At 35.7% G+C, this 72,089-nt stretch overlaps 3 protein-coding genes across 3 annotated transcripts; 1 reads left to right on the top strand and 2 right to left on the bottom strand.

Annotated features, from left to right (window-relative positions):
* The first annotated feature begins 16,111 nt into the window (after positions 1-16,111).
* LOC107621774 (PI-PLC X domain-containing protein At5g67130-like) lies at positions 16,112-24,221 on the top strand. Its single transcript, XM_016323777.3, has 8 exons — positions 16,112-16,316; positions 16,427-16,495; positions 16,614-16,874; positions 18,823-18,921; positions 21,872-22,175; positions 22,575-22,798; positions 23,369-23,455; positions 23,794-24,221. The coding sequence occupies exons 1-8, from the start codon at positions 16,311-16,313 to the stop codon at positions 23,980-23,982; spliced, it is 1,239 nt and encodes a 412-aa protein (XP_016179263.1). The 5' UTR covers positions 16,112-16,310; the 3' UTR covers positions 23,983-24,221.
* Positions 24,222-35,318: 11,097 nt separating this feature from the next.
* LOC110268222 (uncharacterized) lies at positions 35,319-38,494 on the bottom strand. Its single transcript, XM_088501126.1, has 3 exons — positions 38,188-38,494; positions 37,950-38,076; positions 35,319-35,448 (listed from the first exon to the last, which is right to left on the bottom strand). Exons 1-3 carry the CDS (start codon positions 38,492-38,494, stop codon positions 35,319-35,321), a joined length of 564 nt encoding a protein of 187 aa, XP_088357252.1.
* A 21,877-nt stretch (positions 38,495-60,371) lies between these two features.
* Positions 60,372-63,544, bottom strand: LOC148580289 (uncharacterized). Its single transcript, XM_088501458.1, has 3 exons — positions 63,238-63,544; positions 63,000-63,126; positions 60,372-60,501 (listed from the first exon to the last, which is right to left on the bottom strand). The coding sequence occupies exons 1-3, from the start codon at positions 63,542-63,544 to the stop codon at positions 60,372-60,374; spliced, it is 564 nt and encodes a 187-aa protein (XP_088357584.1).
* Between the last annotated feature and the right edge of the window lie 8,545 nt (positions 63,545-72,089).

Here is a 72,089-nt window from a genome sequence, read left to right as displayed (position 1 = left end):
TGCTGCTGCATCATCTTGTTTTGAGCTAGGATTGAATCCACTCCTTCTAGCTCCATTACTCCTCTCCTTTGTGATGGTTGGCGGCCTCTTTGATGAGCAAAGAAATATTGATTGTTGGACACCATATCAATGAGTTCTTGAGCTTCTTCTGCAGTTTTCATGAGTTGCAAGGAACCTCCAGCTGAATGATCCAAAGCTTCCTGGGATTTCAATGTCAAGCCTTCATAGAAGTTTTGAAGTTTCTCCCACTCATTAAACATGGCAGGGGGACATTTCCTTATCAGAGCCTTGTACCTCTCCCATGCCTCATAGATAGGTTCGGCCTCCATTTGTGTAAATGTTTGAACCTCAGCCTTTAACCTTATAATCCTCTGAGGTGGATAAAATTTCGCAAGGAACTTAGTTACCAAATCATCCCAGTTGTTGATGCTGTCTCTTGGAAAAGATTCTAACCATTGAGTGGCCTTGTCCCTGAGAGAAAATGGGAATAGCATCAGCTTGTAACTGTCAGGGGGCACTCCATTAGTTTTGACAGTGTTGCATATCCTCAAGAAAGTGGATAAATGTTGGTGTGGGTCCTCAAGTGGTCCTCCACCAAAAGAGCAATTGTTCTGAACCAGAGTGATGAGTTGTGGCTTGAGTTCAAAATTGTTAGCATTGACATTTGGAGCCAGGATGCTGCTCCCACAATGTCTAGGATTTGCAAAGGTGTAGGAAGCCAAAACTCTCCTCTGGGGTGGGTTGCCATTGTTGTTGTCTTCTCCACCTGGTGGATTGGTTAAATGTTCCTCCATCTCTTGGAATTCTTCGTCTGATTCCTCTTCTCCAACAATATTTTTCCCTCTTTCAGCTCTTCTTAACCTCCTGAGAGTTCTTTCGTCTTGTTCATGAAAATTGGGTATGGTTCTTCTTGTACCTGACATACAAGCAGAACATGAGAAATGCACAAGACTAGTGACACTTCAATTTACTGCCAGATTGAAGTGTTAGTTAGCTTAAGCAAAAAATCAAACAGTTAGTGGGTTAATCAAAATTAAAGAAAAAGTGCTTGATCTAGATCACCACCTCACTTAATCATTGTCAATCTAATCAATCCCCGGCAACGGCGCCAAAAACTTGATGAGATATTTTGGAGGAAAAATAAATCTCTCCCAAAACACACAAACATAACCGGCAAGTGTACCGGGTCGTATCAAGTAATAAAAACTCACGGGAGTGAGGTCGATCCCACAGGGATTGAAGGATTGAGCAATTTTAGCTTAGTGGTTGATTTAGTCAAGCGAATCAAGATTTGGTTGATGGTTTTGTGACTTGCAGAATTAAATTGCATTGAAGTAAAGAGAACAAGAAATAAATTGCTGAAACTTAAAGAACAAGAAATTAAATGGCAGAAACTTAAAGTGCAAGAAATGTAAATTGCGGAAACTTAAAGTGCAAGGAATGTAAATTGCTTGAAATGTAAAGGGGATTGGGACGTGGATTTGCAGAAATTAAACAAGGAAAAGTAAATTTGCATCAAACAGAAGAGGGAAAGGGAATTGGGATTGAACCGGATATGAAGCAGAAAAGTAAATGAACATAAAGAAAGCAGTAAACAGAGAATTGAAATGGGAATTTAGATCTCAGGATCCAGAGACTAGAAAACCAAGTCTAGATCTCAATGCCTTCCTAGATCCAACAAGAACAATTGCAAGGGAATTGTAAATTGCAAAGAAAAGAGATGAAGAGCAATTAACCGGAAATGAAATTCAATTAACAGTAAAGAAACAGAGAGATCCAAGATTGAGATTGAAACAGAATTTCTTCAATTCTCCAATCCAAGATCCAAGACAAATGTAAAAATGAAATTGAAAGCAATGGAAACAAAGAAATTAAAGTTCAAAAGCTCTCCCAAAACAATTATGAAAATTCTAAAAGGAAAGCTCCCTGAATAACTTGAATTCTATCCTATTTATACACTTTCTTCCAATGATCTTCAAGCCTTGAGTTGGGCCTTTGCTCTTGGTGGAATTGGGTTGAAAGAGGCCTTGGTTGATTGCTCTTGAAGTTTGAAGAAGAACCAAAGTGAACCAATTGAACCGGATTTGAGGTTAGCAAAAGTTGGACCAAAAGTTTGAGCCAAAGTTAGGGGTCTAACTTTGACCCTAACGTTGGCAATGCCTTGTGTGCTAGTGGCGCCAACGTTAGCTCCTTCCCCATTGTAATTCATGTGCCAACGTTAGCCTCCAAGTTAGGGGGCTAACGTTGGCGTAAACGTTGGATGGCCAGGGAGGAATTCATGTGCCAACGTTAGCCTCCAAGTTAGGGGGCTAACGTTGGTGCAAACGTGGGATGGCCAGGGAGGAAATTTCAAGTTCCAACGTTAGCCTCCAAGTTAGGGGGCTAACGTTGGGGCTAACTTCTTGCTTCCTGGTTCAATTTCACTCATTTCATTGTCCTCTCTTCACTCCTAGCCATTCCTCTTTGCTTCAACCTTTCTCCAAGCTTTCTTCACCTATCATTAATCAACCAAACTCATCAAAGCTATGCTCAAAATCATGAGATATTCATTCTTTCCTAATATGCAACAAATATAGCATAAAACCTCATGAAATGGCATAAATTCATATATGGTTGGTTCAATCAAGGGAAACATGAAAATCTACTCAATTAGCTTGCTTGTAGCTCAAGAAAGTGCATAATCCTAATGAAAACAAAAGAAAAAGACTAGCTAAAATAGGCTAGGATGACTTGTCATCACTTATCCTTTTGATGTTTGGAGAGATTAGGAGGGAAGGTGCAAGACAGCAAGTAATTGGCAATTGGTGCATACCAAGGTATGACTTCCGAGATTGCTTGCAAGCCCTCAAAGAGAAAAGAATCATTAATAGGAGTGGCATCGCCCTTAGTGTGCTCAAGGTGACTTAGGTGATCCGCCACAAGATTTTGTAAACCACTCCAATCTTTAATTTCAAGGTCAAATTCTTGCAATAGCAAAACCCATCTAATCAATCTCGGTTTGGATTCTTTCCTAGCCAACAAATACTTTAACGCCGCATGATCCGAGTACACTACCACCTTGGAACCAAGTAGATACGCTCAGAATTTATCCAAAGCGAAAACAATTGCCAATAGTTCTTTTACGGTGGTAGTGTAATTGGATTGGGCTCCATCCAAAGTTTTTGATGCATAGGTGATAAACCCTATTTTTAGGGTTTATCATGTATAGATTTAAGGGTTTTATCAATGATCCTCCATACTTATTCATATAAAACTGCGTGATTTTGTGTTCCTTTCCCCACTTCACCTCATAGATGAAAATATGCTTCTTTTTCATCAAAATTGACATATTGTAATCCTCCTCTATTACCATTCGATGCCTTGGTCTATTTGTTAAGTGATTTCAGAAGTTACTAGGCAAAAATGGCTAAGAGGAGTGAAGGAAGCATGCATGAGTGGAAGGAGCATGGAATAAATTAAAGATTTGAAGTTTGCACATGCACGCGTATGCGTACCGTGCGCGTACACGTGGATGCGTACACCTAGAGCCAGCACAGTGGAGCCGAGCGAGGAGCCGGCGCGCTTATATGGCTGGGCCATATTTCCTATGACGCTCGCGCACACCATACGCCTGCACACAGATCGCAAAAAAATCCCAGGGACGCGTACGCGTGCCGTGCGCGTACGCGTCGATGGACGCACGTGATTTTTTAATCAAAATACGTGACCAGTGATTTCAAGGAGTCCCAGGCCCTGTTTTGGAGCAGAATTTTAGAGGGAAAAGCTTAAGAAGACCAAGGATTAGGAGTGTTAGGGGAATTAGACATAATTCTAGATATTTTAGAGAGTTAGTTACATTTTGTTTTTAGAGAGAGAAACTCCAACTTCTCTCTAGGTTTTCACTTCCTCCATTGCAAGTTTTCTTTAAATTTTTGGTGAGATCTATTGCTAATTAACTTTTTGTTTTGATACAAGTGTAGATCCACTCTTCTTCTACTCTTAATTGATGTTCTTTTGATTCAATTTCTTCGATCTAGATTTGTTTGATTTTGTTACTTTGGATTTGGATTAATGAATTGTGTCATTTCATTCAATTGCTTGATTGTTGATGATTGTGTGGATTAGATAGCTTTAATTCAATTTTCTTCTCTCAATTACATCATGTCTTCTATGATTGTATACCAATTGTTTGTGATAATGACAACCCTAGCTATGGAGTAGATTTCTCTTACTACTTAGGGGTTGAGTTATTGGAGACACTTGAATAGTGGATATCAATTGTAGATTATGAATTGAGAATTGCTAATTGACTTGGAGTGCACTAAAGCTAGACTTTCCTATGGTGAGACTAGGACTTGTGACTCAAGTTAGTTACTCTCACTTGACTTTCCTCCATTGTTAGGGAGTTAACTAAGTGAAGCAATAATCAATTCTTATCTTAATTGAAGGAAACTATAATGATGGAACTTCTAAGGCTCACCCTTGGCCAAGGCTTTTATCTCAATTAATTATTATTTGCCTTTGTTAGCTTGAATTCTTGCACCAACTCTCAAAACCATAAAAGCTTTCCTAATCAATGATGTGCATTCTAAGGCAATTCCTAGGGAAAACGACCCGGGATCAACACTCTCGGTCATAGATAAATTTTTTGATGTGATATTTACGTGTTGGTTAGACTATACTCACGATTGAATTCATTACTAATTTCTAACCGGCATAAGAATATTCGGTTCATCAATAGGCAATGACATACGGATTCTTACCCTCGCGTTGTGCTAGCGCGGCTCCCACGGCGAAGTTTGAGGCATCACACATTATTTCAAATGGCCGACTCCAGTCGGGTCCTCGCACTATGGGTGCTTGGGTCAATGCAACTTCAAGTGTGTCAAAAGCCTCCATGCATTCTTTGTTCAGCTCAAATTCAACATCCTTTTGTAAGAAGCGAGATAGAGGTAATGCTACCTTACTGAAGTCCTTAATAAATCGCCTGTAAAAACCTGCATGGCCAAGGAACGCATGGACTTCCCTCTCGGAGGAGGGGTAAGGCAAGCTAGATATAACATTAATCTTTGCTGGATCCATAGAAATTCCATTGTTAGAGACAACGTGTCCTAAAATAATACATTGTCTAACCATAAAATGACACTTCTCAAAATTTAAGATAAGATTTGTTTTGGTACACCTCTCCAACACCTTTGCAAGATTATCCAAGCATAGATCAAACATGGTAGCGGAAAGTGATCCTTCCTAGTGGCCGTGTTCAGACGCCGGTAGTCAATACATACCCTCCATGAGTTTTGCACTCTTGTCGCTATTAGCTCTCCGCTGTCATTCTTGATTGTGGTCACCCCAGACTTCTTTGGTACAACTTGGACCAGACTCACCCATTCATTATCTGAAATGGGATAGATGATGTCCACCTCTAACAACCGGGTTACCTCCTTCTTTACAACCTCTAGAATGGTAGGATTCAAGCATCTTTGAGGTTGTCGAACGGGTCTATGCCCACTAGGTCCGCCAAGCTCCATCCTATAGCTCTTTTGTTCCTCCTCAAAATATTAAGTAACTTTTCTTCTTGTTGAGGAGTGAGTTCCCTTGCAACAATTACCGGGAACTTGTGAGCTTCATCAAGATATGCATATTTTAGATGGGGCAGTAGTAATTTCAACTCTACATGTTGTTCTTGACTTGGCATTTGAACTTCCGGTGGGTCCGGAGGGAGTATGGTGTTCTCTTCAAAATCGTGGGGGCTCCCCACACTTGATTCTTCAATCTTCTCATCCATATTTGCACAATGCACTTCGGCTACAACATTATCAATTAAGTCACACTAGAATATGGAATGATTCTCCGGTGGATGTCTCATGACTTCATCAAGGCTAAAGCTAACAAATATTCCGTAGATTTCAAAAGAATAAGTTCCCGAATAGACATCCAATTTGAACCCAGAGGTCCTCAAGAATGGCCTCCCGAGTAGGATAAACGATGTCCTTTCGGAATCACTAGGTGGCATCTCAAGGATGTGAAAATCAATCAGAAATATCAAACCCTTTATATCTACCAACACATCTTCCGTAATCCCCGTCACAGTTTTTATGCTCTTGTCTGCCAAGACAAACCTAGCCACCAACCACTTCAACGGTGGGAGCTTCAACACATGATAAATGGAAAGAGGCATAATGCTAATGCATGCACCAAGATCGCACATACAATCAATGAATTGAACTCCATCTATGGTACAAGAGACTAAGCAAGGGCCCAGATCACCGTACTTTTCTGGTATTGCTCCCATTAAGGCCGAAATAGAACTCCCCAATGGAATAGTTTCTAACTCATGGATTCTATCTTTGTTCATACACAAATCCTTAAGAAACTTTGCATATTTAGGCACTTGATGGATAGCATCAAAGAGAGGGATAGTTACCTCAACTTTCTTAAACATCTCCACCATTTTGGGGTCAAGTTCTACACGCCTCTTGGTCTTTCTTGCCAATGTAGGGAATGCCATTGGTTGAGCCACTTCCTCTAAGACTTGCTCATCTCTAGAAACTTCACTCCTTGTTTGAGGGACTTCATCTTCAACTACCTCATGTGCTTCATCCTCCTCTTCAATTTCTTCTATCTCAACCACATCCTCCTCTTGAGTAACTATCATTGGGCTAGGTGCCTTTGAAATCCTCTCTTTTAATTGAGTTCTGGACCTCAAGGTGATGGCATTAATGCCACCCTTGGGATTGGGTAGGGTTAAGAGGGTATGGCACTAGAACTTGAAGCTTGAGGAGTGGAGGTAGACAGCGGCTCCATGCGAGCAACGAGGACTTGGAGGGTAGAAGTAAGGCCATTAAGGCTTGAGTTGAGTGTATTTTGCAGTTCCTTTTGTCCTTGGAGTATGGATTGGAGTGTCTCATCTTGATTGGAAGAGGGTGACGGGTAGGTGAATTGGGGTGCTTGTGATTGGTTGGGTTGAGGTGGTTGCCTATGAGGTGGTAGATAGGTTTGGTAGTTCCTTCCTTGGTTTGGTTGTTGATGTAGAGGGTGTTGTGAGTATCGGTTTTATGAATTGTTGGTGTTCCATCTTTGGTTGCCTCCATTGTTCCTACCTCCTTGTTGATAATTTTCCCGCCAACCTTGGTTGGAACTATCTCTCCAACCTTGATTAAAGTTGTTACTCCCTTGGTTGTAATTGCCTCCTTGTTGGGGGTACCCTTGTGAATGGTATCCTTGATTAGGGCGATCACAAAAGGGGCGGTCGTAGAAGTTATGGGTAGCCGCTAAAGTGTTATCTTCTTGGAGACTTGGACATTCATCCGTGTAGTGGGAGTAGCATGAGCAAATACCGCATACTCTTTGGGGGACCAATTGTTGGCTTTGTTGGTGTTGAGGAGGTGGTGGAGGTTGTTGTTGATGAAATGGAGGTTGTTGTTGATTCACTTGGAGTTGCTTTAGAAGACTTGTCATCTCGCACAAGGTTTTGGTGAGGGTGGCGGTCTCACCACTAGAAGAGACTTCATTAACGGTTCTAGGGTGATTGCTTCTTTGTCTAGCATGCAAGGTGGATTCGGCCAAGTCGGAGATCAATTGCCAAGCTTCCTCCGTCGTTCTATATTTTGTCAAAGAACCATTGCTTGAAGCATCTAGGAGGATCTTATCTTGTGGTTTCATTTCTTGACAAAAATAACTTATCAACACTAGAGTGTTGATCATGTGGTTGGGGCATGAGTCAAGAAGCTTTCGGAACCGCTCCCAATATTCATATAGAGTTTCCAATTCACCTTGGACAATGCATGAGATTTCTTTCCGTAACTTATCGGTCACCGCCGCAGGAAAGAATTTGTCTAAGAATTCTCTTCGAAGCAAGTCCCAATCACCAATAATCTCACTTGGCAAAGAGTAGAACCACTCCTTGGCTCTTCCTTCAAGAGAAAAGGGGAAAGCATACAACCAAACCGCTACTTCACTAGAGCCTTCCCGCCTAGTAGTGGAGCATACACCTTGGAAGTCCTTAAGGTGTCTAATAGAGTCTTGAGCGGGAAGTCCTTGATACTTGGGAAGAAGATTGATTAGAGCGGTTTTGAGCTCAAAATTAGCATTCAAGTCTGGATGACGGATGTGAGTAGGTTGAAGGACAAAATCCGGAGCACTAGCTTCCTTGAGAGTGACTCGCCTTGGGCGGCCATTGTGTCCGTACCTAGATCAAGAGAAGAGTTATTAGTAGTGTCTATGAAGAATAAACGGTGCCTTCTTCGAATGACGATTCGGAGTCAACTCGGATATGGTAGGTGAATTGGTAGGGACCTTTTCACCACCTCCAAAGGCTAACCGTCTCCAAGCTTGTCTAAGATGAAGTAAAGTTCTTTCTATTTCCAGATCAAATCTAACTAAGCTCGGATCGGGTAAAGAACACGTCATTCAAAGGGAGAGATAGTGAGCTCATGACAATATTCAAGCAAAATGCAAACGAACACAAACAATCAAGTAAAATGCAAGTATGTACATATTCACATATCTACACTAATCAACAACATGGCACTCATGTGCACTCCCCGGCAACGGCGCCATTTTGATGAATGATTTTATGCCGGTGTAGAATTTTTCAATGAATCCAATCGTAGTATAGTCTAAACCGACACGTAATTCCTCATCAAACAATCAAAAATCAATAACCGAGAGCATAACTCCCGAGTCGTTCTACCTAGGAGTGCTCCAAGATGTACATTGTTGATTAGAAAGTGTATTGGTGTTTGGAGTTTCATATAAGAAAAGAACAAAACTAGTAGTGTGAATGAAAATCAAACTATATAAAGGCCTTGGCTAGAAGTGAGAATTGGACTTCCTATCATCATTATTTCTATCAATTGTAATCACAATTAGTTATTGCTTCACTTAGTTAACCTTTAGTATTAAGGAAAGTCAAGTGAAAGTAATCAATTTGGATTCACAAATCCTAGCCTAACCCTAAGGAAGTCTAGCTTTAGTGACATGCAAATCAACTAGCAATTTCCAATTGACAATCAACAAAGGACATTATAACTCAAGTGTCTACAATGTCTCAACTTCCAAGCCAAGTAAGAAAAGTCTACTCCATAGTTAAAGTTGGCATTTTCTCAAACACTTGGAGAGCAATGATGAGAGTCATTGCAAAATTGAGAATAAACTTGAAATCAAAGGTGTCCACTACAAGAGATTAACAACAATCCAACAATTGAAGGCTAAGAACTTGAATTACCTCAGTGTATCGATGCAAATAGAAGTAACAACATCCAAAAGATAGATCCATAAGTAACTTGAACAACAAGAACTAAATTGAGAAAAGTAGAGTCTAGATCTATAATTGGAAGCAATGTAGAGTGAATTAACAATAGATCTCACCAATGAATACAAGAGAATTGGAAATTTGAGAGGCAAAAACCCTAGAGAGAGGCTAGAGAGAAGGTAGACTTTCTCTCTCTACAAAAATGTAACTTCCAACTAAAAATATCTAAAAATGAGTCAATAGATGTGGATCCCTTCAATCCTTGGTCTTCTTATGCCTTTTCCCGCCAGAATTCTGCTCCAAACAGGGTCTGTAACTTCCCTGAAATTGCCAGTCACTTTTCTCTTTAAAACTCAGGTGCGGCATCGACGCGTATGGGCATGGAACGCGCACGCGTCCCTGGGGGTTTTGCGAGCCACGCGCATGCGTCAAGCATGCGCGCGCATCCATAAGGATTTGGTTCAGCCATATAAATGCGCCGGCTCCTGGCTTCGGCTCCTTTACGCTGATCTTGATGGCGCGCATCCACACGTACGCGCAAGGTAAGCGTACGCGTTGGCGCTAAAATTCCAAAGCTTCACTTTCCATGCTCCTTCCCTTCATGCATGCTTCCTTCGTTTCCTCTAGACTATCCCTACCTTATAAGCTCTGAAATCACTTAACAAATGGATCACGGTATCGAATGGTAATGGAGGATGATTAAAAATACATCAACTTTAACATAAAGAAGCATGTTTTCATCCATGAGGCAAAGTTGGGAAAGGAACACAAAATCATGCATTTTTATACGAACAAGTGTGAAAGACCATTGATAAAACCCTAAAATCCATACAAGATAAACCCTAAAAATGGGGTTTATCAGATACTGAATGGCTCTTCCTTCTCTTTGAGGTCATTCCTCTTAATAAACTGGAAGAAGAGGAAGAAAGTTGAGAACAACATGTCAAGCTAATGACACTAAAAGAGCACTTGTTGGGAGGCAACCCAACCTTAGGTAACATTTCATTTCTTTGCTTTGTTTATTTGCAAATAAAATTGGCATATGATTACATTCTAAATTTGGTGTTGCCATGCAACAATTTGATTTTCAATTTTCACTGGATACTTGCATCATTCTAAAATGAAAGTGTCACACTAAGTTTCTAAGTTTGGTGTGCCACTTTATTTTCTATGCAATGAATCCAGCAACACCACTTGGCTATACAATCATAATGCCTTTGCTACTTAGGTCTGCAGTATTATCTTTGTTTTGGTATGATAAGTTTTCTTTCTCTTTGTTTTAGTCATTCCTTTGTTTTTAACACTCCTTAACTGTTTTTGTTAATACCTCACCAGGAAATCCTTACTCGTGAAAATTCTTTACTTGGGGATTGTGTTATTAGCATAGAACAGTTTTCTTTGTTTAGTTTTAGTTCAAATAAACTGACATGTGATTGCATTCTAAGTTTGGTGTTGTTATTCAACAAAATTTATTTCCAATCTTTACTGGATACTTGCATCAATCCCAAGTGAAAGTGTCACATTAAGTTTGGTGTGCCACTTATCCTTCATGCAATGTATCATGCACACCGCACTGGTTTTTGCAATCACAATGTTTCTGTTTCCTGAGCCTTCATTGTTATTTTTTAATTTTGCTTGCTTAAACACATGTACTGTTGATATTTTATTGTGTAAGACACTCATGATCCATCCTAGACACCATCACCACTATTCTAATTGTTGCTTGATGATGAGCAAACACTCTAATTTGTTATGGGAAGAGGAAGAATAGGAGAAAAATGACAATAATAGTAAAGATGAACTACAAGGTGGTAAAGTTCATTTTCCTCTTATTTGTTTCCAATACTTTAAAGTGCATGATTGTCTTCTATCTCCTCTGTATGCATGTGTGTTGTGAATAAGCATAGCTTGATTGCTGATTTGTAACATCTTGCTGTGACATTATGACTACCATCTTGAATTTTGTGAGTTCAAAAGCAATAAAGTATCATGATCATAAACAAACAAGGAATTAAAGAAGAACTTAGCATGGGCATGCAAGTATTGGAAGGCTAGTATGATTAATTGTTGCTCAATTGCATTAGATTTTATTTAATTGAAGTTTTCATCTAGGACATTTTATGAAATTTTTGAAATCATGAAAACCTTGAAAAAGCAATTACAAATAAGGCAAAAAAAGAAAAGGGAAAGAATGAGAAAGTTGAAGGCTTTGAGTACCAATGACAATTCAATTGTTAAGTACTTGTGGTGTTTATGTATTAGGCAAAAAGCTTAAAAACAAAACATTTAGAGTCAAGGCTAGGCTCAAGTGCAAAAACACTCCCTCAAAGCTCAAGGCTCTGAGCATCAATAATTAGAGAGTAAAGAAAAGAAGAAAATGAGCTTAAAGAAGTCCTCTAAATAAATGCTTGTGGTGCTTATGTATCAATTGGTAATACTTGAAAACAAAGCATTTAGAGTCGTAGCTTTGTTTTCAACTCATGTGGCAAAGCACGCAAAAGGAGAAGTTAAGAAGAGAATGAAAAGCTTGTTTCAAGGAAAAAATATAAGGAAAAGATTTCATAAAATGAGCTAGATAGAAGCATCAATCATTTATATTTCTTTTGTGATTGTAGCATGCATAGACTTTTGTGACTGTAGCATGCATAGAAAACAAGCCAACCATGAACATCAACTTGCCATTCTTCTCACCTTGGTTTGTCAAAACTTACTGCATGATTCTTTTCTTGCTTGGGGACAAGCAAGGTTTAAGTTTGGTGTTGTGATGACATGTCATTTTGTGCATATTTTCTATGCTTTTTCATACAAGAAATTGATGATTAATACTTAATTATTGAGTATTTTAGTGCTTAAATAGTATATTGATTTGATCTTTTGATTTGATAAACTTTGTCGGAAATAAGTGGAAAAAGAAGCAAAAAAAGCACAAATTAAGCTCAAAAGGAGAAAAGAGGAATTCTGGGGCACACTTTGAAGTTTGAGCAAGTTTTGGAGCCTTAGGCCACATTTTTAAAAGCATGGCCCATGATTAAATCAAGGAAGCGTGCTCTGTTTTCACAATGAGTGCTCTTGGCGCGAGAGTGCTACGTTCTTTTTCAAAGAGCGCTTGCGATAGTGGAGCAAGCAAAATTTGTAAGTGACGCGTATGCGTAGGCCATGCGTACGCGTCGAAGCTGCAACTCTGGAAGACCACGCGTACGCGTGCTTGACGCGTATGCGTCGGTGGGATATTTCTAAAAAAGTACGCGAAAGCGTGAATGAAGCGCAGCATGGAAGTGAAGTTTTTGAAGACCACACACATGCGTAGGGGACGCGTACACGTGGGGAGCGCTCATATTGCAAGCGCTACGCTCTTTTGGAGAGCATTGTTATTGACGCGCATGCGTAGAGCACGCTTAAGCGTCACAAGAGCAAATGTTGAAGGCCACGTGTACACATGGGTGACGCGTACGCATGGATGCGCCAAAATGCAAAAGGACGCGCAAGCGTATGGGACGCGTACGCGTGGGTATAAAAGCGCTCCGTTCTCTAAATGAATCTACGCTCTCCTGGAAGTGCATTTTTTCTCAAATTAGCTTCATTCCAAGCCCATTTGAACTACAAGCAAGCAAGCCCACTCTGATCACTCAATGAAGATCACAAGGATCGTCTAGAATAGGAATTTCATTTAATTGTAATTTGTTTTGAATTTCATTTCAATTTGTAATTTATGAAAGCCTATATAAAGGCTTTAGTTTCAGAAGAAAAAAGAGGTTTTGGCGCTGGAGTACAGTAGGAGTAGTAGTAGTAGGAGTAGGAGTAGGAGTAGAATAGAAGGCTCTTGTAAACACTTTTACCTTTCTGCACTTTTACATTTCAGTATTGAATTCAATTTAGCTTATGCTAATTTTAATTTCTGCAATTCTCTTCTGCAACTTTCCTTTCTGCCAATTTCATATTTCAGTTCTTATTGAGCTTGATTTACTTTCCTGCAATTTACATTTCCTGCAAGTATTTTTAGAGCTATGATCCACTGAACCCCAATTATTAGGGGGAGGAGCTCTGTTATGATTCACATGATTTAGTGAATTTCTTTTTCTTCTCAGTTCATTTGAGTAGCTATAGGATATCCTCTATTTTGATTGAGATTCATCCACTCTGGAAGGGAGTTTGAATTTGTTGAATGCTTGTGTGAGTCTCGGAAGGGGAATCATGAGCACTAAAATTGAGGCTCTATCCTTCACTACTCTCCTGATCAACACCATTCGGGAGGAATTAAGATCTTGAGAGTTAGTGTGGCTTATGGATGAGAGACATGCGCTTAACCTCTTCTCATGACAATTAGATCAACAAATTGGCAAGATTGATTGTGATTAGAGAGATTAGATTGCCAAGGAATTGGGATCCAATCAATTTCAATCCGCCATATGATTGAGAAAGGAGTTGAGACCCATTTGATTAATTATGGATTATTATATCTCCAATCCTTAATGAGTTTTTCTTTCAGTTAATTGTTCTTGAGTCCATTTTAGTTGCTTGATTTACTGCTCCTTTACATTTGATGCAATTTACATTCTGCACTTTAAATTCCTTGCAATTTACATTCTGTTAGTTCAATTTCACTCAATTCACAACTATTAGCTTGACTAGACTAATCACCTAACTAAAGTTGCTTGATCCATCAATCCATGTGGGATCGACCTCACTTTTGTGAGTTTTACCACTTGATGCGACCCGGTATACTTGCCGATTAGTTTGTGCGAAATTCAATTTTTCATCATCATACCACAAGGATCAATAATTTGTCAATTAAAGTAGTCACAAACCATGAATTTTCTTTGCACCTGTCGGGATTGGTTTCTTGTTTCACATAGAAAAACCAACTCAGGAAAGTGGGATTGAACAATCCCTTTAAGGTTGTGAACTGTTAGGGATCTCCCCAAACTCCGACAATTCCACGATAACATTCTCATAGGTCTTGGGGTGCCAGTGACCGGCTGGCACTCTCCACCCTCTTATCAGCAATTAATTCTTGTTCAACACACATCTTCTTGGCCACAAGCTCATCTTCTTTACTAGAGACTCTTCGCTTTGTCCCGTCCAGTTGGTTAAGTGAATTATGACTCTGTCTTGCCATCTGTTTTAGATTCAATTTTTTGCAGCTAACTTCTTCCATTATCATCCAATTGTCTTCTTGGATTTCATTCATTGAGCTTGTGATATCTTCTAACATAACAGGAGAACCAGATTTTGTCATTGACTTCCAAGCTAACTCTGTAATTTGGTTAGGGGACTCCTCTGTACTCCTTAGGACTTCATTCCTTTCATCCTTTATATTCAGCTTAGAGAAGCTCTCAAGTAACCAAGAAGGAGTAGGCTTTTTTCTTTGTTGTGAAGGACTAGATTGTTGATTGCTAAAATTGCTTACATTATCACTATCGACATTGTTAATTCTTTTCCCTACCTGATCAACCTTGACCTAGTCGCTAATGCTTTTCACTTTAATATCACCTGAAGCAAAGTCTGACATAAAGATCTGGCAATGCTTTGAATCATGTCCAAAGTGAGCACAATAAATGTAGAAGAACCTAATATGCTCATATCTCAATCCAATTTCCAGTACTTTACCTCTTGGAGCAGCCATCCAAATCGAGTCCTTCACCCTTTTATCACCATTGATCAGAACTCTAGATCTAAGGATTCTAGATTCTTTTCCTCTGATAGAGTAAAAGCCAATATCAATAATCTTACCAATTTTCTCACTCAGTTTACGACTAACCTCAACAGTCTTGAATTTTTCTAGAAGTCCCTAGAATTGAATCCAAATGGAAAAAGAACTAATTCCCTTATAGTCTTGAGAGTCAACATCTGTCTACCTCTGAACATATAAAACATAATTCTTAAAGAGTCATGGAGATTCCTTCTCAATTCTGAGTATATCTAACTCATTCTCAAAGAAGAATTAGAATTAGTTTGATCCTAATTCCACTGATTTAAATCCATCTGGCCTCCCTTAGATAGCCTTCAATACATTGTCAATGGTTCCTCCTCTTCTTTCATGCTCTTTGAATTCGGATGTGAATTTTCTTCTTTTTTGGGTTTATGATACGAATGAAGGTGTGATGATAATAGAATGAAAGAAAGAAAAGATGAATATTAAGAGTGGAAGAATGAGAGAAAGTTGTAAGAAATGGATTTGGATGAAAAAAGAATTTGGAAGAATAAGAAGAGAATTAGAGAATTATGGTTGAAAAGAAAGAAAGAAAAAGAAAAATCCTTAGAAGCACAACAAAAATCCTAATAGAACAACTGAAAAATCATATTTCTTGGCAGATATACATGTACTAAATTCTAGTTAAATTAATTTTTAAATTTAAATCGAATTGATTTCCTAAATTATCTAACTTATATTACATTAGTCTTTAACTTATTTTTTGCCTTTCTTTATCCTTTGATCTACATTGATGTCTATAGTAAAAAAATAAATAAATAAATAAATAATTATTCATATAAAAAATAGGTCAAAAAAGTGAAATACAGAATATTTCTGTATATTAGAAATATTCTGACAAAAGAAAAGGTTAAAAATGTAGGTTTAATTTAATTAATCGAAACAATTTAAGAATTAATGTAACTTACACATAATATTAAAAAGAATAATTTGAGCATTTATTTTTAATTAATTATTTTTTATGAGGTGATTAATTTTGATGAAGTGATCATCATCCAATCACATGTATTTTTTAGATAACTATTTATACGATTAATATAAAAAAATTATTTTTGTTTGCATGACGTTACCTAATTAGATTATACTAACACTGGATCAAAATTAAATTAATTAATTATAATTATTATTGAAACACCGAAGATAAATAATTAAAAGAGCAAGCATATGTTAGTTAGCACTTAGCGCCAGACGGAGAAGGATTGAGTTATAGCTATTTGCTAACGCCTTAGAGGCAAATAAAGCTGCTGCAAAATCGTTCTAACGTCTTTGTTCACACCTCACACTCACACCCTGTTTTCAAATTCATAACTACTGAAACAGATACATAATCCATAACGCTTTGTCTTTCTTCTCACACCTCAACAAATCATGAAGGTATCTAATTCTTTCTATTCTACATTTTTTCCTTCCTTTTTCGATCTCTGTTTTCCTTTGTTCCAAAAAAGAGAGGATTCAGTTTCCTCGACTCTGTTTTTCTTTTGCAGAAGCCAACTCCGGCAACAACAATTGTAGCTATTATTTTCCTTCTTCTTCATTCCTCGCTCGCTCTCAAGGTACATCTTATTTATTTTATTTGTGTTTGATTACTTTCAATACTTTGTCTTTTGTTTCTTCTATATTGTAATAAACCCCACTTAATTGCGTTGAACTCTGAAAACAAACGTTGAACAGGAAGCGCAAACATGCGTGGCAAACAGAAACTGCGACTCAGGTTTACATTGCGAAACGTGTGTGGCAAACGGGAACTTGCGACCACGGTGCACTCGAACCCAACCAACTAACCCGACTTCAAAGGTGAAGGGGTTGCCGTTCAACCATTATTCATGGCTCACGACTCATAACTCATTTGCGATGTTGGGTCAGAAATCGGCCACTGGCGCTCTCATTCTCTCTCCGACCAATCAGCAAGATACCATCACCGATCAGCTTCATGTATGTTTCTGTTCTCCAATTCTCTTTCAAATCCTTTTTTTTCCTCCAAAAGTTAAAATATAAAAAAAAAAAATTAATTTTGATGTACTTGTCACTGTTTGCGTGGATTCAATTATGTAAGGTCATATGGGTACATCTACTGTACGAATGATCATAAAAAACGGATAAAAATCGGATATAATTATACAACTGTATAAAACACTTTACAAATACATTAAAATTAAACTAAAAAAAAATGGTAGTTAGAAAATAAAAATAGGAAAAGTACTTGAAACTTTAAGCGGTTATGTCTACTTCCCCATAAAGCTAAGCTTCTTTATTCTTCCTGCTCAATGAAACTCAAGGTCCCCACACGTTACCTTGAGAACATATAATACTTTCAATAAGACATTTTCAAGTGTTGCAAACCATCTCCCGGTTTTCACATTATTACCTTTGTATAAAGATCTCTTTATAAAAATAATTGCCTTTATATATTGTACGATTAATCACTAAAATGGTATTTTAAAAATGATAAATTTTAAAGGAACAATAATTGTATGTATTCCTTAAAACAAAGTCAAATATCAAAGCATAAATAATTTTTCAAGGCCTTTAAAAGACTTTTGATCTCTTAATATTTTTTTTGATACAAAATTTTTTAGGTATCATTTTAATAGTTTGCTTACATGCTGTATACATTAGGATTTTTACGCACATTTCATTGACGTTCTTTGAAATTAATTGTTATCACACATGATATCATTGATTTGTTATATCTGACCAATGTATAATGGGAACTGAATAAAAAAGTCCTATTATGGTTGTTAGGTTGCTGATTAGTGCAATGCATGTGGGAAATTTTGATGAAAGACAATGATGCAATGACTAAAGTACTAAACAGCTGGGTATTCTTTACATGCTTGAAAAGTTCAAGTAATTAGTATTTTAATCGGGTTAGTTATGGACATTGTATTACTTTATTCATCATTTCATAGAATGTTTGGAGTATTTTATTGGTTGGTTAAGAATGGTTAAGCACGCCAAGGAAGAAGAATACTAGAATCAGTAATATAAGTTTCTAGGAAAGTATTTAGAATACAAAAAGTTTTAATTATTTTCTTATTCTTTATAGTTTAAACAAATTTAAAATTGGATCTTTATATCTTTTTTTCTTTTCAATTAGATCTTTACATTATTTTTAATTTTATAATTAAGTTCTTTTTCGTATTAAAAATATTAAAATTAATAAAATATTTTTTTTAAAAATATATAGTCAAAGATCTAATTAGATTAGTAACTGTGAATATCTTAATTTGCAGATGAATATTCTATTAACTCTAATATTTTTTATATTATTAAAGACTTAATTATAAATTAAAAATGGTATAGAAACCAATTGAAAGAAAAAAAAATATAAGAACTTAAATTATAAATTTGATAAAACAATAAAAACTAACCAAGTAATTAAACTAATAAAAAATTTATAAGAACATGAACATAGTAATATAAAAGGGCTAGGTGTATAATACTACTAGAAAATTGGTAATTACTGACTTTAAAAAAATCTTATTAACAAATGAAATCCGTAAAAAACATAAACTTTTGTCCAAAAGAATTAAAGAATGTGTAAATAAATTCGTCGATAATTAGTTATTTTCTGGTAGTATAAATATCTCTAAAAAAACTGCATCGAAAAAAATGTAATATAAATAGCTTAATACAGTTGTAGTTGAAACTTGAAAGAAAAAACTTATAGTGTATACTCTTGCACATTAAATAAATACTTTCATCCAACAGCATAAATGATGAAGATTGCTTCCTCCTTTAAATGACATTTTTTTATAATAAGATCAAATATGAATAAGCTAATGAAAGAGAATTATCCCTCGTTAAATATAAACTATTTCTCATAAATAAAGCATGGTGTTACATCTTATGTTTATATTTTTACCGTATCTTTTCACAGAATGGAGTACGAGGGTTGATGCTTGACCTGTATGACTTCCAGAGTGATATTTGGTTATGTCACTCGTTTGGTGGCAAATGCTACAACTACACAGCTTTTGTAAGTACCATTTTATTAATGACAAGTGGTTTACTAGCTGTTCTTGCAAATTTTATCATTAAATACCAAACTAACTAATTATATTTTTAAAGATAGGTCAAACACTACAAATGTTTTCGAAAAATTTAGATAATGACAAAAATTCTCTTAATGAAAAACCAAAATAACAAAAGTCTTTTAAAAAATTTAAAAATACGACAAAATAATCAAATATATGTATTATCAAAATAGTTATGTTATACGTCCAAATCTTTTTGGTAATAAGTTGGTCTAAACTCAATTTAGTGGAGCGTAAAATACGTGCTCCAACTACATGAAACGGTTCTTGCATTCATCTCCTTTTTTTTCCATTCTTCTTTGCATTTCTCTTTCTTGTTCTTTGGGTTCTTTCTTCTTCTTCTTTTTCATGTGTTTTCTTCTCATCGTCGTTGTTTTATCATTGTTGCTGTATTTATTTTTTTCATCCTTCTCTTCCTAGTGATTTTGTATCATTATGTATTTCTTTTTTCTTTTTTATTTGATTTTTTCTTGCTTGTTAAAAGAGTAAATAAGAAAGTAAAACAAGAAGAAAAAAATGAACGAGAAAAGAAGAAGATAATGATGATAATGAAAAAGAAGAAGAAGAAGGAAGAGGAGGAGTTTTGAGTCATCCTTAAGTATTTTAGTACATTTTGAATTTAGGGTATGGAAAAAGCTTCAAAAGTTATTTTTGGAATTTTAATTTATGAAAAGTCATATCAATAATGTTTGATACAGTTTTTTAAATATGTTTTTAACTTCTCAAAAAATTATTTAAGAGTTTTTAAAAAAGTAAAAAAATAATTGATTTCTTTCCTTTTTAAAAGTTATTTTATCACTTCTATTTATTAAACAACTTTAAAACAGGTCCTTTTATCATAACTTCCCAAACATAAAATAACTTAATTATTAAATAACTTTAAAACAAGTCCTTATATTTTAAGTTCTTTCTCTAAAAGAGTTTAATTATGTTGTTTATTCAAACTGACCCTTAAATAAGGTGAATTTTTTGTCTTTTCTTGTTTTAAATTGAGTTGTTGTGTGCCATCATCATTAAGTAATTTCGGTGCATTCTATATTTGAATTTCGGTGCATTTTAGATTTAAATAAGGTGTACTGTTGGTCTGAACTAATTTTGAATTGACTTTGTTTATATATTGTCATCATTAAGTAATTGTGGTGCATTTTTTATTTAAATAAGGTATACTTGTAGTCTAAACTTATTTTAAACTGAGTTTATTTGTGTGTTGTCATCATTAAAAAATTTCGGTACATTCTGGAGTTGAACTGTTATATATATATAAAAAAAGACAACGATGATAACAATAACGATAATGAAAGAGAAAAATGAGAAAAAAGAGAAGGAGAAGAAAAAATAATAGCAACTTCTTCAAGTATATTAAAAGTCATCCCAACTTTTAGGACAAACAAACACAAGAAACACCAAAAACTTATAAGCACGATAGTATGACACCAAACATAATTTTATATTATACCAAATTGTGTTTCAAAATGCACCGAAACTACCATTAAACATAACATAAATAGATTCATCAAAAAAATAATTCAAAACTCTAACATTCTATTCAAATTTAAACCTTCAACTATGAACACTGATTTTTATAAAAAAAAAAACGAAATTATTCAACTCATAGACAAAACAACTACACAAACATCAATTACTAATAAACTACATTAATGAGGTTCGAACTAAATCTCCTCCACTTGATTCGTTTCAAAACAATAATCCAATTCGAACTTACATCATTCATTGTCTTCGAAAGAGAAATATCTGTTGAAACTTGATTTCACAGCTTGATTTAAAAAAAAAATAGATCCAAATCTTTAAATCAGATCAAAGGGCATTGATCATGAATAAAGAGAATGGAGAGAATAAAGAAAACACAGGGAATGAAGAAAATGCAGAGAAGGAAGAGAGCACAAAACGTTGAAAAAATTTGAAAAAAAAAAAACAAAATCTGCATAGAAAAAGTAGTTATATATAGTTGGGTGTTAAGTGAAAAGGTTGTTAGAGGTAGTGATGCGTGGAGATGAATTAGGTTATAGCAACTTGGTTGGACTTGATTAGTTAAATGATTTGGATGTAGAGCTTTATTGTTATAAAAAATGCTTTAAAAATTATATTTAATTTTTTACAAATATAATTAAAAAATAAACTCTATTTAACTATAAAATTTAGTGCTTGTTTGAGTGTCATTAAGTTGATAAAAAAATATATTTTTTCAATGAAAAAAGATATTTTTTTTATTTTTTAGCTTGTTTGATAAATTTCTAGTAGTAAAAATAAAAGTATTAGAAAAATAAAAAAATATTTTTTTGAGAAGCTATAATTTATATCTTTTTTAAAATATCTTTTTTCTTTAAAAAAATAGTTTTCACATAATAAATAAACAAAAAAATATTTTTATATTATTATACCCAAATATAATTGATAGATAAAAATATCTTTTTACATGAGATATCCAAACATAAAATTAATTTTACTTTTTTATAAGATCTTTTAAAAAAAGATAACTCGAAAAAAAAAAAATTTTCAAAGAAGCTCACACAAACAAACTCTTAATGGTCTTACATCAAACGAAATTTTATTGCCTTTTTTTTTGATTTTTTTTTTAAAAAAAAGGAAAAAAAGAAGCATGACATCATTTTTCTTAATGTTTTTCACTTTTTTAGATACATTTTGAAAAATAGTTATTCAAATATTTTTTTTAAAATTCTGATTATATGCACAAATCATTTGCCAAGTATAAGAATAGTTTGTTATTTATAAAAGATATTTTTTTTATTATTTTTGTTATATTTTTTAATTTTTTGAAATGTTTTGTTATTTTAATTTTGATTTAATTTAAATACTTTTGGCAATGTCTAATTTTTTGTGATTTACTCTTAAAAAATGATAATTAATTTGCAGCAACCTGCGATCAATGTTCTCAAGGAGATTCAAGTATTTCTTGAGGCAAACCCATCAGAGATTGTTACTATCATAATTGAGGATTATGTTACTTCACCAAAAGGCCTAACAAAGGTTTTTGATGCTGCTGGACTCAAAAAGTACTGGTTTCCGGTGTCTAGAATGCCCAAAAATGGTGGAGACTGGCCAACCGTTGATGATATGGTGAGCAAGAATCAGCGTTTAATCGTCTTCACCTCAAAATCCGCTAAGGAAGCTTCTGAAGGGATAGCCTACGAGTGGCGATATTTGGTCGAAAACCAATGTAAGTCATATTCTCCCAGAAAGGTTATATCTACTATCTTTATATGAGTCATTGTAATATAGTTATGTTATAGTGACCACAGTAACTATAGTATTTTAAAAAATGTTATTAAATTTAAAGTAATATTTTATTATTATTGAACAATGTTTTTAAAAAGTATTATTTAAAAATATTATCAAAATATAAAAAAAATATGATTTTAATTTTAACAACACTTATATAATTAGCATAATCTCTATAACATAGTCATACTAAAATTTATGGTTTTGTATATACTTCTTAAAAGAAAGATATATAAAAAAAATGATGTAAATATCATTTATCAAATTCCATGTTTATCTTGGAATAACAGAGTTCCAATGGATATGTAACACTAAATATTGATACTGGAATTTGCAGATGGAGATGGTGGAATGAAGGCTGGTATGTGCCCGAATCGCGCAGAATCGCCGGCGATGAACACGACATCAAGATCGCTAGTACTAGTGAACTTCTTCCGTGACCTTCCGGATGTTACCAAATCCTGCAAGGACAATTCTGCTCCTTTGCTAAACATGATCAACACTTGCTATGAAGCATCCGGGAAACGATGGCCTAATTTTATTGCTGTTGATTTCTACAAGGTATTGCAATTTTATAAGTCACTCAAAATTAGTGGAATGTCTATAGTGAGATGTTTTAGTCTTATATTGATCCTGTTTTGTAATTATTACTTCTATTTCAAAATAATTATCGTTTTTATTGAAAAATTAATGTATCTAGACAAAAGACAAAAGTGATAGTATTTTGAAATGGATAGAGTAATTAATTAACCCATTTTATAATTTCTCACTTAAATCAAATCTCCTTTGATTTTAGACTATCCTAAATAACTTTACCAAATGAAATTAAAAAATGTAATTCTTGAAATCTGAATTGACAACGACAATATAGAGAATATCATCAATGTAATAATTATGCTTTTGAAAAAGAACAGGAGAAAATTGAAGGATTTTTCTTAAAATAGAGAATTCAATTCACATTTTACATAATGAGTCTTATGATTATTTTATCCCTTTGATGAATCTATCATTTTGATTGGGCTATTTCAAACTCCTTACATTAAACCCTTACATGTTATAATAAATTTGAGGTTTATTATTTTGATAAATAAAATAATTAGCTTGTATATATACTTTGATTGATGTTTTCAGAGAAGTGATGGAGGAGGAGCTCCACAAGTAGTAGATGTTGCTAATGGAAATCTAGTATGTGGTTGTGGAAACATAGCCACCTGCAAGGTATAAATATATATGCTAAAGTTATTATTATTATTATTATTAGGAAAATAAAAATATTAAACAATGTGAACAATAGATATATCGGATGTTCATTTCACTAGGTGTACGGATAGTTATTTTAATATTAAGATTTATATAGGTAATTTAGAGGTGTAGTGTGTTTTTATTTAATTGGTAGTTGTTTATGTTGTTCAAGATGGTCATTGTTTACCTAACACTTCCCTTATTATTATTAATTTATTATGTGTAGTACACGGCTGTTATAGTTTAATTTTCATTTCTTCTATTCATTTCCAAAGTTGCATATAAATAATAAATATTGACATTGTATTTTGCAGCCAAACATGACATTTGGAGTGTGCGAGTTACCTGAGGCTGATGTAGCTCCTCCCCGTGCAGCCGTGGGGGTAGAACCACCACCACCACCTCCTCACACGAGCTCTGCCTGTAATAATTGCAAGCCAATTGCTTTGTTGTGGTTGTTTGCCATGACTACTCTTCTTGTTTCCTTCCTTTTCTCATTGTGAACATTAATCCCTCTTTAATAATTCAGAAAAAAAAAATTAAAGTAGTAGAGAAAAGGTAATTTAATTAGGAGAAACCATTTTTAGGAAATAGATGCTTTCAATTGGAAAATCCATCCATGTTAAGTGTCAAATTTTACCATTATATCGAATTATCAATGATGAAAATTTACACCTGACATGGTCATGCAAATTTTACAACTTTAAATGTCTATTCTTCCATTTTCTGGATCATAACTAAATGGGTTTGAAGATATTAGTCAGGTTTTTCTTTTTTTTTTTTTTTTTAAAAAAAAAAAAAAAGTTAAATGTTGTAAAAGTTTGATAGCATGTGGTGGGTTAACAACAATGCACATGAGTTGTCCATCGTCTCAGTAAAATTCCTTATTCATCCTTTGATGTATTTGTCAAATATTTAGGTTTATCTTCTATGATCTGTAAAAATTCTTTTATATGATGCGGTGATTTGAGCATTTATTAGTTTTGAACAAACTTAATCCATGACTTTCTATTTAATATTTTAATTTTGCTTCCTAAAAGAAGGAATTGTCTGTCGTGCGGAAACTTGAACTTAGTTCTTAAAAGACCAAGACAGTAGATTTCAATTTAATGGCTCTTATTGGCATTGTATAAAAAGTGTATAGCAAGTTTTACTTTGAAATCTATCTATCTATTAATATATAATAGGAGAGTAATAATAGTAGTATAGTCTATTTATTTTTTCTTTTGAAACAAAAAGTTCAACACAATAAGGTGGAGCATTAATGGAAAAGTATTATACAGATAAAATAAATTAATTTCTAATCATTTTTTGGCAAAAGTCATCAACATCCAAAAAATCAAATATCACGCCACTTTTTGTAACTCTTAATTGACCTGTTGACTACCCTGCAATACTTGATTCTTGATTCCTGAAGATTCTGTCATTCCTTTTCAACTAAGTGCTCTAAATGATAACAATGAAACCAAACTTAACAACATTCTATCAATTCGACTACAAGATTGACCCCTGAACCACGTAAACTTACGATCATTCAGTTCTATATCCATCAGTTCCATAATGCTGACACACTAGCGCCTTTCCTTTCTTCCAACTGCACAATCTCATTGAAAACACTCATGTAGCAAAGAGGAACTTGACATATTCCCGATAAAAAAACTCAACTATTCCCACACAGCAAGCTTCTTTTCCCTTGTATGCACACCATACACCAAGCAACCCGCACAAATGAAAATTATTACCTTTTATACACAACAATCTCTCTCCTTTGTAACAATTACTCAACCTAAGTATCATATCATCCCATATTATTAATAAACCTCCAGAAGCACACCTTCCAATCCCACAAATTCTAAACCCACCGCATCATTACTCCAAAATTGCATTACATCAAACTTAGTAATCACCTCCTTCTTTGTCTCTATCAATCCTAACATATTTACATTATTTTTATGCTTAAATTTTTTACCATTTCCCACTTTCCAACACCCCCTAAACCCCTCATATTTCACAAACTAAAATCATTTAAAAACTCTATTACACACCTTATTTGGTTTTTAGGGCGGCTCCTTCTTACTTTCTCTTTTTGTTTTGCTTGCCTTCTTTTTTGTGCCAATACTTCATTTTGAGTTTGGAGAATAGTCATAATGTCGTTGTCCTCGTCATATAAAATAGCTCCTGATTCGATAGCCAGATCCCAAGTAGCCCTATTTTCAGCCATATCTTTATCCCAACTTCCTCCGTGCTCATCTTGATTAGTTTCACACTCTGCATCCTGCTCTGAGTCCCCCGAATCTTCCATGTTCCTTACAGCCCCTTCATCATCCAACCCAGTTTCCTGCACCACTGTATTCTGATCCTCTAAATCTGAATCCTGCACTGTATCACCCCTCGTCAGACATATACTAACATGCTGCTTACCACTACCATCCAAACTAGCATGGGTCTCATTAACTACACTTGGTGAAATGTTTTCTTCCATTGTACTGTTCAAACAATTCTCCACACCTCCGCCAATCTCCTTTCTGGCTTGATTATGCTCATCGGGTGCATCAGGGGCTTCACGCTCCTCCCTGCCCTCCACGCCATCAAGCTCAGCACGGACATTATCACCTTTGCCACCAGCAGCTGGCTTCCGCGCTGCTCCCAGATCTGCCTCGTCAGTGTTGTTCACCGTGACATCAACCCCTTTGCGAACTCTATGACAAGCCACGCCTCTCTCTTCACCGCCGCCCGCAAGGAGGCCCTTTTAAAATACACAATGATCCATGACGAGCCACACCCTGCTCTTTACCGCAAGGAGGCCCTTTTAAAACGCACAATGACGTACTCTTCGTCGCACCACACAGTCATTTCGCTGCCACACCCCACTAACATATTGGGCCTTATATGCTTCAAGCCAGCCCCAAGTGAACTTTTGTTCAACACCAAATTAACCCCTTCTTTCCGTTTATTCCCATATTCCCAAGTCTCCGTTTTTTCAGAGATTGCTTCATTACTGATTGTTTGAGATCGCATAGATACCGCACTCACCATAATTTCCGGATACACCAAAGGATTTTCCGTTCGCGTTTTCAAAAAAATCTCGTGCCACTCATCCAAATCCTCAACGGTAATTACCTTTCTATCCTTGTCATGCTCTGTCTTCCATAGCCCCTGTGACATTATTATCACGGCATCCCATTCCAACTCCAACGGTTTCCTCTGAGCTTCTAGTTCTTCACTTTCATGGTGTTCCAATACAACTCTCTCTTTCTCGTTCACCTCAATATCCTTTCCTTTAATTTTTTCTGTTTCTCATCAGGAGAGTCCCTGACATCTTCATCGTGCGTAGTGATTTTTTTCCGGACATCAATCCTCCTCCTATACTTAGCCTCACCCACAAAGATCTCTTTTCTCCTTAAACGTGTAACACACCAATCACCCTAAGCTTTACCTCTCGCCGTAAAGCAAAAGTTAATCAGAGGTTACGACAGTTCTAAGGCTTATACATACATACATACATACACTTGGGCCCGGACCAACCCGCTAAGTGTTTTTGGCCCGTTTGGCCCACTTTGGACCAAAACCTTTAAGATTGTCCGATTTTCGATTTCTAATATTTTTTCTAAGGTTTTTGACTGTTCTCACTTTTTCTCGCATAGAACCGAGCAGACTTAAACCGGTTCGACCGGTTCAACTACCGGTTCGCAGTTTTTTACGGTTTTCGCAGAAAACACATTTTCTGACTTAGAAAAACCTACTGAGTCCAAAAATCATATTTAAATCCCCAAATTCTCATCCTAACTTTCTGGAATCTAATTTGGGCATTTAAATAATTTTATTTGTGAAAACTCTGGTTCTTACAAATCGCATTACATTCGTCTCTTTGATAGCCTTTAATGCCCCTCCTTTTGTAGTATACCTGATGAAAACAAACAAATGGATCCGACCATACTTCTCTTTACGTGCCAAATAGATGTCATTTATCCTTCTTGTCCACCTGAACATATGAAACAATTCATTCTTCGAAATATTGTCGGGTAAATTATCCACAAAAATTGTGAATGATCGCTTTCCAATCGGAGATACGCTTTCCAGTTTCAAACCCGTGGATCTTTCCCAACATGGGACTGTCTAACTTTATTCCACCTTGCATTAGACATAGATAATGTTATGAGAACATTGAGGGTGGTTTAGGGTTCAGAGGAAGTAATGTTCAATTTTTGAGAGCAGAAGAGAGTCTCAGAAAGTGACATAGAAAATTCAAATAAAAAAACCAGGAGGGATCGCGGAAGTAGAAGAAGGCCCCTCAAATGTACGGCAGAAAGGAGAACCTGATCGAAGAAGAGCGCTCCGTCGACGGCAGCGACAATGGCATTGTATACGGCGGCGGGAGTGAATGACAAAAATGAGAAATTAGGGTTTAATGAGTATGTTAAAACAGTATATAGTCTATTTACTCGATAAGTATTCAGTTTATTTGTATGACAAGCGACACAAAAATTGGGCGAAATAAGAATATAAGAAAAAGAAGTTTTGGGCAGATTCTTTTTAAAAATGATCAGGATTTAAATAGAAAATTTGAATATTTGAAATCAAGAATTGAATGAACAAATTTTGAATTTTCTGTATCTCTCATTCTCTTATTTCTTTCTCACTCTGCCTCTCACCGACAATATAGAAGGAGTTCGCTGATAAGGGAAAAAAAGATAAACAAAAAGATAAGAATTCAAATTGAATAAAAAAGATACATTAAAATTGAAATAAAAATAAAAGAAATAGATTAAAATTGAGTATATAGAGAATTACTTTATTTTTTATCAAATTCTTTGACGTAACAAGAAAAGGTAATAATTTACTACCACAGTGGCATGTATATGATGGTGTCATTGCAAGGTATTTACCAGAAGCATCTTCTTATCAGGCTACTGAAGTTTTGAGACGTGGATCAAAGTTGAACGATACTTCTATATCTGCAGACAATTTCATGAGGCTTCAAACCGCGTAAAAAAAAGGTTGAAAGAGCTTAAATCTGCCTTGATGACACTTGGTAGGGAAGCAATCGTTGCTATGTTATTAGTTGAAAAGAACTGCAGCAACAAGTAACCATCCAGAGCCTTTGTACAATGGTAAACCCGAATTCTATGCCCAATTCATTTCTTGCTATCTGATTGTTAATTTGACATCTATAAATTTGGATTTTTTTTTTTCAAAAAAAATAAACCACTAGGTTAGGACCAGCATCTATTGAATTAAGTTTCATCTATCGCAATACTAATTGAGCAATTTCAAGAATCCATTCAAGAATCCATTCCCCGAGATTTTGGTAATCTTCTAATTTCTTTTCAAATGTATCATTTATATTCCTTTCTAGATTTCTTATTCAGTACACTCTTGCATCACTAGATAAGAGTATAATCATTTATCGCCTTATTGTACATAGCTACTTAGCAAGCGCATGTCTGAAAAGATACTTAAAAAGTGTTGTTTTTTATGATTGATTTTTTTCATGTATGTACTAAAGCATAACTAACTCATCAATAGCAATAGCCAAAGCTTTAAAACTCTCAACGAAAATGAGACAATGACTTTTGTGATGAAGTAATTTATACTGGGTTTAGTATATATTAGAGCTCTTGAAAGAGTAATATTGTTTTTTTTTATTGTAAGATTTTATAATTTTTTTTTTTACCAAAGATAGGAGACTCGAACCCGCAACCTCTTAATTGAGTATGAGGAGACTATGCCATTTGAGCTATTACTCATTGGCTAAGATTTTATAATTAGTTACATTGTTTCATGGAAAATAAATTGTTGGATGTTTTTGAAAAAATGTCTGCATCAATAATAAGTTCCTAGAGTTTGGAATGTTAAAACAATGAATAAAAGAATTAATTAGCTGTTAGTTGCATACACTTTTTTTCTTTTAATGTTTATGAATAACTTCAAGACATTGAATAATAATTTAGACAAATTATTAAAGTAATGGAATAACAATAATGATAAACAATCTAACGTTTTAAATAATATATGTTCTTTTGGCTGAACTTCACATAATAAAAAAGTTTTATTTATTAAGAAGAAGTATATAAAATGGATTATACATATGTTAAATTTTGTTGTATTTTCTTAAAGAAAAATCAATTGGGTGTTCATTATGTGAATACAAATTAGAATAATTTGGTGAAAGTTATTCTATAAAATAGATAGAAAAATAAGCCAAATAAATTGTGCACTTAAATGATGATGACTTGATGAGCACTTAAATAACTAGAGTATGCGTGTAATGCTCTTTTTCTTAAGGTAAGTGATTATAATTTAAATGAATTTTGAAGGGATTTCTTTGTGTTGGGAATAAGGAGTATAACCACAATCTAATCAATCATGTGTTAAATAATTTGTTATTGTTATTATATTAGAATGTTAATATAATAAGGTCCTTGATTAAATTTAGAGATTTATCATTGTGATAGTGATAATAATATTGAGAGATAAATCTTTTATAATTTAATCTAAACTGTTCTTGGTCATAGGATTATTAAAAAGCACATTAATAATCCGGAAAGATCAATATATATATAATGGTCTTCATTGGATGAAGATTAATAGATCTCATTTATTAAATTATATATATAGATAGTGCATATAGAGATATAACCATTGAACTGACTCACTTTGAGAATTCCTAATGATTATAATTACCGTATATTTGTCAATAGGATATTCTCAAGATGAACATAGTAATAGAGTTTTCTTTGACCTGCGACTGTCATAGTGATTAACAATGTATTTATTATACCTTAATTCCGGACACCTAATACCCTATGGTGCTAGTTGAATGGATATTGGGTATGATTTAAATACTTGTAGAATTAATGATTAGTCAATAAGGAATCCGTCAACTCTCGGTAAAGAGTTTGAGCTCTATGATTATAATGACTAAGATGAATAAAACCTTGGCCAAGGAAATTGAATGAATGAAGAAATGTGTTTCTTAGGTCATTCACAGTTTATTATAATAATGGTAACAAGTTAGAGTTTGACAATTAAATCATACTCTAACGGTTAACCAAGAGCTGGAAAGATGGAAGGAATTATACTTTGTTCTTCTAAGGTTCTTAGTAAAAATATATTACTTCATACTATCGGGTCGTTGAGGAGTGTTGCTAGACGCCAACCTTGATTAGTAAATTTAGTATGACTAATTTACTACCTGCTTATTATTGAACCTATGGGGTCACACATTAACGAGTGTTCTAATCTTTGCTGTAGAAACTATTTAATTATTATTTTGATTTGATCAAATAAATAATTATATTGATTCAAATGGAATATTATTATATTCTTTGCTAGCACCAAGAATATAATAATAGTATGATGATTGAGAATAGTAAATGAGATTTGAGAATAAATAGTTATTCTATTTGTAAACTTGAATTCTAAATTTGGATGAGATCCTAATTGATTCTGTTTCAAATTGAGTTATGATATGATTCATAAATTTGAAGGATTCAGATTTAGAATTTCAAGATATGATTTAAATTTGAATTGATGAGATTCAAAAATCAATAACAAATCTCATACTATATATATGTACGTTAAGAGTACAGAAAAGTGATGAGAATAACAAGAGTTTTATTCCTTTACCTCTACACACATAAACGTATGTGAGCCTGATTCTTGGAGAAGAATTTTATGGCGTGCAAAGAGTTGCAAGAGGTTTCTCAATTTTAGATCAGAAGTCCATTGGTCAAGGAGTTGACAGCAAAGGTTGGTTTTGGTGTGGATACGCATAGCGCCATCGTACCATCGAAGGAGAAAGTGATTTTTACTAGCGTACACAGGTATTTAGATATGATCTAAAATATATATTGTTTATTGGAATAAAATTTAAGCACAAAATAGATCTTTAGGATTACCTTATTTTTCTTCCGCTGCATGTTATGAACACATGGTAAACCAATCAGTGGTATCAGAGTTTTAGCTTTTTTGTGTTTAAATCTTTATTCTTATATTTCTAAAAGTTTGTGAATTAATAGGATTAATTCAAAAATTTTAAGCATGAGATGCAATTATTTCCATTGAGATGGTTTTCTAATAAATTAATAGTTAATTTTTTTGAATTTTAATTATTTAATTGTGATTAAATTATGATTCTTTTAATATAAAAAAGTTATATCTATAATCAAATATTTTGTTTGATTTTATTTATATATTAAATTTTATTGTGATTTTGATCACAATAAAAGGAATAAGATGCAAAATATCTTTTGTTTGTTTCTTATATGTATAAGTGTATATATAAAGGTCAAATTTGATTTGATAAATTTTTTTAAGGCTAAACGTTAGTATATGAAAAATCAAATTTTGATTTGATTGATGTGTTTTGAACACTATAATTTTAGAAATTAGTTTTCTTCTAATGTTCTTGATTACAAAGAGCGGCCTGACAACTAGGAGTTTTATTTTCAAGATAATAATCAGTGTATACATTTGATGTATTAGGGATTTAATTTTATATTTTACCTAGACAACCTATGAATATAAAATTTAATCTATGAATACTGGTAGAAATTCTCTAACAATGGAGATAAATCCTAAAAGTTAGGAGATTGTCAAAAAAATAAATTTATCTCTTATTTACAAGGAACAACCTGACAACCAGGAGACTTGTACTCAAAGATAAAATTTATTTATGCATATGATGATATATAAGGAGAATTAATTTTATACTTTAACCTAGACAACCTCGGGGTATAAAATATAATTCAGTTAAATAATTGTCTGACAACCAGATAATTATTTGGGATTATAATTATATGGGATATAATTTAATAATGTTTATTTAGAATAGGTATGAGTAACAACTTGACAACCAAGGTACTCATTCACAATTCTAAATAATTTTGCCAGAAATATAGATTTCTTGATTTACTTTCATATTTTAAATTTTTAAATATGTCTATCTTTCGTATGGCATACTTGAAACTAATGAATTGACTATACATTGAGAATTGTTCTTATGTATAAAAGGGTTATCATGGACATGATAATCCTATTGAAATAATATTATCCAATAAAATTGGTGATGGAATAGTTAGTACTTGTGAAGTATCTAAAATATTATTTTACTAAAATATGGGTTGTTTTGACAACTATGAGTTCTAATGTCAAAAGTATATACCCACTATTTATTACTGAATATATTGAGAAGATGTATGATGTCCAAAGCAAGATAGTACGACTATCAAAGATTTTATTTAAATGAGTGGGAGTATTGGGCAATATATTTTGAATTAAACAACTTTAGAAGTTGAAATGCCATTAGACAAATGGCTTTTGTGAGAATTGCTCTTGCAAGCATTTTTGGAGATTTATTTTGTTACAAACAATTTATAATTGGTCTTAATATGATTAATGTTTGTGATCTTTTTAGAAAAACTCAATATAAGTGTTGAGTTTGCGAATCAAAATTGCTCTTAAGGGTTGGTTTGACCAATAAGAAAGATATTGAGTATTTTTATTATAAGAGCTTAAAGTAAAATCTCTAATATCTAATTGATATTCTATTTAATAGAGAATGAGATTCTCTCAATGCACAAATACTAGTACTCTATGTACTCCATCATGTTTAAAGAAACATGGAATTTGATTTAGCTGAGGATAACTGTTTGTTAAATATTTGGACTACATTTTAGAAATGTTGCTAAATTAACAAATTTCTCACTAAATCAATTTTTTTCCATAGAGATATGAAAAAGGCATAAACTCAAACTCAAGAACATTAGAGTTTGGAGATATCTTATATGTATTAAGAGATTGCACAACAATAGAATTGATATTAGGTCCAATAAATGAGATTTATTAGTTATCCTAAAGAAATAATGAGATTATTTTTATCACTCTTCTTATGACAAAGTGTCTGTGATAAGAGGCTAAACTCCTTTTTAGAAAAGTGATTCCATCTTAAAGAAAGAGTTGGAGTACAATTACTTTTATTAGAATTGTATTCCACTCAATAGAGGATATACTTTCTCTTGAAAGTATAAAAAGTTTGATCATCAAACTAACTTTTCAAAAAAGTAGCCTATTTGTATAATGATACAATTCTATAAATATAGATCTAATGGTTACTTAAATTTTTTATAATCATGCTCAATAAGGATTGTCCTTAAAATAAATTATGCACTATTGTAGTGGGAGATTTCATGTTTTGAGAAAACATGATATTTATTATGCACTAGGTGTATTTTGCAAAAGGTCAAGCACATATGTTCAAAAGCTAAGGTGTTTAAGGTCAAAAGAGTTTTGATAAAAACAAATGTGCATTAAATTATACACATGATTGATTGGCTCTAGTGCAAGTTGGAGATTATTGAGATAATAGTATGCCCAAGATCCAATCTATCATGATTGGCTCTCGTGCAAGTGGAAGATTGTTGGGAATAAGGAGTATAACCACAATCCAATCAATCATGTGTCAAATAATTTGTTATTGTTATTATATTTAAATGTTAATATAATAAGGTCCTTGATTAAATTTAGAGATTTATCATTGTGATAGTGATCATAATATTGAGAGATAAATCTTTTATAATTTAATCTAAATTGTTCTTGGTCATAGGATTATTAAAAAGGACATTAATAATTCGGAAAGATCAATATATATATATATATATAATGGTCTTCATTGGATGAAGATTAATAGATCTCATTTATTAAATTATGAGTAAAGTATCGTTTTTGACCCCAACGTTTAGGGTAAGTTCCAAAGTTGTCCCTAACGTTTCAATCGTCCTATTTAAGTCCTAACGTTTCAAAATTGACTCAGTGTTGTCCTGCCGTTAGGGATCCGTTAACAGAATTGACGGTGGGACAAAATTGAAATGATTTTGAAATGTTAGTGACTTAAATTGGACGAAAACGTTGGGGACAAAAATGATACATAGAAATAAATTTTAATTTTATCCTTCAATAATATCAATTTTTTACTATACATAGTATTCAATTATTTTTTAATCACATTTAAGTAAATTACACTTAATCATATTACTTTCATTTTAAATAAATTAATTTTTTTTTATAATTTTACTCTTAAAGATTTTTAGTTATCATGAAATATTTGTAGAATGACTAGTATATAAACTTGCAGAAAAGAAAAAATAATATATATACAATAAAATATAAATGATACCTTTTGTCTCTAATGTATCAAAATTCTTTAAAATTATAAAAAAATAAATTTATTTAAAATGAAAGTAATGCGGTTAAGTGTAATTTATTTAGATGTAATTAAAAAAGAATTGAATACTATGTACAGTAAAAAATTAATATTATTGAAGGATAAAATTAAATTAAAATTTATTTTTATATATCGTTTTTGTCCCTAACGTTTTCGTCCTATTTAAGTCCCAAACGTTTCAAAATTGTCTCAATTTTGTCCTGCCGTCAATTCTGTTAATGGATTCCTAACGGCAGGACAACATTGAGTCAATTTTGAAACATTAGGGACTTAAATAGGACGATTGAAACGTTAGGGACAACTTTAAGACTTACCCCAAAAGTTGGGGACAAAAACGATACTTTACTCTTAAATTATATATATAGATGGTGCATGTAACACCCTAACTACCAAAGCTCACGCTTCCGGCTGCGCAACTCTGATAGCTCGGACATTACGACGACTTTTATACTATTTAATACTATAATATGAGCCTGTTTAAAACTTTAAACCGCAATATCGCTCCCAAAAATACTTTCATCCGATAACATACATCCATAGATACCATACAACTTACAAAACTCATAAAGAGTACATCCATATATATATATATATATACAAATATATTTACAAGCATTAACCAATACAATCCCTATCCCTCTCACAGAATATATCAAGATAAAGGCGAGGGTACAATAAATAATCTACATCAATACAGAACATATCAATAACTAAATAAACTCTTCGTGACTTCTGCGCCCATATCCTGAAAGGGGAAAAATGTAGGGGGGGTGAGAACATCATCCTCGAAAGGGTTCTCAGTAGAGGGTTTTTGGGAATTACTGTAATAGGATACGTGAAGATAACCGCATCAGTGATTAATAACCGTCTTATGCCTCTTTTCAAAAACAACAGTTTCCAATAAAAGTAAAGTCGGAAATCTTTTCGGAAAGAAGAACCGTTCAATTCTCAAAAACTCAAAAGCCTTTCAAAACGGTTTATCTATGCGGAACCAAAATAGCCTTTCATAATTTTTTTCCAAACCAGAAACACAAAACCGAAATCAACCATCAGTTCATCTCTTTCCAACCACGGCCCTAGGCCCAAACAATCCAACCAACAACCAATCACCACAATCCAACAGAGTCCCAGATGCAAACACAAATAGGAAGATGCAGGCACAAACAAACAGTTATTGCAAGTAGGACAATTAGCAATTAATCACAAAGGCAAGCCAAGTACAATATGCACACCCAAGCAATGTCACATAGATGCATATGATGAATGCCTGTCCCTAGTGGCTGATGATATCATCTGTCGGTTATAGAGCCAACCCGACAAGTCCTGGTAGCTAACCATTGGACTGTCCCTCTGTCGCGCATCCCCAACTCGAGTTATACTCATCATAAACTTGATCATAATCATGATCCATATCCATCACCCTCATTGGTGAATATTTACGGGGGCGAGCTCATCCGGGGCTTTCACAGTGCCCGGCCACACTTACGACATAGGGTCAACAGAGTATCAAGTCTCAACCTGGAGCACGTGGTGGCTAGCCACTGGTACTACCCAGGGAAACTCGTAACCTCAGATAGTGGAAGTGCAACATTCACATTTATCAATGATTCAGCATAAACATGCAATCAATCTCATCCATGGATCAACATCCATCTCAGCCATCCGGCTCACGGTTCATTCCAGAACCAGCCAATATTCATATCATACACAGCCATTCCGGCTCACGGTTCAATCCAGAACCAATCAATATGTATAAACATACACAGCCATTCCGGCTCTCAACAAAACAGCACTTCCACATTCAAAATCATCAAATTCATGAAATCGGAATTTAAGCCATAAATCATTTTCTCAACTCATTTCACTTTGAAATCAAGTTTCAACTCTTTTCAGCCTTGGCTTTAAAGATCTCATTTCTCAAATCATCTCAGGCTCATAAGCCACTTTTACTCAAGGTAAATTCTCCTTTCAAAACAATGCCACTCTCGGCATCCTCTTTCCAAAACTTCCATAATCATGGCAAGTTAAAAGCCTCTTTGAGATATTCAAAATCACCCATCCAACAATGGGATTTTATAACAAAAGTTTCTCGGCAGAGTCCCAAGTCTTTAGGGGAGAATAACATAACTCATTTCGCCAAATTCATTTAAAATCATTAAAACATTGGCTTTCCGACTTGAGTAATAAAATAGGATCTAAGCCAAACCGAGTCACGTAATCATTTACTTCTTTCAAAGCCGTTTCCTTTACCTAGGCAAAACCAGCTTCAACCCCCATGATAAATTCTAAAGTATTTCAACTGTTCGAAATTGTTTTAGTCTTGCAAAAGTTCAGAATTCAAAGAGTACTTAAAACCTTTCTCAAAACATTTAAAAATGAAACTTGTCAATAGACAGTCAGGTCTTTTCAAAATCATTAAAACTCTTTAATTGAAACTCCCAAGGCAAATTCAAAGGCATAAACCCTTTTCACATTCAATTAGCTTTAAAACACAAGTTTCATCTAAATAACTTTCTCCTGAAAGAGATACAATGCCTTTCTTAAGAAGCAAGACTAAATCACAATTCCTTCTTTAATAATTCATTTCAAAAGTATGAATCATCCCTTTCTTGATAATTCAAATAAAATAGTAGAAGTCTTTAACTCATCATTCTCCGAACAACATTTCAATAAAGACTCGGATTTTATAGAAATTTTGGCAGCACCTCCCCTAAAACTTGGACTTTGCCACCCGGTTCGGGTCCCAACTAAACCGTTTCACAATCCTTTTCAACAGCCCAAAACCAGAAATCAATTCAAAAGCAAGCTAAATCCAACAGTCACCTCAGTGGCATATCTCAAGGAAACCATTTCAAAAATCAACTCAATATCAACCGATTTAACTCATTTCTAAAGCTTTAAAGAAACGGCTCAATAACAAATCATTTGTCCAAAACCAAGTCAATTAAAGTAAACCAGGCTGATTTCAAAAGTGCGTTCGGCTTTTCACATTATCAAGATAATTAACTCAATTCATCTCAATTCTCAATGGATCAAACTCAGATTTCAAATCTTTAAAGAATTAACATCAAAACATTATATTTCACAAGCCGCACAACAATTCAGCCAAACAAGCATCCTTAACCATTCGAGACAATCAAATAACACACAAGGCAGATACAATTACCAAATACCAATTGTCTCATATCAGTATCCATATGTAATAATTCCAATACATAAAACATAGTTTTTGGAAAGCGCCCCTACCTCAAAACACAAATCCATAATCCAAACGCGTCACAGAATCCTTTCCGCCTCAGCCTGAGATCAACAATCGAAATTCCGGCAGCCAAAACCTCGGTTCCAAGCCACTTTCGCAACAGTCTCAACAACTCTAATCGCAACATACAACAACCGAAACTCAATCGTATAGCGATTAATGCCACAACCTCAGCGTATGATAACAGAACAGTAACTAAAGGACTTTCAAATCAAAAACGCTTACCAAACCGAAGGAGGAACGGCTGAACCGACACAGCGGCGGTCTCCGAACCGGCTTGGCGGCAGCCCGGTAGCCACCCCAAGCGGCAGCGGCGACAAATTCCAATCACGATGACTGAAACCAACAGGCAGTGACCATAGTAACCTCGGAATTCAAAAAGGACAGAAATCCCAAATAAAACCCTTACCGGCATTGGATCTCGACGGCGGCAGAGGCGTTTTCCGGCGACGGCAGCGGGGTCTAAAGTGGCAGAAACGGCCAGAAGCTCCGGTGTGGCTCCGGCAGCCACAACCACTTCTCCGGCAGCCATTCACAACAGGCGACGACCACCGCAGCAGCTGGCTGGACGGCGGCAGCTTCTGACGGCAATGGAAGCTCCGGCGGCGTCGCGGGTGGCTTCCCGCTCTCTCTCGCGTCGGGTTCTTCTCAGACGACGGTGGCGTCCTCCATTACTGGCGCCAGGGCACGATGGCGATGCCAGGTTGAGACGGAATGGCGATGGCGAAGGCACGGGTAGCGGCGGCGGCGCGACGCTCTTCGCGAAGCCTTCCTCCCTTCTCACGCGCATGTCTTCCCATCAGACTCTTCCTCTCTCGCCTCAGTTCCGATCTGTGACGGAGGCGACCTCGCGAACAGCAGCGGCGGCCTCAACTGGGCAGGGCGCGGCGGCAGAACGGCTCCCCACGTGTAGCTCTCGGCGGTGGCAGCAGAACCCAGTGGCGCCGGCAGACAGCCCCTTTCCTCCCTTCTCTCTTCCGTTCTCCCGATTTCTGCCTTTCCTTTCTTTCTCTTCGTTGGTTTCTCAAAGAACAGTGTGTGTGTGTGTGTGTGTGTGTTTCGCATAGGGCTGCGCAGAAGGAGGATGAAGGAAAGCCTGGAGGCTGCGCAGCGTGAAGGAGGTTAGTTTCAGGGAATGGGTGTATCAAAATTAAGGTTAGGGTTACTTTTGTAATTTCAAATAAAAGTAGGGGTTATATAGTAATTGAAACTCAATTAAATTCAACACTAATTATATATAGAAAATACTATTTGTTCATCACTTTCACAAATTATTTTCAATAAAATGTCCAAATCAAATAATTAGAAATAATATACTTAATTTCTTCATTTTCCAAAATAGCAGTATTAATACTTAAAATATTACTTATTCAATCCAAACCATATAAAATCCTTATTATTTCATAACTATCAACTTTATACTTTAAATATAAAAAATAATCCAATAATTATAAAATTGGATAATAATCATAACTTATCTCAAATCTAATAAGTCAAAACTTGCCTTAATTATTTTTAATAAAAATAATTTCTGAAATTAAGGCTATAAATAACCATATGATCTGAGACTTGGTCATAATAAGACTTTTCAAAAGTTCTGGGCCTTACATTCTACCCACCTTATAAAAATTTTCGCCCTCGAAAATTGATACAAAATGAAAGAAATTCTATAACAGTTCACCTTTGAATACATTTAAGAAAGAAGCAAAATATCTCAACATATAAACATATATACGGTTTTCAAATACTTGGATGGTCGTATGCATAAAGGTACAAAGGCAGGAGTGTGATTGTAAAGCAAACATTATAAGATAGGCTCAATGCACAAGGTCATATGATCTCAATGCCTTACAAACTTGAGGTGCCAAAATAGGGTGCAAATCAAGATAGGCGTTCACAAAGCAAAGATGACATGGTTCAAACATGTGATGGTAAGGCAGAGCATCGAAGGCTATAAACATGATGGGATTAAAACGACGTGCTTAACTTCCGCACACTAATCTCTTATCAACCTCAAAGTTTCAACTTTCTAACTCCATCAAGCACCTTACAACCTCATAGCCGATTATGAGCCTAACACCTGCAAGTTCGTTTGCAAGGGGCAAAACACCCACAACTCATCATAACGTTACACACCTACCGCTTCACCTTCCATATACACATATCACATCTTAGGGAACTAACGCATCGCGTTATTACGTCTACAAGTCGCACGTGATATCAAAACAATTCTCGAGTCTACTCAGAAGGATACAAGACTCTAGCAAGGAGGAACAACATCAAGGATAATGCTCATAGATTTAAGAGAATGTATCCAGTTCCTAGATAAACAAAGACGCTCAAGCAATGAAGTTTGCTAGAAATAAATTAATTGACAACTCCAAAAATAACCCTTAGATCAAGGTAGTTCAACAGGATCAATAGGAAGAAAACCAGCGCATCAGTTTGAAACAAACTCGAGCTGAGTCGAGGAAGCATGAGGTTTACAGAAGAGAATATTTCAAACCCAAGACAAAGCTCACAGAACTCAAAAGCACGATTAAAAGTACTTCCAAATACATTGTTCACAAAGGAACCGAAACTTGCGGAAAAACCACTTCGAAATCTAAAAGTAAGGTTAATTAACAACATCCTTCAAGCGAGTAACAAAAGCATAATCGTGGCTTTGCTTTAATGCAAGTTCATGTTGAAATAGATTTTGTCGAGTTCTAAAAACAAGGTGCACACGGGTTTGGCTAAAGGCTAAATTATTTCTTCAAATATTTTAGAAAGGTAATTAGATGCACAACTTAACCAAAAGCAGTTCATAAAAATCGGGAGAGAAATCAAATGCTTGTTCAAAAATTCTCAAAGTTCATATTCAAACAAGCGTGTATAGCATTCATAGCAAGGATGAAAGAGGAAGTTAAACTCCTTTTAGAAAGGAAACTCCAAGGTAAAAATTTGCACACAATCTGGTAAGGAAATAAGTGGTGCGTTACAAACAAACCGGTTTCCACTAAACAAGGAAGCTTTTCAAAACTTCATTTAAAATGGCGGATGCCAACTTTAAATTAATTTCGTCAAAATTAGACAATGGTTCTAATCTCAATCAAACAACAGAAAATAAATTCCGTTTAATATTTCTTCAAAGAGAATTCAAAACTTCTTTAAAAGGTTCAAAACAAGACTCCAAAAAGGTTCTTGAAATCACTATCTCAGAAGAACATTCAAGAAGTTTAAGATGTACTGAAAAGGAGTCAAGCCATACAAGAAAGGATCTTAAATCAAAGTAGTTCAAACAAGATTCACTAGGCATGAGTCATCAAACAAGCTTTCAATTGATCCAAAAGAATACAAAAGTCATAGGAAAAGACAACTCAATCATTAGTAATTTCTCAAAGGTAAATCTTTAACTAAAAACTCTTGTAGAGAAAATGAGAGAATAAACAATGCACTAATTTGAAACGAATCAAACTAACTCACATACGGATGAGATTCACAAGAGAGGACAAACCAAGATCAATGGTAATTTTCACAAGATGTAAAAGGTTAGTGATGACATGCCAACATGTCATGTTTTTCTATGCTTTTTCATTTGTTTTCAATAGATTTTATACACTTTCTTGAGCCATAAGCAAGCCAATTGGGTATATTTTTATGTTTCCTTTGATTTAATCAACCATGTATGAATTCATGCTATTTCATGAGATTTTATGCTATAATTGTCACATATTATGAAAGAATGAATATCTCATGATTTTGAGCATAGCTTTGATGTGTTTGGTTGATTAATGATAGATGAAGAAAGCTTGGAGAAAGGTTGAAGCAAGAAGGAATAGCTAGGAGTAAAGAGAGGACAATGGAATAAGTGAAAATGAACCAGGAAGCAAAAAGTTGGACCAAAAGTTAGCCTCAAACTTTTGCACAAACTTTTGGGTGAAAAGTTAGCCCCAACGTTAGCCCCTAACTTTTGGGCTAACGTTGGCACATGAAAGTTACTCCCTGGGCACCAAAAGTTTGCGCCAACGTTAGCCTCTAACTTTTGGGCTAACGTTGGCACATGAAAAACACAAAGGGAGAGCAAAAGTTTGCGCCAACGTTAGCCCCTAACTTTTTGGCTAACGTTGGCGCCATGAGTGTGCAAGGGGTATACTTCCAACAAGAATAACTTGAGCTACAGAGCTCCAAATGAGGTGATTCAAAAAGCAATGGAAAGTAGGAATCGAGAGCTTTCCAAGCATATATGGCACTGCATGGTGGACACTAAAATTGAGGGAGAAAACTGCCCCGCAATGAGCATAAACGAACATGGTGGCAACCTGCAGTGAGGCCAACTGACCTCTGCACCTTCGACGGAGTATAACTTGAGCTGTAGAGCTCCAAATGATGTGCTCCCAACGGCATCGGAAAGTAGACATCTAGGGCTTTCCAAAAATGTATAATAGTATGGGGTGGACAATATGTTTGAGCCTCCAGAACTGGCATTTTCGACCACGTTTGAGGCAAACGTCGCCTCAAACGCTGCACACCAAAGCCAGCAACCTTGTCCTCTTCAAATGAGCATAACTTGAGTTGTAGATGTCCAATTGAGGAGATTCCAATTGGGTTAGAAAGCTGACATTCAGAGCTTTCCAACCATATATAATAGTCTATAGTTGGCATGAAATTGGTAACGTTGACAAGAGGACAAAGTAGCAACCCATACATGCACACAAGGGGGCCAACGTTGGAGCAAAAGTTTGACCCCTAACTTTTGCCCCAACGTTGGTATCAGCAAGGAAGGGTGCTGATGTGAAAAGTTGGAGCAAAAGTTAGACCCTAACTTTTACTCCAACTTTTACTCAAGCTTTCATGATTCCAACCCGGTTCAATTCGGTTCTCTCTCCAAATCCAAGAGCAATCAACCAAGGCCTCTATCAATCCAATTCCATCAAGAGCAAGGGCCCATTATCATCACTCAAAGGCACAAGAGATAGTTAGAATAGAAATTTCATTTTAATTGTAATTTGTTTTAAATTTCATTTTCATTTTGTAAAAATGCCTATATAAGGCATCATTCTCATTTTAGAAAAGGGAGGCCCGAATAGAGAGAATAGGGGGCGAGCTCCACTAGGGAGCATTAGGAATACAGAGCTCTCTCTCTGAGTTTCATTTTCTGTTTTGAATCTTGAATTGAGATTGGAAGGAATTCTGTTTTCATTCTCTATTTGCAACTTCTCTTTACTTCTTCTGCAATCTTTTTTTAATTCTCTGCAACCTTTCTCTTGTTGAATCAAGGAAGGATCCACTCCTGAGATCTTCAACATCCTTTTAAATTTCTGCAAATTAAGCACAGTCACTTTGCTCTCTGATCTCCTTGTTCCCAATTTACTTTCCAGCACTTTTGTTCCTCTGCATTTTACATTTGAGCCACTGTGATCTGAATTTACTTTTCATGCAATTTTAATTTCCTTGCAATTGTTCTAATCTTTGATTTACTGCTTTCATTCAATTTCCCTGCACCCAGTCTCCTTTACTTTCATGCAATTTACTTTTCTTGCAATTTAAGATTCTTGCAATTTATATTTCTTGCCCCTTAAGCTACTTGCCAATTTACTTTCTGCACTTTAATTTTCCTTGTCATTTACTTTCTGCTGCATCAATTATCACTCAAATGTTAGCTTGACTAAACTAATCATCCACTAAAGTTGCTTGATCCATCAATCCCTGTGGGATCGACCTCACTCCCGTGAGTTTTATTACTTGATACGACCCGGTGCACTTGCCGGTTAGTTTTGGGTGTTTTGGAGAAATTTGTTTTTCCGCTAAAATATCCCATCAAGTTTTTGTGTGATGACATGCCAACATGTCATGTTTTTCTATGCTTTTTCATTTGTTTTCAATAGATTTTATGCACTTTCTTGAGCCATAAGCAAGCCAATTGGGTAGATTTTCATGTTTCCTTTGATTTAATCAACCATGTATGAATTCATGCTATTTCATGAGATTTTATGCTATAATTGTCACATATTATGAAAGAATGAATATCTCATGATTTTGAGCATAGCTTTGATGTGTTTGGTTGATTAATGATAGGTGAAGAAAGCTTGGAGAAAGGTCGAAGCAAGAAGGAATGGCTAGGAGTAAAGAGAGGACAATGGAATAAGTGAAAATGAACCAGGAAGCAAAAAGTTGGACCAAAAGTTAGCCTCAAACTTTTGCACAAACTTTTGGGTGAAAAGTTAGCCCCAACGTTAGCCCCTAACTTTTGGGCTAACGTTGGCACATGAAAGTTACTCCCTGGGCACCAAAAGTTTGCGCCAACGTTAGCCTCTAACTTTTGGGCTAACGTTGGCACATGAAAAACACAAAGGGAGAGCAAAAGTTTGCGCCAACGTTAGCCCCTAACTTTTTGGCTAACGTTGGCGCTATGAGTGTGCAAGGGGTATACTTCCAACAAGAATAACTTGAGCTACAGAGCTCCAAATGAGGTGATTCAAAAAGCAATGGAAAGTAGGAATCGAGAGCTTTCCAAGCATATATGGCACTACATGGTGGACACTAAAATTGAGGGAGAAAACGGCCCCGCAATGAGCATAAACGAATATGGTGGCAACCTGCAGTGAGGCCAACTGACCTCTGCACCTTCGACGGAGTATAACTCGAGCTGTAGAGCTCCAAATGATGTGCTCCCAACGGCATTGAAAAGTAGACATTCAGGGCTTTCCAACAATGTATAATAGTATGGGGTGGACAATATGTTTGAGCCTCCAGAACTGGCATTTTCGACCACGTTTGAGGCAAACGTCGCCTCAAACGCTGCACACCAAAGCCAGCAACCTTGTCCTCTTCAAATGAGCATAACTTGAGTTGTAGATGTCCAATTGAGGAGATTTCAATTGGGTTAGAAAGCTGACATTCAGAGCTTTCCAACCATATATAATAGTCTATAGTTGGCATGAAATTCGCAACGTTGACAAGAGGACAAAGTAGCACCCCATACATGCACACAAGGGGGCCAACGTTGGAGCAAAAGTTTAACCCCTAACTTTTGCCCCAACGTTGGTATCAGCAAGGAAGGGTGCTGATGTGAAAAATTGGAGCAAAAGTTAGACCCTAACTTTTACTCCAACTTTTACTCAAGCTTTCATGATTCCAACCCGGTTCAATTCGGTTCTCTCTCCAAATCCAAGAGCAATCAACCAAGGCCTCTATCAACCCAATTCCATCAAGAGCAAGGGCCCATTATCATCACTCAAAGGCACAAGAGATAGTTAGAATAGAAATTTCATTTTAATTGTAATTTGTTTTGAATTTCATTTTCATTTTGTAAAAATGCCTATATAAGGCATCATTCTCATTTTAGAAAAGGGAGGCCCGAATAGAGAGAATAGGGGGGCGAGCTCCACTAGGGAGCATTAGGAATACAGAGCTCTCTCTCTGAGTTTCATTTTCTGTTTTGAATCTTGAATTGAGATTGGAAGGAATTCTGTTTTCATTCTCTATTTGCAACTTCTCTTTACTTCTTTTGCAATCTTTTTTTAATTCTCTGCAACCTTTCTCTTGTTGAATCAAGGAAGGATCCACTCCTGAGATCTTCAACATCCTTTTAAATTTCTGCAAATTAAGCACAGTCACTTTGCTCTCTGATCTCCTTGTTCCCAATTTACTTTCCAGCACTTTTGTTCCTCTGCATTTTACATTTGAGCCACTGTGATCTGAATTTACTTTTCATGCAATTTTAATTTCCTTGCAATTGTTCTAAGCTTTGATTTATTGCTTTCATTCAATTTCCCTGCACCCAGTCTCCTTTACTTTCATGCAATTTACTTTTCTTGCAATTTAAGATTCTTGCAATTTACATTTCTTGCCCCTTAAGCTACTTGCCAATTTACTTTCTGCACTTTAATTTTCCTTGTCATTTACTTTCTGCTGCATCAATTATCACTCAAATGTTAGCTTGACTAAACTAATCATCCACTAAAGTTGCTTGATCCATCAATCCCTGTGGGATCGACCTCACTCCCGTGAGTTTTATTACTTGATACGACCCAGTGCACCTGCCGGTTAGTTTTGGGTGTTTTGGAGAAATTCATTTTTCCGCTAAAATATCCCATCAAGTTTTTGGTGCCGTTGCCGGGGATTGATTTAGATCAACAATGATTATGTGGGTGAGAAGTCTAGATCAAGCATTTTCTTTATTTTTGTTTTCTGTTTCAAAGTGAAACCAAGGTGTTTGAGTTTTTGCCTCACTAAGAAATTCTCATCTCTGATATGAGTAATTTCAATTTTCCTTGGTTGTGTATTTTACAAAACTCAAATGGAGTTCAACTCATCTTATGATCAAACAAATTCTATGGGATATCACCCACCATCACCAATTTCTAATGATGGATGGGAATATCACCAAGAAACTTCAAATTCTGGGCTCTCCAATTCATGGAGCCATGCTTCAGAACCACAAGATGAGAAAGAAAATCATATTGGATATTTCCCTCCACCACAAAATGATTCAAGTCATTATTCCAATGGTGGCTGGGAGTATTACCAAGAAACTGCAAATTCTGAGCAGTCAACTCACATGAGAGATTGTCCAACCTCACCTCCCACTTCTACATTTGAAAATTCTTCATCACCTAAATATGCCTCAACACAAACTTCCACGAACCTAGGCCACTCAAAGCTAGAGATCATGTTCAAAAAAAATGAGGAGGAGGCAATGAAAGCCTGGAAATGGGAAGAAATTATCCGTCAGAGGATGAATGAGCACCTGGAGAACATAAGGAAACACTTAGAACCATCAAACAGTAAAAATCAATCTGTGGGAGAGGAAGTGGAAAAACAAGAACAAAAGGTCCTTATGTTAAGTGAAAGTGCAATGAAGAAGGAGGAAAAACAAGAGGAAGAAGCTACTGAGTCAAGTGGATTTTTAATGAAGAATGAGGTGGTTGAAAATGAAACCACACTTGAGGTGACAAAAGAACCTGAACACTCACAACCTCCACAAACCTCCCTGGACCAAAACGCCTCAACACTTGAATTTGTGATTGAAAGGTATGAAGAGGAGATGAAGAAAGCTTGGGAAGTCAACAAACCTCCTCCATAAAAGAGCTATTAAAACAAATGTTGAGTGTAAAAGAGGAAGTGGAGGAGCAAGAAAGTGAAGAAGTCATTCCAAACTCAAGTGAGGCAGAGAAGTACATAAAGGAGGAGTTCATGGAACCACCAATACAAGAGACTCTTGATGAAAAGAAGACTCCAACAATCACACAACCACCAAGACTTGGATTCAAAGAAGTGAAGGCAATTAACAAAAGCACCAAGAAGAGGATTGTTACCAAACTACCAAGGACAACATTCAAGAGGAGGTCAACCACAAGCAATCCAACCCCTGGACCAATAGCAAGCAAGCTCAATCAAGCCATGTACAAAAGAAAGCTTGCTGAGGAGAAACCAAGACAGGGGGTAATAGCTGAATCTTCTCCTCCTTTGAAGTCATTTCTCTTAATAAATTGGAAGAAGAGGAAGAAAGTAAAGAATAGGTAGACAGTAGGTACATTTCTTTTCCTTGCTTTGTTTAAATTTCAATAAATTGGCATATGGTTACATTATAAGTTTGGTGTTGCCCTGCAACAAACTGTTTTCCATCTTCATGGATGATTGCATCAATTTTACATGAAAGTGACACACCAAGATTCTAAGTTTGGTGTGCCACCTATTTTTCTATGCAAATCAATCCAGCAACATCACTTGTCTGTATAATCATATTGCCTTTTACAATGTTATTTTTCTTCTTAGTTGGATAATTTTTGTTTTCTCTTTGTTTCATTTATTTACTTGTTTTTAATGCTTTCCTTCATCAACTGTTTTTGTTAATACATCACCAAGACATCCTTATTCATAACAGACTCTTCATTTGGTGATTGTATTTAACATATAACAGTTTCTTTTGTTTAGTTTTAGTTCAAATAAATTGACATATGGTTGCATTCTAAGTTTGGTGTTGCTATGCAACAAAATTTGGTTCCAATTCTTACAAGATACTTGCATTAATTCCAAGTGAAAGTGTCACACTAAGTTTGGTGTGCCACTTATCTTTTATGCAATGTATTGTGCTCACCTTCTTAAGTTTGCAATCACAATGTCTCTGTCTCTTGTGCCTTGATTATTATCTTTAATTTTGCTTGCTTAAAATACATGTACTACTAACTTTTCATTGTGTAAGACATTCATGATCCATCTTAGCCCCATAGCCATGGTTCTAATTGTTGCTTGAGGAAGAGCAAGCATTCTGAGTTTGGCAAGGGAAGGAGGAAGAATAGAGGAAAAAGGACAACAATAATGAAGATGAACTACAAGGTTGTAGAGTTCCTTTTCTCCTCATTTGTTTCAAGCACTATAAACTGCATGATTGTCTTTACCCTCTCTGTATGCATGAGTGTATGAAAAGGCATAGTTTGATTTCTAAATTGCAACATGGTGCTGTGCCATTATGATTACCAACCCAAAAACATGATGGAATATTTTCGCGGAGAAACAACTTTCTCCAAAACACCCAAATCTAACCGGCAAGTGCACCGGGTCGCATCAAGTAATAATAACTCACGGGAGTGAGGTCGATCCCACAGGGATTGAAGGATTGAGCAATTTTAGTTTAGTGGTTGATTTAGTCAAGCGAATGAAGATTTGGTTGAGAGATTTGTGATTTGCAGAATTTAAATTGCATAGAAAGTAAAGGGAATGGGTAATTGGCATGAAATTAAAGAGAACAGGAATTAAAGTGCTGAATCTTAAAGAACAAGAAATTAAATGGCAGAAACTTAGAACGCAAGAAATGTAAATTGCAAAATCTTAAAGTGAAAGAAATGTAAATGGCTTGAATTGTAAAGGGAATGGGGAGTTGGATTTGCAGAAATTAAACAAGGAAATGTAAAATTGCAACAAACAGAGAAGTAAAGAAGGACTTGAATCGAACCGGATCTTAAAACAAAAATGTAAATGAGCATGAAAACAGTAAACAGGGAATGGGAAATGGAAATTCCGGATCTCAGGACCCAAGAGACTAGAAAGCCAAGTCTAGATCTCAATGCCTTCCTAGATCCAATCAAGAACAATTGCAAAGAAAATGTAAATTGCAAAGAAAGTAGATGAAAAGCAATTAACCGAAACTGAATTCAATTGTGCAGTAAAATTAAACAGAGATATCTTAGGATGAGATTGAAACAGAATTCCTTCAATTCTCCAACCCAAGATCCAAGACAATTGTAATTGAAATTGAAAGCAAGAAAACTAAGAGGAAGGGAATTCAATTCTCCTTCCCCGAGACTTAGAAATTAAAATTCACTCAACACCAAAAGCTCTCCGAAAACTCTCTATGAAAACTAAAAGGGAAAGCCCCTTTCAAAACTTAAATTCTAATCTATTTATACACTTTCTTCAAATGGTCTTCAAGGCTTCAATTGGGCCTTTGCTCTTGGTGGAATTGGGTTGAGAGAGGCCTTGGTTGATTGCTCTTGGAGTTTGGAGAAGAACCGAATTGAACCGGGTTGGAATCATGAAAGCTTGAGTAAAAGTTGGAGTAAAAGTTAGGGGTCTAACTTTTGCTCCAACTTTTCACATCAGCACCCTTGTTTTGCTGATACCAACGTTGGGGCAAAAGTTAGGGGTCTAACTTTTGCTCCAACGTTGGCCTCCCCTTGGTTATTCATGGCGCCAACGTTAGCCAAAAAGTTAGGGGGCTAACGTTGGCGCAAACTTTTGCTAGTCCAGGGAGTGTTTTTCATGTGCCAACGTTAGCCAAAAAGTTAGGGGGCTAACGTTGGCGCAAACTTTTTGTGCATCCAGGGAGTGTTTTTCATGCCAAAAGTTAGCCAAAAAGTTAGGGCTCTAACTTTTGCTCCAGCTTTTGCCCAAAAGTTAGCCAAAAAGTTAGGGGTCTAACTTTTGCTTCAGCTTTTGCCCAAAAGTTAGCCAAAAAGTTAGGGGTCTAACTTTTGCTCCAGCTTTTACTTCCTGGTTCATAATTAATCCAAAAGTTTGAGCTAAAGTTTGAGGGCAAACTTTTGCTCAAACTTTTTGTTCTCTCTTCCTCCTAGCCCTTCCTTCTTGCATCAACCTTTCTCCAAGCTTTCTTCACCTATCATTAGTCAACCAAACACATCAAAGCTATGCTCAAAATCATGAGATATTCATTCTTTCATAATATGTGACAATTATAGCACAAAACCTCATGAAATAGCATGAATTCATACATGGTTGATTAAATCAAAGGAAACATGAATATCTACCCAATTGGCTTGCTTTTGGCTCAAGAAAGTGCATAATTCAGTTGAAAACAAAAGAAAAAGGCTAGTGAAACTAGGCTAAGTTGACTTGTCATCACAACACCAAACTTAAAGCTTGCTTGTCCCCAAGCAAGAAATGATTTATTGAGAAGAAAGAATGAAATGGAAGAGGATGTTCATGCTAGTAGAGTGTTATTGGTGGTTCATGGGGTTTTATGTGGATATGCACATACTCACCTCTTATTGACTCTTAAGCCTAGAAAACCTCCTTCAAGCTTCAAGTGACATACTGCTATGACCTCTCATTATTCCTTTATCCTTGGCTATTATCTTGTTCATGAGCTTTATTTGAGTGTCATGTGTAGCAAGTTCATTTCCTTTTCTTTATACTTGACACATTATTCACTATAGACACTTGGCTCACATTCCTTCTTAGAACATTGATGCCCAGCACCTCTTTGGGCTACTAAATGCCTTATAGTTAGGTTGCTCTTGATAGTGGACTTTCAGCTGATGATCCCGGGTTAGTTAACCCAAGTCACCAAGTGTTGATGCACTCCAAAGAGCTTAATAATCCAAGCAGATCCTAATACAAAGACACCACAGGCATATATTCTAAGGTTCAAGCTATTGGTGTCCAGCTTTGTTTCTTTTTGCTTTTCTTTTGTTCTGCCACTTCTTGGCTGTTTCTTTTTTTCTCCCCTTTTTTTCTTTCTTTTTGTTTTTCTTTCTAACCAAGGATTTTTATTTGATTGAGATTCATAGACAGTAGGCCACTTTCTACTTAAGAGGAGACATCCTAGTTCTCTTATTCATTAAAAGTGAGCTATCATACAATCACACATACATACCACCACTTACTTTTATTGTACTTCTATCTAACAGAGAACTATCTTACTCCACATTCAAACATTTCTTTTATTGAATTAAAAATGCATGGGACAAAGCATGCTTTTTGTTAAGTGAAAGTAAACATACAAGCACACACTTAGACTAGCTTACTTATTTTAAAAGAGACAAACATAATGCAAAGACTATTAATTAAAAAGAACTACTTAAAGATGCAAAGACAACTTAGAACAGATAGAATGCATGCTTTTTTCTTTGTAGTGATGAACAAGGAGCAAGTCCACCTTTCATTTGTCATGCTTTTTCTTTCTCCTTTCATACACTTGGTTGCTAGTGTTTCCACCATCCGTGTTTGTTGTCTGTTGGCCTCGCCAGAATCTAGCCTTATTCATAGCCTCCTCTACTCTATCTTCAAGTCTCATAGCATTGCTTACCTCTACCTCACTTCTCTTTTTGAAGAATTCATCAAAAGTTGGGAAAGCCGGATCCATGTTGTGCAAATGTTCTCCAATATAGTTCAGTTTGATTTGGCTATTGATGTTGTAATCGGCTTGTACTTCATACCTTGCATCTTGGAGTGTTGTGAACTCTTTGAGAGCCCTCAAATTTTCAGCTTGCATTTGTTCCAACTTTCCAAAAGATTCATGAGATTGAAAAGCATGTTCTTCTTGCATCACAAGGAATCTTGACTCGAATTCACTTTGTTTGTTCATCATTCTTAGCTCTCTTTCTTCTTGTGCTTGTTGGTTTTTCATGTATAGAGAATGGTATTCCTCTTGCCTTTCTTGAATTCTCATGTACTGTTGTGACAATCTTCCTATTGCTTCTTGCATTTGAGTCATATCCATATTGCCATGTGGGAAAAAGTGCAGCTGTTCCTCCTCCTCTTGTGGCTCTTCTTCTATGTGTGGCTCATCTTCTTCCATTGGTTCTTCTCTTTCCCTTCTTCCATGTGGTCTTCGGCCTTGATGTGCTTCAAGGGGCATCATCATTCGTTCAATGGTTATGGGCATGCCTTGGTTTAACCACATTGGATTCTCCTCTTCCATTGGAACTTTAGCCTTTGCACACAACCTCCAAATGGTACTCGGATAGTACAACCAAGATCCGGCCGAATTCTTCTCAGCCAGCTTTTGAATGTCTTTTGTAAGGATTTTATGAACTCTTATCTCTCCTCCCACAATGATGCAATGCAACATCACGGCTCTCTCCCTGTTAACTTCTGAGGTGTTCACTGTGCCCAGAATTGATCTTTTCATCAACTCATACCATCCTTTTGCTTCCGGGGTGAGGTTACATCTCTTCAGATACTTATATTTGTTCTTGTCATCTCCTTCCCACTCTGAGTTCTCCATACAAATGTCTCTCACAATCTCATTATAATCCTGATCCTCATTCAATCTTTGTTGGTATCCCGGTTCACTAAAGCGGACTGACTTTAGTTTCAAGACTTTCTTGATTGCATCCGGGCTAAAGTATACTTCCACCCCCCGCACATAGCTCTTGTATGTTGGGGGCTCACGCATGTCAAGTCTTGAGACATTTGCATAGAACTCTCTTATGATATTGGCATTGACTCGGGTGGCTGGTGATGCAAGTTCCTCCCACCTCCTCTTTCGAATTTTGTCCTTCATTTCTTGGCATCCATCATCCGGCAACAAGAGTGGAATTTCAGGATAGATCCTTTTCTCGTTCATCCATTCAATTTGCATTTGATGGTACCGAGACTTGAATCTCCATTGGTCATATCCATGTGTGTCTTCCTCCACCATGGGGTCTTTCCCTTTTCTTCGTTTGGTTCTTGAGGAAGAAGCCATGATCACTTGGTTGGTTGAGTTTTGTGAGGTTAAAGAGAGTGTGAAGAATGTTGGAGAATTTGATGTGTGTTTGGAGCAAGAAGAAATTGAGACCGAACTTGTTATGACAAGAAATGATGAAGGGAAGTTTAAATGGTTGGAGTTTAAAGCAAGAGAAATGTTGAACAGAGCTTGTTATGTTGAGGAGTGATGAAGGGAATGAAGTTTCCAAGGTTGGAGTGATTCGGTCATGTGCATGGCTTGAGGTGGTACGTTTGAGCAATGAAAGGCTAGATGCAACTAGACACTATGGGGATCAAAGGTGTGCATGTAAGGATGAATGAAGACAAGGCTTGCTTCTTCACTTGCCTTTGCCGTGATCATTCTCAAGGAGTGGCAGATTTCTTTTTCGAAGCATGTGATGAGATTTTGTCCTCATGCTATGCTTTCCTTTGTCTTGTCTCCTTCATTGAAGATTCTTTGACCACCTAGTCATCACAACATACATTAGTTTTGTCCAACTATGGCAAGAGTATTCCTTTTATATGAATCATCAATTCTTATATCCAAATGAACCGTGACTCATCTTTGGAGGACACCAAACTTAATGTTTGGTCATGCATGAAGAAATTGTGTCTCTTCCTCCAATTAGTGAAATCCCAATGTCACTCTTAGTTAAATGTTTATAAGAATTGCTTTCATCCTAATTTTCTTTTTCTCTCTTTTTTTCATGAAGGGTCAATTGTGTCCCTAAATCGGTTCATCAAGTTTTGATGAACACCAAACTCGTTTCTTGTCAAAGGGTACATCACAATTGATGCCTTCATTACCGAATAAGAATTTTTCCATTTATAAGATTTTGGAAAACAACAATTGTATGATTATTGATGCATGAATTTCAAATTTTCATGAAGCTATGTGGACACCAAACTTTAGTGTTTGGCCATATGCTTTTAAGCTTGCAAAACGGAATTATTTGTAACGTTGGTTTAGTGTGCTTGAAGGCACACCAAACTTAGAATTCTCAGCATATGTTTCAAAACAGTGCATGCAGGCAATGGACATGTTCATGAAAAGAGAAAAGAATTCATGCTCAAATGATCATAACTTATTGAATTTAAAATGACATGAATCTTAAATCATGGGTTGCCTCCCATGGAGCACTCTTTTATTGTCATTAGCTTGACATTGAGGCTTTCTTTTATGGTGGTTGGTGCTTGTAGAGCCTCAATTTGTCTCCCCTGACTGTGATCCTCTTCTTTGTTCCCTGGTGTTCAATTTCAGCATGCTCTAATGAGAGTATGTTGCTGACAGTGTAGTAGTCCTCAGTTTGTTGGTTTGCCCCCAGCTGTTGATATATCAGTTGCACTTTGTCACCTTTGGAAAGCCCCTCTGTTGGGATCTTCCTGTTCTTCCAACCCCTTTTTGTTTTGTTTCTCCGTTTCATCTTTCCTTTTGTTGATCTTTCTTTTCTGGCCGTAGGCTTCCCTTGGGGACCTCTCTTCTCAATGGCTAGTACTCCAATATCCTCTTGGGCCTCTTCATCAGTCTGCACAGTCCTTAGCCTTGGGATGTTGCTGTGACTCTCTTTGTCAGCTTCTTCCCTCAACTGTGATTCTCCCTTGTCAATTTTCATACAGTCTTTCTTCTCATTACCAAACTGTGCTTCTGGTAACACCTTCAGAGTGACACTCTTGTCATGCATTCTGAGAGTTAATTCTCCTTCCTCTATGTCTATGATAGCTCTAGCAGTGGCCAAGAATGGCCTTCCCAGAATAATAGAGTCACCATCATCCCCTTCTGAATCTAGAACCACAAAATCTGCAGGGTATATGAAATTGTCCACCTTGACCAGAAGGTTTTCAATCATACCCCTGGGGTATACTATTGACTTATCTACTAGTTCTAGAGATATCTGTACTGGTTTAACTTCCTCTATATGCAGCTTTTTTACCAAGGAGGATGGTATTAAGTTGATACTTGCTCCTAGATCGCACATTGCTTTAGTGATGGTTAATTCCCCAATGGTGCAAGGTAGCAAAAAGCTCCCTGGATCTTCAAGCTTAGGGGGAAACCCTTTTTGAATCAAAACCCTGCATTCCTCAGTGAGCAGTATGGTTTCCTTCTCATGCCAACTTCTTTTCTTGTTGATAAGCTCCTTCAAAAACTTGGCATACAGAGGCATTTGCTCAAGTGCTTCAGCCAAGGGAATGTTGATTTCCAGCTTTTTGAAAGTTTCAAGAAACTTGTGAAAATGCTGGTCCTTGGTTTCTTTGTTGAACCTCTGGGGATATGGCAGTGGAGGTACAAAGGTTCTCTCTACTTGTTGCTTTTGATTCTTGGTTGGCTTTTCAACTGCTTCATTCCCTTTTTTTGGAATTTTTGGTTGTTCCTCCTTTGCTTGAGTTTGCTTTGAGGCTTCCCTGCTTGCCATTGCACCATCATCATTGGCTTCCTCTGTGTGTGTTGGCTGTTCCTCTTCTATTGGTCTTTTGCTGCTCTCTACTTGCTTCTTAGTAGTGTCATTGTTGCTCGTCAATGTTCTCCCATTCCTTAATTGTATTGCCTTGCATTCTTCCTTAGGATTTGGAATTGTGTCACTTGGCAGTGAGCTTGAAGGTCTCTCAAGAGAAATCTGCTTGGAGATTTGCCCCATCTGTCTCTCTAGGCTCTTCAGGGATGCTTCCTGATTCTTGGTTACCATTTCCTGGTGTTTCAACATTTTGTCTATCACAGCCTCCAAGTTAGTGATTCTCTGGGCTTCAGGTGATACTTGAGGTGGGTTATGAGATGTGGGTGGTGGATGATATGCATTTTGGTTGGTGGGTTGGTTATTGGATTGGTACTGGTTGGGGTTGGGGTAGTTGTTTTGATGTTTTCTGTAGGGGTTTTGGTTAGTCTGCTGCTGGTTGGTGTTTTGGTTGCCTCTTGGGTTGTTTTGATTTGAGTTCCTCTGCCATGGTTGTTGGTTTTGGGTGTGATTATCTCCCCATCTGAGGTTTGGGTGGTTCTTCCAGGATGGATTGTATGTATCACCATACACTTCATTTGGTCCTTGGTTGTGCATATACTGTACTTGCTCTTGTTGTTGTTCTTCTTGAGTTTCTTCACTCTGTCCCCATGTGGTTGATGGTTGGCTAGTGTTAACTGCTGCAACTTGGAGACTATCAATCCTCTTGGCCATTTGCTCAAATTGTTGTTGAATTTACTGCTGCATTATCTTGTTCTGAGCCAAGATTGAATCCACTCCTTCTAGCTCCATTACTCCTCTTCTTTGTGATGGTTGGCGGCTTCTTTGATGAGCAAAGAAATATTGGTTGTTAGCCACCATATCAATGAGATTTTGAGCTTCCTCTGCAGTTTTCATGAGTTGCAAGGAGCCTCCAGCTGAGTGGTCAAGTGATTCTTGAGCCTTTAGGGTGAGTCCTTCATAGAAGTTCTGTAGCTTGTCCCACTCAGTGAACATTTCTGGTGGACATTTCCTCAGCAGAGCCTTGTATCTCTCCCATGCTTCATACAGATTTTCAGCATCCAATTGTGTGAATGTTTGTACTTCGGTTTTCAGCCTGTTAACCCTTTGAGGTGGATAGAATTTGGCTAGAAATTTAGTCACCAAATCATCCCAGCTAGTGATGCTTCCTTGAGGAAAGGTTTCAAGCCACTGTGCGGCCTTGTCCCTTAATGAGAACGGGAACAGCAGAAGCTTGTAGGTCTCAGGATTTACGCCATTGGACTTGACAGTGTCACAAATCCTTAAGAAGGTAGATAAATGTTGATTTGGATCCTCTAATGGTCCTCCCCCAAACGAGCAGTTGTTTTGGACTAATGTAATGAGTTGTGGCTTCAATTCAAAGTTGTTTGCATTGACATTAGGGGTGAGAATGCTGCTTCCACAATGTCTAGCATTTGCAAAGGTATAGGAGGCCAAAACTCTCCTCTGGGGTGGGTTGTTGTTGTTGTTATCTGTTCCACCAGGTGGATTGGTTGAATGCTCCTCCATATCTTGGAATTCTTCTTCTGATTCCTCTTCTCCAACAATATTTTTCCCTCTTTCAGCTCTTCTTAACCTTCTGAGAGTTCTCTCGTCTTGTTCATGAAAGGTGGGTGTGGTTCTTCTTGTACCTGACATACAATCAAAACATAAGAAACACACAAACCAGTGACACTTCAATCTACTGCTAGAATGAAGTTTTAGTTAGCTTAAGCAAAAATTCAAACAGTTAGCGGGTTAATTGCAAATTAGAGAAAAATAAAGAAAAAATGCTTGATCTAGATCACCACCTCACTTAATCATTGTCAATCTAATCAATCCCCGGCAACGGCGCCAAAAACTTGATGGAATATTTTCGCGGAGAAACAACTTTCTCCAAAACACCCAAATCTAACCGGCAAGTGCACCGGGTCGCATCAAGTAATAATAACTCACGGGAGTGAGGTCGATCCCACAGGGATTGAAGGATTGAGCAATTTTAGTTTAGTGGTTGATTTAGTCAAGCGAATGAAGATTTGGTTGAGAGATTTGTGATTTGCAGAATTTAAATTGCATAGAAAGTAAAGGGAATGGGTAATTGGCATGAAATTAAAGAGAACAGGAATTAAAGTGCTGAATCATAAAGAACAAGAAATTAAATGGCAGAAACTTAGAATGCAAGAAATGTAAATTGCAAAATCTTAAAGTGAAAGAAATGTAAATGGCTTGAATTGTAAAGGGAATGGGGAGTTGGATTTGCAGAAATTAAACAAGGAAATGTAAAATTGCAACAAACAGAGAAGTAAAGAAGGACTTGAATCGAACCGGATCTTAAAACAAAAATGTAAATGAGCATGAAAACAGTAAACAGGGAATGGGAAATGGAAATTCCGGATCTCAGGACCCAAGAGACTAGAAAGCCAAGTCTAGATCTCAATGCCTTCCTAGATCCAATCAAGAACAATTGCAAAGAAAATGTAAATTGCAAAGAAAGTAGATGAAAAGCAATTAACCGAAACTGAATTTAATTGTGCAGTAAAATTAAACAGAGATATCTTAGGATGAGATTGAAACAGAATTCCTTCAATTCTCCAACCCAAGATCCAAGACAATTGTAATTGAAATTGAAAGCAAGAAAACTAAGAGGAAGGGAATTCAATTCTCCTTCCCTGAGACTTAGAAATTAAAATTCACTCAACACCAAAAGCTCTCCGAAAACTCTCTATGAAAACTAAAAGGGAAAGCCCCTTTCAAAACTTAAATTTTAATCTATTTATACACTTTCTTCAAATGGTCTTCAAGGCTTCAATTGGGCCTTTGCTCTTGGTGGAATTGGGTTGAGAGAGGCCTTGGTTGATTGCTCTTGGAGTTTGGAGAAGAACCGAATTGAACCGGGTTGGAATCATGAAAGCTTGAGTAAAAGTTGGAGTAAAAGTTAGGGGTCTAACTTTTGCTCCAACTTTTCACATCAGCACCCTTGTTTTGCTGATACCAACGTTGGGGCAAAAGTTAGGGGTCTAACTTTTGCTCCAACGTTGGCCTCCCCTTGGTTATTCATGGCGCCAACGTTAGCCAAAAAGTTAGGGGGCTAACGTTGGCGCAAACTTTTGCTAGTCCAGGGAGTGTTTTTCATGTGCCAACGTTAGCCAAAAAGTTAGGGGGCTAACGTTGGCGCAAACTTTTTGTGCATCCAGGGAGTGTTTTTCATGCCAAAAGTTAGCCAAAAAGTTAGGGGTCTAACTTTTGCTCCAGCTTTTGCCCAAAAGTTAGCCAAAAAGTTAGGGGTCTAACTTTTGCTCCAGCTTTTACTTCCTGGTTCATAATTAATCCAAAAGTTTGAGCTAAAGTTTGAGGGCAAACTTTTGCTCAAACTTTTTGTTCTCTCTTCCTCCTAGCCCTTCCTTCTTGCATCAACGTTTCTCCAAGCTTTCTTCACCTATCATTAGTCAACCAAACACATCAAAGCTATGCTCAAAATCATGAGATATTCATTCTTTCATAATATGTGACAATTATAGCACAAAACCTCATGAAATAGCATGAATTCATACATGGTTGATTAAATCAAAGGAAACATGAAAATCTACCCAATTGGCTTGCTTTTGGCTCAAGAAAGTGCATAATTCAGTTGAAAACAAAAGAAAAAGGCTAGTGAAACTAGGCTAAGATGACTTGTCATCACAAGTTAAGAACAGAATCACGTATGACGTTCATAGAGGTGAAAAGCTTAAGAAGGAACGATTCCGTTCATAAGAAGAAAGCTATGAATCCAACATTTTCAAAAGAACAACAATGGCATAACCCATTAGTATTGTAAATCAAACTCAAATCAAAATGAATTAAGTAAAGTTTGTCAAACGAAACCCAACCGGGATAAAAGTGAAAAATTCTTTCTTTCCAAAATTTTGAAAAATACCCAAATACATAATCAAATGAAGTTGTGCAGTGGAACTATAGTAAAATTACTAGAAGGTCAAATTGTAATTTAAGGTAAATGCAGCTCCATAATCCAGTAAAAATACAGGCGGGGTATTGGAAATAAATAGTTGTTAAACTGTATAAGTAATCTCAAAGTTTCATATATAGAAAAGTATATATCAACTCAACAGCGATTCATAAAATCTCAAAATTGGCTGTGATAACTGTCAAGTAAGAGAAAAACTGAATCAACAATTTCTCAAAGAATGGACTCGGAATTCAGAGTTAGAAGGCACAACGCATTAAGACAAGTTCAAAGCTATATCAAGGAATATGTGAATCAGGAAGAACTCAAACAGAAAAAGACAGAAACAACAAGGATTCCAAACAAGCATATGCAATTGAGATCAAACAAGAATGCATATGAATAGAGAAATAGAGTGGAAACATCAAATTACTTTTCGAAAGGAGTAGCAAACAAGAACTTCAAGTTAGGACATAAAAGAACAAGTCGACTCGAATGAAATTCAAGACAGAACTGAATAGCCTCGAGAAATAGTTTCTAGCGTTCTCAAAACCCGCGATTCGCTTTACCCAAAGCTCGTATTTCATCTATGATAACCCATCAGTGCTTTCATATACAAAATCCACTAGTATTAAGCTGGCCAAACTTAATACCAAGAATTATGCAATGCAAGACTAACAGCGTTAAATCAATAGATCGTCATGTGCATAAAGCTCTAATCCTCGTCATTCGACAAGACCTAATACATGATAAACACTCAGAGTATGCAATTGAAGCATAGTCAGTCCATTCCTTAGGCTCTACAGGAAGAACTGCTCTGATACCATAATGTAACACTCTAACTACCAAAGCTCACGCTTCCGGCTGTGCAACTCTGATAGCTCGGACATTACGACAACTTTTATACTATTTAATACTATAATATGAGCCTGTTTAAAACTTTAAACCGCAATATCGCTCCCAAAAATACTTTCATCCGATAACATACATCCATAGATACCATACAACTTACAAAACTCATAAAGAGTACATCCATATATACATAATATATATATATATATATATATATATATATATATATATATATACAAATATATTTACAAGCATTAACCAATACAATCCCTATCCCTCTCACAGAATATATCAAGATAAAGGCGAGGGTACAATAAATAATCTACATCAATACAGAACATATCAATAACTAAATAAACTCTTCGTGACTTCTGTGCCCATATCCTGAAAGGGGAAAATGTAGGGGGGTGAGAACATCATCCTCGAAAGGGTTCTCAGTAGAGGGTTTTTGGGAATTACTGTAATAGGATATGTGAAGATAACCGCATCAGTGATTAATAACCGTCTTATGCCTCTTTTCAAAACAACAGTTTCCAATAAAAGTAAAGTCGGAAATCTTTTCGAAAAGAAGAACCGTTCAATTCTCAAAAACTCAAAAGCCTTTCAAAACGGTTTATCTATGCGGAACCAAAATAGCCTTTCATAATTTTTTTCCAAACCAGAAACACAAAACCGAAATCAACCATCAGTTCATCTCTTTCCAACCACGGCCCTAGGCCCAAACAATCCAACCAACAACCAATCACCACAATCCAACAGAGTCCCAGATGCAAACACAAATAGGAAGATGCAGGCACAAACAAACAGTTATTGCAAGTAGGACAATTAGCAATTAATCACAAAGGCAAGCCAAGTAAAATATGCACACCCAAGCAATGTCACATAGATGCATATGATGAATGCCTGTCCCTAGTGGCTGATGATATCATCTGTCGGTTATAGAGCCAACCCGACAAGTCCTGGTAGCTAACCATTGGACTGTCCCTCTGTCGCGCATCCCCAACTCGAGTTATACTCATCATAAACTTGATCATAATCATGATCCATATCCATCACCCTCATTGGTGAATATTTATGGGGGCGAGCTCATCCGGGGCTTTCACAGTGCCCGGCCACACTTACGACATAGGGTCAACAGAGTATCAAGTCTCAACCTGGAGCACGTGGTGGCTAGCCACTGGTACTACCCAGGGAAACTCGTAACCTCAGATAGTGGAAGTGCAACATTCACATTTATCAATGATTCAGCATAAACATGCAATCAATCTCATCCATGGATCAACATCCATCTCAGCCATCCGGCTCACGGTTCATTCCAGAACCAGCCAATATTCATATCATACACAGCCATTCCGGCTCACGGTTCAATCCAGAACCAATCAATATGTATAAACATACACAGCCATTCCGGCTCTCAACAAAACAGCACTTCCACATTCAAAATCATCAAATTCATGAAATCGGAATTTAAGCCATAAATCATTTTCTCAACTCATTTCACTTTGAAATCAAGTTTCAACTCTTTTCAGCCTTGGCTTTAAAGATCTCATTTCTCAAATCATCTCAGGCTCATAAGCCACTTTTACTCAAGGTAAATTCTCCTTTCAAAACAATGCCACTCTCGGCATCCTCTTTCCAAAACTTCCATAATCATGGCAAGTTAAAAGCCTCTTTGAGATATTCAAAATCACCCATCCAACAATGGGATTTTATAACAAAAGTTTCTCGGCAGAGTCCCAAGTCTTTAGGGGAGAATAACATAACTCATTTCGCCAAATTCATTTAAAATCATTAAAACATTGGCTTTCCGACTTGAGTAATAAAATAGGATCTAAGCCAAACCGAGTCACGTAATCATTTACTTCTTTCAAAGCCGTTTCCTTTACCTAGGCAAAACCAGCTTCAACCCCCATGATAAATTCTAAAGTATTTCAACTGTTCGAAATTGTTTTAGTCTTGCAAAAGTTCAGAATTCAAAGAGTACTTAAAACCTTTCTCAAAACATTTAAAAATGAAACTTGTCAATAGACAGTCAGGTCTTTTCAAAATCATTAAAACTCTTTAATTGAAACTCCCAAGGCAAATTCAAAGGCATAAACCCTTTTCACATTCAATTAGCTTTAAAACACAAGTTTCATCTAAATAACTTTCTCCTGAAAGAGATACAATGCCTTTCTTAAGAAGCAAGACTAAATCACAATTCCTTCTTTAATAATTCATTTCAAAAGTATGAATCATCCCTTTCTTGATAATTCAAATAAAATAGTAGAAGTCTTTAACTCATCATTCTCCGAACAACATTTCAATAAAGACTCGGATTTTATAGAAATTTTGGCAGCACCTCCCCTAAAACTTGGACTTTGCCACCCGGTTCGGGTCCCAACTAAACCGTATCACAATCCTTTTCAACAGCCCAAAACCAGAAATCAATTCAAAAGCAAGCTAAATCCAACAGTCGCCTCAGTGGCATATCTCAAGGAAACCATTTCAAAAATCAACTCAATATCAACCGATTTAACTCATTTCTAAAGCTTTAAAGAAACGGCTCAATAACAAATCATTTGTCCAAAACCAAGTCAATTAAAGTAAACCAGGCTGATTTCAAAAGTGCGTTCGACTTTTCACATTATCAAGATAATTAACTCAATTAAACTCAATTCTCAACGGATCAAACTCAGATTTCAAATCTTTAAAGAATTAACATCAAAATATTATATTTCACAAGCCGCACAACAATTCAGCCAAACAAGCATCCTTATCCATTCGAGACAATCAAATAACACACAAGGCAGATACAATCACCAAATACCAATTGTCTCATATCAGTATCCATATGTAATAATTCCAATACATAAAACATAGTTTTTGGAAAGCGCCCCTACCTCAAAACACAAATCCATAATCCAAACGCGTCACAGGATCCTTTCCGCCTCAGCCCGAGATCAACAATCGAAATCCTGGCAGCCAAAACCTCGGTTCTAAGCCACTTTTGCAACAGTCTCAACAACTCTAATCGCAACATACAACAACCGAAACTCAATCGTATAGCGATTAATGCCACAACCTCAGCGTATGATAACAGAACAGTAACTAAAGGACTTTCAAATAAAAAACGCTTACCGAACCGAAGGAGGAACGGCTGAACCGACACAGCGGCGGTCTCCGAACCGGCTCGGCGGCAGCCCGGCAGCCACCCCAAGCGGCAGCGGCGACAAATTCCAATCACGATGACTGAAACCAACAGGCAGTGACCATAGTAACCTCGGAATTCAAAAAGGACAGAAATCCCAAATAAAACCCTTACCGGCATTGGATCTCGACGGCGGCAGAGGCGTTTTCTGGCGACGGCAGCGGGGTCTAAAGTGGCAGAAACGGCCAGAAGCTCCGGTGTGGCTCCGGCAGCCACAACCACTTCTCCGGCAGCCATTCACAACAGGCGACGACCACCGCAGCAGCTGGCTGGACGGCGGCAGCTTCTGACGGCAATGGAAGCTCCGGCGGCGTTGCGGGTGGCCTCCTCATCTCTCTCACGCCGGGTTCTTCTCAGACGACGGTGGCGTCCTCCATTACTGGCGCCAGGGCATGACGGCGACGCTAGGTTGAGACGGAATGGCGATGGCGAAGGCACGGGTAGCGGCGGCGGCGCGACGCTCTTCGCGAAGCCTTCCTCCCTTCTCACGCGCATGCCCTCCCGTCAGACTCTTCCTCTCTCGCCTCAGTTCCGATCTGTGACGGAGGCGACCTCGCGAACAGCAGCGACGGCCTCAACTGGGCAGGGCGCGGCGGCAGAACGGCTCCCCACGTGTAGCTCTCGGCGGTGGCGGCAGAACCCAGTGGCGCCGGCAGACAGCCCCTTTCCTCCCTTCTCTCTTCCGTTCTCCCGATTTCTGCCTTTCCTTTCTTTCTCTTCGTTGGTTTCTCAAAGAACAGTATGTGTGTGTGTGTGTGTGTGTTTCGCATAGGGCTGCGCAGAAGGAGGATGAAGGAAAGCCTGGAGGCTGCGCAGCGTGAAGGAGGTTGGTTTCAGGGAATGGGTGTATCAAAATTAGGGTTAGGGTTACTTTTGTAATTTCAAATAAAAGTAGGGGTAATATAGTAATTGAAACTCAATTAAATTCAACACTAATTATATATAGAAAATACTATTTGTTCATCACTTTCACAAATTATTTTCAATAAAATGTCCAAATCAAATAATTAGAAATAATATACTTAATTTCTTCATTTTCCAAAATAGCAGTATTAATACTTAAAATATTACTTATTCAATCCAAACCATATAAAATCCTTATTATTTCATAACTATCAACTTTATACTTTAAATATAGAAAATAATCCAATAATTATAAAATTGGATAATAATCATAACTTATCTCAAATCCAATAAGTCAAAACTTGCCTTAATTATTTTTAATAAAAATAATTTTTGAAATTAAGGCTATAAATAACCATATGATCTGAGACTTGGTCATAGTAAGACTTTTCAAAAGTTCTGGGCCTTACAGTGCATATAGAGATATAACCATTGAACTGACTCACTTTGAGAATTCCTAATGGTTATAATTACCGTATATTTGTCAATAGGATATTCTCAAGATGAACATAGTAATAGAGTTTCCTTTGACCTGCGACTGTCATAGTAATTAACAATGTATTTATTATACTTTAATTCTGGACACCTAATACCCTAGGGTGCTAGTTGAATGGATATTGGGTATGATTTAAATACTTGTAGAATTAATGGTTAGTCAATAAGGAATCTGTCAACTCTCGGTAAAGAGTTTGAGCTCTATGATTATAATGACTAAGATGAATAAAACCTTGGCCAAGGAGATTGAATGAATGAAGAAATGTGTTTCTTAGGTCATTCACAGTTCATTATAATAATGGTAACAAGTTAGAGTTTGACAATTAAACCATACTCTAACGGTTAACTAAGAGCTAGAAAGATGGAAGGAATTATACTTTGTTCTTCTAAAGTTCTTAGTAAAAATATATTACTTCATACTATCGGATCGTCGAGGAGTGTACAGGAAAGTGATGAGAATAACAAGAGTTTTATTCCTTTACCTCTACACACATAAACGTATGTGAGCCTGATTCTTGGAGAAGAATTTTATGGCGTGCAAAGAGTTGCAAGAGGTTTCTCAATTTTAGATCAGAAGTCCATTGGTCAAGGAGTTGACAGCAAAGGTTGGTCTCGGTATGGATATGCATAGCGCCTTCGTACCATCGAAGGAGAAAGTGATTTTTACTAGCGTACACAGGTATCTAGGTATGATCTAAAATATATATTGTTTATTGGAATAAAGTTTAAGCACAAAATAGATCTTTAGGATTACCTTATTTTTCTTCCGCTGCGTGTTATGAACACATGGTAATCCTACACTTTGTTTAGTTCAAAATTCTTCTTACTTTTTTTTTCATAGAATTAATCCTATTTTGTTAATAGAAGTATTTGGATATTTAGAGTTTGAAAAAAGTTGCTTCTTTGTGCAAATGTCTTTAGTTGCTATTTTGCTATTTTTTATTGCCGTTCTTCCTCTGCTATGGATTTCCATTGTATTTTATTTATGCATTTTATTTTTACCAATACATTTGTCTTTTTATTTTTCTCTTTAAACTTGCATAAATTTAATTTAATTTTTACGGTAATTATAAATACAGAGGAAAATCCAAAAATAACCGATTAGGTAGAACTCAAAAGCTACTCTTTGCTGTGATGTACATTGTAAAACTGTAGGAAGAAATGAAAAACGCAATGTCCAGATAAACAATGAACAAACCACTACGACCCAACGCTTTCCTTCCTTCAAACTTTAATTTCGTGGTAATGGCTCCTACCTCTTTTGATAAGTTTGTTTTTAATTGATTTTTTGCTATTTTTTCTTTTTGTCTTCTATTTCCATTAAAAATCATGAGAGAGAAGCGCAAGTATGAATTTACTGTTTTCTTAAATTTACATATAATCTTTCATGCAATTTCTGTATCTCTTGTAAGTTTGTGACTCAAAAAGTATATATTAAAAGGAGATTAGACCTTTGTTGGTTTTATTCTTTTCTCACCTAATTTTTATCAAGTCTACAGAGACTTGATACATCCAGTTCCAATTTTATAATAATGATAATGACTGTGGTGACCAAAAGCACATATCGTAATATTCACTTCTAAAGCTCATACATTTTATATACCTTATTATAATGTAGATCAACCAAGTTGGAACTATTACAGAAGTCATTAAGGTGGTAAAATAGGCAAAGAAAGTACATTGGAGAGTGGTAACTTCTCGTAAATGTGGGAAAACTATAGACTCTTTCATTGTTGCTAATAGAATTGAGAAAATCAGATAGATAGTATGATCTTTTGTAAAATAATTCTTTTGTCTTCATATGTTAATACGTTATGATTTCTTTCAAGTGAATTTTATTGTGAAAAAATGCTACTTTATTTGAAAATTGGTTTCTTGAATGAAGGAAAGCGTTGCAGCTGTAGTGGTTTATTCAATGCTTATCTGGGCATTGGACAAAAGCGTTTTTGTTTTTATGAATTTTTTTAGACTTCATATTTGATGGGTTGGTAGTAGTGTGAGTAAGGTGTATGCAATTCTCTTAGATCTATCTTTGCACTATAAAGTATGTTGTAAATTTCAGTAGTTGATACAATTGAATCCTCTATTTTGGGATTAGGGAAGGAATTTCAATGCAGCATGCTCAAGATGGCTTGAGAGTCCCCATAAACTTATAAGATAATAATGCTTTTGGATTTGAGTCTCCATTTTAATCATCTAGATCAATACATATCGAACTAGCACTACAAGATTAATATTTATTTGAGGGAGTATTTTGGTAAAGGTTTTTAAAAACCTCCACAATACATTTTATTTATGGCATTTTAAAAAACCTCCATTAATTAAAATTCAAAATTTTGTAACAAAAGCTCATTTTGTCTTTTTCTCCAAATGAGAGTTGCTGAGTTCGCTGAGAGAGGGGCCATGAAACCCTAAATTTTCTACCTCCATCTTCATCACCGTTCTCGCCGCCGACGCCGTTGTCACTGCCGTGTTCGTTGCAGTAGAGAGCTTCTGGATCGAGCCACCTCTTCAATCAACGCATATGTTCTCTCTATACTGTTGTTGCTGCCACTGTTGCCACCGCACTTTCCGCCACCGTTGCCGCCACAGTTTCTGCCGTCGATGCCACCGTAGTTGCCGTGGTAGAACGATTTTCAGATCTGTTCACTCCTGAGCTTCTTCTTCAACGCCGCGTTCTCTCACTCCAATTTCTCCTTTGAACTTTCGCGCTGCTGGTACTTCTTTTTCTTATTCTTCCCTATTAATTTGCTGATATTTCTTCTTTATTAACAATAAATTTTTTCTGTCTCACCTCCTCAGTTTTGTTCAACTTTCTTACTGGTATCCTCTCTTGTTCTTCAATAATGTTTAACTGTTTATGGAGTTTATGTCTTGGCTTGATTATGGTTTTGGTTTGATTGAACTTTATTGTTGTTTTGGTTACTAATTTTGTTTTTTTATTGTTCTTGACTGTCTATTAATACTATTGTATCGCAAATGAGAGACCATTGTGCTTTAATTTTAGACTTATATATCATTAGTGATTATTATGCTTTAATTCTTTGTAGACATCATTAATTCATTATCTATAGAACAAAATGGCATTATTTGATTCACTGTTTCTTGTATAGTGTAGTGCAAGGTCTAATGGCTTGTAGAATTGGTTAACAAGACATTTTTATTTGATTCTCAGGGTTTACGGTTCAGGGCCACTGTGCTTCTTGAAAAATGAGTTCCTATTTTCAAATGTTCTTTAGCCATATTGGTCTCCAGGCTCTTTAACCTATGAATTAATTTGAAGTTATATACCTTCCATTTTGTTGAATCAATTATTTCCTAATCATTGTGTTCTGTACTTATCTTCATCCTTTGTATTTATAAAATCAATCACTTAAGTTCTTTAAAATTTATCCCATTCATAATTCTTCTGTGGCCTGATATATAAAATGTATGCTGCTATTTGAAATAATGGTGGCACTTATATGGCTTTAAAGGCAGCTACTACACTCATTCAGTGCTTTATTTTCATTTTCTTTAATTAGTTCTTAGTGGAGAAAAAGAAAGTGAACAATGTGTTACTTTTTTTATTGTCCTATGATTTTTTTACCTCGCTTATTCTGTCTGAATTTGGTTGGTTATATGTACTTTTCTACATTGATTGAAGAGTTGACTTGATTTAAGTTTTTTTTTTTTTTTTTTTTTGTAGTAACCATTATTAAAATTGTCCAATTTGCTATAGTTAAACTATGCTTTTTTTTAGGGAAAACAATTGTTCTGTCCCATGTGTCTCCTTCCTTTATCATGGGCAAATTTTCACATGTTTGATGGAGGAGCAGCTGCCATACACAACAAGGTGTTGATGGCTTTAGTTGGTGCTATTTGACGTGTTTCTAATGAGTGCTAAGTGCTAAGTGTTGGAAGTTTTTGCAGATTAGAGGTTGAATGAGTAAAACAATCGAGATGTCCTGAAGGAAGATCCAGGTTTTGATAAAGCTCCTTGGCTTTCTTTAATGATTGTTGCAACAGATTTTGCAAAAAGGTTGTTGAACAAGGATTATCAGAAAATAATCAGCTATAATTGCTAAGGAGCTCTTAGAGGCTATCAGCCTATTAGGTATTCAACCTTTCATGCATTTTTTCCTAATATATGGTTTTTCCCCTGATTTGGTAATCTTATTCTATTTGATATCTTGTCAAAAGGAAACAATAAACTTTTGAAAAGAACTGAAGAATAAGATGCATGATATGCGTGATTTACTATATTCATGTGTGATTTGACTATTTTACTTAGCCTCACATACACTTAATTATTTGACCTTAATAATCTTTTCCAATAGTTAAACATAGAATTGTGCATAGTTATGAAAACCATGACTCAATAGATTCTTGGAAAATATTTCTAATATTTCCTATATGGATAAGTAGTCAACTATTGTTACTTGTTGATTGTTTGTGATATTTGTGATCATTATTTTAGTAATTATGGATCTTTACTTAGAAAGAAAGGAAAGAAAAAAGGGAGTGCTTAACTGAGATATGCCTTCAAGGGATATTATCAGAAACTACTGGAATTATGTCTTTGTAAAGATTTTTTATTGTGAGAAAAAGACAGGTTGTTATAAAGACTTAACAAGGATGAAAGTATTTGAATCTCAATTATTTGTGATTACTGAGCTACATAAGACATTGATGATAAAGAACCAGGCTTTGGTTACTAACAATAATTTGATTTGGCACTTAGATTTTAAACCAGTTCAAACTGAAAGACCAGGAGAGTTAATTGCTTACTTGAATCTCAATTATTTGCTTATTATTACTTTCTTTCTTTATTTTTTCGTAATTGGAAAAAACATATGAAAAACTATATCCTCCTCTTGTTTATTTTCATGTGTATAAAATCAGTATCTTTTTTTAAATTTGTCAATATTATGAATATTTATATTTAAAAATAACAATACACCAAATTTATTTTTCATCAGGTTCTTTACTAATTAGAGAACTATCACTTCGTTTATTAAATAAAAATACCAATACACCAAATTATTCGCTTTATTAATTATTATGTTCTGCTATTTGAGTTTAATTACAGAGGAGGCTCGGTACTGCTATTAATTATTCTCTTTCATTTTTTTATTTTTATTTTACAAATTAAACTCACTCATGGATTTAATTTCTGGTTTTATTAGGCATTTGCTTGGATTTCTTCTGTTTCTGGGATTAAAGTGGGTACTGGTTTTTCTCTCACCAGTTTCTTGCTATTGCTTTTGAACAAGCGCTTGTTGAGGTAAGATAATAATTATATCCTATTTTGTTTTAAATATGTTAGAAGTCTATTATAGCTTTGTAGTTTATTATGTTAGAAATCCCATATATATTTAGTAGTACACATGTCTAGTAATTATTTTTTCCTACTTGAAGTTTAACTAGCAACAATAGATAAATCTTGGATTGCTAAACCACGAAACTCAGATGAATATATAGTTGGTCTAGAAAACTTCTTGGATTTTGCATTTCAACATGGAGCAATTGGGAATAGTAAGATAATATGTCCGTGTCCAAGTTGTGGGTTTCGCAAATGGCATGCTCGAAAAGATGTTAGTGTACGAAAATGAAGATATAGTGTACAAAAATGAGCCGTATCAAGAGCAAGAACTTGAACAATTATTTGACCCCAATAATGAGTACATCCAATTAGCTACCAATTTATTAGATAACGATGCCATTGAAGATAATGTAGCTACTAACTTGGAAAGGGATATGTTTGAATGAAAGTTTGTACAGAATTTTACCAAAGGTAACGTTTTATGCTTTTTATTTATTATGTGCTTGACATTTTACCAAAGGTTGATGATGTTATTAATTAATAATATTTATTTATTGGAGCAGATTTCATATGGAAAGACAACCACCAATAATAATTAGTAGAGGCAGAGCTTTGTACTGAAGTTGGAATTGTTACCAGAGGTATTATTATCACTATTACCCTTTTTAATTAATAGTATTTGTTGCTGTTGAGATTTTTCTGTGTGCTGCATGCATTTGTTATTTAATTTGAGTTGCTTATTGGGACTTGGATGAACCCTTGTGTTGGATCAATGGCTGCTGAAAATGAGGCGAGTGTTAATTGCAAGAGGGCTACATGCAAGATGGGTAGCAGCACCATTGCTGCATGTTGGAGGTTGTATTTTCAAAATGTTTATTGCAAGGTTTGGAATTCAATGGTTGATGCCTGAGGATATATATATATATATATATATATATATATATATATATATATATATATATATATATATCCTCAATGATGATATATATGGATAATGATGATTTCTTCTTTGACATTCTTACTCCATTCTTCATTGAAAAGTATTGGCAACTCTAAAATAGCTCTATGTATGCGGTGTATTAGAATGAAAACAGTAGTTAATGATTTCAATTATGTGACTATTTTTGTAGATCTACTCGATGGCTCATGGACCATGACTATCACTATCAGCTGCCGTGCCCAAAAAGAAAAAGGCATAAATTACAGGCTTGTGGATGGTCCTAATTCTATGCTACTGTTTTTATATATTAGATGGTGCTATTTCTATGCTATTGTTTTTATTTTGAGGCTTTTATGTAATTAGATGATATTGAAATATTAAAGTTGTTTCATTTTACTTTTTAAAGAAAAACAATAATAGTTATGTAGAACAATACCATATGAAATTGTGTTTGTAACTATTGACATTGGGAATTTTTTAATATATAGAGTTATGTCTTATATTGAGAAATTGTGTTATAAAAGATTTAGTTTTTAAATTTTGATATTAAAAAATAAATTTTTAATTTGAGAATATGTAAATGAGATGAGATTAATGAATGATTTGAAATTAAAAATAAATAAATAATTACAGGATTTGTGGAGGTTTGAAAATCTCACAAAATAGCTAATTTTTGTTAAATTAAAAAATCAATTTGTGGGGGTTTTAAACCGTTACAAAAGTGATTTAAAACTGCCACAAAAGTATAATATAAAACCTCCACTAAACACACATAAAACCCCCACCGAATAGATTGTGGAGGTTTTTAAAAACTCCCACAAAAGACCTCGTGGGACCTCAAATTTTGAGGGTTTTGGAAATCCCCACAAACCATTTGGTGGGAGTTATAAACCTCCACAAATAGGAGAAAAAACCTCCACAAATAAACAAAAATCTTGTAGTGTAGGATATGAGATATTCACTATGATTAGTGCAATGCATTTGTCTTTGATATGTCACCATTTTTTGTATATATGTGCTTGCCAAAATGATTTCATTCTTGGCTTTATTATTGCCTTTTAATTTTCTAAAACTTCTCCCTATAAATTCTGGAAGTAGCTGACATCCAGGTTATGTCTGTTGAAGAAGATAGAATAGGA

This window comes from Arachis ipaensis, chromosome B10 (genome assembly GCF_059453495.1).
Source record: "Arachis ipaensis isolate K30076 ecotype BB chromosome B10, ASM5945349v1, whole genome shotgun sequence".
Classification (NCBI taxonomy): Eukaryota; Viridiplantae; Streptophyta; class Magnoliopsida; order Fabales; family Fabaceae; genus Arachis; species Arachis ipaensis.
Note: the sequence above shows the minus strand (reverse complement) of the source record. Positions and strands in the feature narration are given on the sequence as shown.

Coding starts and splice junctions, on each gene's coding strand:
- LOC148580289 (XM_088501458.1), bottom strand. CDS start 63,544: ATGGCTGCCGGAGAAGTGGTTGTGGCTGCCGGAGCCACACCGGAGCTT. Junction 63,127..63,237: donor GCCGTTCCTCCTTCGGTTCG/GTAAGCGTTTTT, acceptor TGTTGCGATTAG/AGTTGTTGAGACTGTTGCAA. Junction 60,502..62,999: donor TTATGGATTTGTGTTTTGAG/GTAGGGGCGCTT, acceptor TTCCCCTTTCAG/GATATGGGCACAGAAGTCAC.
- LOC107621774 (XM_016323777.3), top strand. Junction 16,496..16,613: donor ATTCCTCGCTCGCTCTCAAG/GTACATCTTATT, acceptor AACGTTGAACAG/GAAGCGCAAACATGCGTGGC. Junction 22,799..23,368: donor TTGCTGTTGATTTCTACAAG/GTATTGCAATTT, acceptor TGATGTTTTCAG/AGAAGTGATGGAGGAGGAGC.
- LOC110268222 (XM_088501126.1), bottom strand. CDS start 38,494: ATGGCTGCCGGAGAAGTGGTTGTGGCTGCCGGAGCCACACCGGAGCTT. Junction 38,077..38,187: donor GCCGTTCCTCCTTCGGTTTG/GTAAGCGTTTTT, acceptor TGTTGCGATTAG/AGTTGTTGAGACTGTTGCGA. Junction 35,449..37,949: donor TTATGGATTTGTGTTTTGAG/GTAGGGGCGCTT, acceptor TTCCCCTTTCAG/GATATGGGCGCAGAAGTCAC.